Below are 60,948 nucleotides of genomic sequence, written 5' to 3' on the forward strand. Positions count from 1 at the left end.
ATCATGAACCTGAAGCAAAAATATAGTTTTTGTGATTAATCTGGATTATCAATGTTACATAGACAAGGCTGAGAGCTGGTCACAATCTATTTTTGATCCACGGTAAGACGAGTGATAAAACAGAGAAACAAACATCTGCCTTCTTTAAGAAAACAATGTGCAGATTTTGAAATTCTGAAATAACTAAATAGACTTACATAAAGATCGACTGCCCAGTGGAGGAGGCTGGATGTTGTCCGTCACAGGTAACAGCATCTATGAAGAGAGGGGTCTCACAGATTTTTCCTGGATTCTCGTTCCTGAGGTTGTCCAGGAGCTCCCAGTCCCCAGTTCCACTAGGCCTGTCCCTATTGAACCAATTGGTCCAGCATACTGTTGGAGTAGTGGGCATTGTTGTTGGGGTAGTGGTTGTTGTTGTTGGAGTAGTGGTTGTTGTTGTTGGGGTAGTGGTTGTTGTTGTTGGAGTAGTGGTTGTTGTTGTTGGGGTAGTGGTTGTTGTTGTAGTGGTTGTTGTTGTTGGGGTAGTGGTTGTTGTTGTTGGGGTAGTGGTTGTTGTTGTTGTTGGAGTAGTGGTTGTTGTTGTTGGGGTAGTGGTTGTTGTTGTTGAAGTAGTGGTTGTTGTTGTTGGGGTAGTGGTTGTTGTTGGAGTAGTGGTTGTTGTTGTTGGGGTAGTGGTTGTTGTTGTTGGAGTAGTGGTTGTTGGGGTAGTGGTTGTTGTTGTTGGAGTAGTGGTTGTTGTTGTTGGGGTAGTGGTTGTTGTTGTTGGAGTAGTGGTTGTTGTTGGGGTAGTGGTTGTTGTTGTTGGAGTAGTGGTTGTTGTTGTTGGGTTAGTGGTTGTTGTTGGAGTAGTGGTTGTTGGGGTAGTGGTTGTTGTTGTTGGAGTAGTGGTAGTGGTTGTTGGGGAAGTGGTTGTTGTTGTTGGAGTAGTGGTTGTTGTTGTTGGGGTAGTGGTTGTTGTTGTTGGAGTAGTGGTTGTTGTTGTTGGGGTAGTGGTTGTTGTTGTTGGGGTAGTGGTTGTTGTTGTTGGAGTAGTGGTTGTTGTTGTTGGGGTAGTGGTTGTTGTTGTTGGAGTAGAGGTTGTTGGGGTAGTGGTTGTTGTTGGAGTAGTGGTTGTTGTTGTTGGGGGTGCACATGGGCATCCAAAGCGCACTTGATAGTCACGACAACTGCCTCCAGTCTGGTCCTGGTTTCGACAGACAAGTCCTTTAGTTGGACTGAGGCTGAAAAAACGTAATAAAAGGGAATTAATCATTTGATTGATCATGAACCTGAAGCAAAAATATAGTTTTTGTGATTAATCTGGATTATCAATGTTACATAGACAAGGCTGAGAGCTGGTCACAATCTATTTTTGATCCACGGTAAGACGAGTGATAAAACAGAGAAACAAACATCTGCCTTCTTTAAGAAAACAATGTGCAGATTTTGAAATTCTGAAATAACTAATTAGACTTACATAAAGATCGACTGCCCAGTGGAGGAGGCTGGATGTTGTCCGTCACAGGTAACAGCATCTATGAAGAGAGGGGTCTCACAGATTTTTCCTGGATTCTCGTTCCTGAGGTTGTCCAGGAGCTCCCAGTCCCCAGTTCCACTAGGCCTGTCCCTATTGAACCAATTGGTCCAGCATACTGTTGGATTAGTGGGCATTGTTGTTGGGGTAGTGGTTGTTGTTGTTGGAGTAGTGGTTGTTGTTGTTGGGGTAGTGGTTGTTGTTGTTGGAGTAGTGGTTGTTGTTGTTGGGGTAGTGGTTGTTGTTGTTGGAGTAGTGGTTGTTGTTGTTGGAGTAGTGGTTGTTGTTGTTGGGGTAGTGGTTGTTGTTGTTGGAGTAGTGGTTGTTGTTGTTGGGGTAGTGGTTGTTGTTGTTGGAGTAGTGGTTGTTGTTGTTGGGGTAGTGGTTGTTGTTGGAGTAGTGGTTGTTGTTGTTGGGGAAGTGGTTGTTGTTGGGGTAGTGGTTGTTGTTGTTGGGGTAGTGGTTGTTGTTGTTGGAGTAGTGGTTGTTGTTGTTGGGGTAGTGGTTGTTGTTGTTGGAGTAGTGGTTGTTGTTGTTGGGGTAGTGGTTGTTGTTGTTGGAGTTGTGGTTGTTGGGGTAGTGGTTGTTGTTGTTGTGGTAGTGGTTGTTGTTGTTGGAGTAGTGGTTGTTGTTGTTGGGGTAGTGGTTGTTGTTGTTGGAGTAGTGGTTGTTGTTGTTGGGGTAGTGGTTGTTGTTGGAGTAGTGGTTGTTGTTGTTGGGGGTGCACATGGGCATCCAAAGCGCACTTGATAGTCACGACAACTGCCTCCAGTCTGGTCCTGGTTTCGACAGACAAGTCCTTTAGTTGGACTGAGGCTGAAAAAACGTAATAAAAGGGAATTAATCATTTGATTGATCATGAACCTGAAGCAAAAATATAGTTTTTGTGATTAATCTGGATTATCAATGTTACATAGACATGGCTGAGAGCTGGTCACAATCTATTTTTGATCCAAGGTAAGACGAGTGATAAAACAGAGAAACAAACATCTTCCTTCTTTGAGAAAACAATGTGCAGATTTTGAAATTCTGAAATAACTAAATAGACTTACATAAAGATCGACTGCCCAGTGGAGGAGGCTGGATGTTGTCCGTCACAGGTAACAGCATCTATGAAGAGAGGGGTCTCACAGATTTTTCCTGGATTCTCGATCCTGAGGTTGTCCAGGAGCTCCCAGTCCCCAGTTCCACTAGGCCTGTCCCTATTGAACCAATTGGTCCAGCATACTGTTGAGGTAGTGGTTGTTGTTGTTGGAGTAGTTGTTGTTGTTGGGGTAGTGGTTGTTGTTGTTGGAGTAGTGGTGGTTGTTGTTGGGGTGGTGGTAGTTGGAGTAGGGGTTGTTGTAATTGGGGAATTGGTTATTGCACATGGGCATCCAAAGCGCACTTGATAGTCACGACACCTGCCTCGATTCTGATCCTGGTTTCGACATACAAATCCTTTAGTTGGACTGAGGCTGAAAAAAAATAAGAAAAGGGAATTAATCATTCAGATTCATCCTGAACCCAAAGCAAAAATATAGTTTTTGTGATTTTTCTGGATTATCAATGTTACATAGACTTGGCTGAGAGTTGGTTACAATCTATCTTTGATCCAAGGTAAGACGAGTTATAAAACAGAGAAACAAACATCTGGCTTCTTTGAGAAAACAATGTGCCGATTTAAAATTCTGAAATAACTAAATAGACTTACATAAAGAACGACTGCCCAGTGGAGGAGGCTGGATGTTGTCCGTCACAGGTAACAGCATCTATGAAGAGAGGGTTCTCACAGATTTTTCCTGGATTCTCGTTCCTGAGGTTGTCCAGGAGCTCCCAGTCCCCAGTTCCACTAGGCCTGTCCCTATTGAACCAATTGGTCCAGCATACTGTTGAGGTAGTGGTTGTTGTTGTTGGAGTAGTTGTTGTTGTTGGGGTAGTGGTTGTTGTTGGAGTAGTGGTGGTTGTTGTTGGGGTGGTGGTAGTTGGAGTAGGGGTTGTTGTAATTGGGGAATTGGTTATTGCACATGGGCATCCAAAGCGCACTTGATAGTCACGACACCTGCCTCGATTCTGATCCTGGTTTCGACATACAAATCCTTTAGTTGGACTGAGGCTGAAAAAAAATAAGAAAAGGGAATTAATCATTCAGATTCATCCTGAACCCAAAGCAAAAATATAGTTTTTGTGATTTTTCTGGATTATCAATGTTACATAGACTTGGCTGAGAGTTGGTTACAATCTATCTTTGATCCAAGGTAAGACGAGTTATAAAACAGAGAAACAAACATCTGGCTTCTTTGAGAAAACAATGTGCAGATTTAAAATTCTGAAATAACTAAATAGACTTACATAAAGAACGACTGCCCAGTGGAGGAGGCTGGATGTTGTCCGTCATAGGTAACAGCATCTATGAAGAGAGGGGTCTCACAGATTTCACCTGGATTCTCTTTCCTGAGGTTGTCCAGGAGCTCCCAGTCCCCAGTTCCACTAGGCCTGTCCCTATTGAACCAATTGGTCCAGCATACTGTTGAGGTAGTGGTTGTTGTTGTTGGAGTAGTTGTTGTTGTTGGGGTAGTGGTTGTTGTTGGAGTAGTGGTGGTTGTTGTTGGGGTGGTGGTAGTTGGAGTAGGGGTTGTTGTAATTGGGGAATTGGTTATTGCACATGGGCATCCAAAGCGCACTTGATAGTCACGACACCTGCCTCGATTCTGATCCTGGTTTCGACATACAAATCCTTTAGTTGGACTGAGGCTGAAAAAAAATAAGAAAAGGGAATTAATCATTCAGATTCATCCTGAACCCAAAGCAAAAATATAGTTTTTGTGATTTTTCTGGATTATCAATGTTACATAGACTTGGCTGAGAGTTGGTTACAATCTATCTTTGATCCAAGGTAAGACGAGTTATAAAACAGAGAAACAAACATCTGGCTTCTTTGAGAAAACAATGTGCAGATTTAAAATTCTGAAATAACTAAATAGACTTACATAAAGAACGACTGCCCAGTGGAGGAGGCTGGATGTTGTCCGTCATAGGTAACAGCATCTATGAAGAGAGGGGTCTCACAGATTTCACCTGGATTCTCTTTCCTGAGGTTGTCCAGGAGCTCCCAGTCCCCAGTTCCACTAGGCCTGTCCCTATTGAACCAATTGGTCCAGCATACTGTTGAGGTAGTGGTTGTTGTTGTTGGAGTAGTTGTTGTTGTTGGGGTAGTGGTTGTTGTTGGAGTAGTGGTGGTTGTTGTTGGGGTGGTGGTAGTTGGAGTAGGGGTTGTTGTAATTGGGGAATTGGTTATTGCACATGGGCATCCAAAGCGCACTTGATAGTCACGACACCTGCCTCGATTCTGATCCTGGTTTCGACATACAAATCCTTTAGTTGGACTGAGGCTGAAAAAAAATAAGAAAAGGGAATTAATCATTCAGATTCATCCTGAACCCAAAGCAAAAATATAGTTTTTGTGATTTTTCTGGATTATCAATGTTACATAGACTTGGCTGAGAGTTGGTTACAATCTATCTTTGATCCAAGGTAAGACGAGTTATAAAACAGAGAAACAAACATCTGGCTTCTTTGAGAAAACAATGTGCAGATTTAAAATTCTGAAATAACTAAATAGACTTACATAAAGAACGACTGCCCAGTGGAGGAGGCTGGATGTTGTCCGTCATAGGTAACAGCATCTATGAAGAGAGGGGTCTCACAGATTTCACCTGGATTCTCTTTCCTGAGGTTGTCCAGGAGCTCCCAGTCCCCAGTTCCACTAGGCCTGTCCCTATTGAACCAATTGGTCCAGCATACTGTTGGAGTAGTGGTTGTTGGATATTTTCCATCTTTGTTGTCTTCATCTGGTTTGTCTTCTTTATCGGGTTTTGGATATTTTCCTGGTTTGTTGTCTTTATCTGGTTTGTCGTCTTTACCGGGTTTCGGATATTTTCCTGGTTTGTCGTCTTTATCTGGTTTGTCTTCTTTGCCGGGTTTTGGATATTTTCCTGGTTTGTCGTCTTTATCTGGTTTGTCTTCTTTGCCAGGTTTTGGATATTTTCCTGGTTTGTTGTCTTTATCTGGTTTGTCGTCTTTACCGGGCTTTGGATATTTTCCTGGTTTGTTGTCTTTATCTGGTTTGTCGTCTTTACCGGGTTTCGGATATTTTCCTGGTTTGTCGTCTTTTTCTGGTTTGTCTTCTTTGCCAGGTTTTGGATATTTCCCTGGTTGGTTGTCTTTATCTGATTTGTCTTCTTTGCCGGGCTTTGGATATTTTCCTGGTTTGTTGTCTTTATCTGGTTTGTCTTCTTCATCGGGTTTTGGATATTTTCCATCTTTGTTGTCTTCCTCTGATTTGTCTTCTTTGCCGGGTTTTGGATATTTACCTGGTTTGTTTTCTTTATCTGGTTTTTCTTCTTCATCGGGTTTTGGATAATTTCCATGGTTGTTGTCTTTATCTGGTTTGTCGTCTTTACCGGGTTTTGGATATTTTCCTGGTTTGTCGTCTTTATCTGGTTTGTCTTCTTCATCGGGTTTTGGATATTTTCCATCTTTGTTGTCTTCATCTGGTTTGTCTTCTTTGCCGGGTTTTGGATATTTACCTGGTTTGTTTTCTTTATCTGGTTTTTCTTCTTCATCGGGTTTTGGATAATTTCCATGGTTGTTGTCTTTATCTGGTTTGTCTTCTTTGCTGGGTTTTGGATATTTTCCTGGTTTGTCGTCTTTATCTGGTTTGTCTTCTTTGCTGGGTTTTGGATTTTTTCCTGGTTTGTCGTCTTTATCTGGTTTGTCGTCTTTACCGGGTTTTGGATATTTTCCTGGTTTGTCGTCTTTATCTGGTTTGTCTTCTTTGCCGGGTTTTGGATATTTTCCTGGTTTGTTGTCTTTATCTGGTTTGTCTTCTTCATCGGGTTTTGGATATTTTCCATCTTTGTTGTCTTTATCTGATTTGTCTTCTTTGCCGGGTTTTGGATTTTTTCCTGGTTTGTCGTCTTTATCTGGTTTGTCGTCTTTACCGGGTTTTGGATATTTTCCTGGTTTGTTGTCTTTATCTGGTTTTTCGTCTTTACCAGGTTTCGGATATTTTCCTGGTTTGTCGTCTTTATCTGGTTTGTCGTCTTTACCAGGTTTTGGATATTTCCCTGGTTGGTTGTCTTTATCTGGTTTATCCTCTTTACCGGGTTTTGGATATTTTCCTTGTTTGTTGTCTTTATCTGGTTTGTCTTCTTTTTCGGGTTTTGGATATTTTCCTGGTTTGTCGTCTTTATCTGGTTTGTCGTCTTTACCAGGTTTTGGATATTTCCCTGGTTTGTCGTCTTTATCTGGTTTGTCTTCTTTGCCGGGTTTTGGATATTTTCCTGGTTTGTTGTCTTTATCTGGTTTGTCTTCTTCATCGGGTTTTGGATATTTTCCATCTTTGTTGTCTTCATCTGATTTGTCTTCTTTGCTGGGTTTTGGATTTTTTCCTGGTTTGTCGTCTTTATCTGGTTTGTCGTCTTTACCGGGTTTTGGATTTTTTCCTGGTTTGTTGTCTTTATCTGGTTTGTCGTCTTTACCAGGTTTCGGATATTTTCCTGGTTTGTCGTCTTTATCTGGTTTGTCTTCTTTGCCAGGTTTTGGATATTTCCCTGGTTGGTTGTCTTTATCTGGTTTATCCTCTTTGCCGGGTTTTGGATATTTTTCTGGTTTGTCAACTTTATCTTGTTTGTCGTCTTTACCGGGTTTTGGATATTTTCCTGGTTTGTTGTCTTTATCTGGTTTGTCTTCTTTGCCGGGTTTTGGATATTTACCTGGTTTGTTTTCTTTATCTGGTTTTTCTTCTTCATCAGGTTTTGGATAATTTCCATGGATGTTGTCTTTATCTGGTTTGTCGTCTTTACCGGGTTTTGGATATTTTCCTGGTTTGTCGTCTTTATCTGGTTTGTCTTCTTCATCGGGTTTTGGATAATTTCCATGGTTGTTGTCTTCATCTGATTTGTCTTCTTTGCCGGGTTTTGGATTTTTTCCTGGTTTGTCGTCTTTATCTGGTTTGACGTCTTTACCGGGTTTTGGATATTTTCCTGGTTTGTTGTCTTTATCTGGTTTATCCTCTTTACCGGGTTTTGGATATTTACCTGCTTTGTTTTCTTTATCTGGTTTGTCTTCTTCATCGGGTTTTGGATAATTTCCATGGTTGTTGTCTTTATCTGGTTTGTCTTCTTTACCAGGTTTTGGATATTTTCCTGGTTTGTCGTCTTTATCTGGTTTGTCTTCTTTGCTGGGTTTTGGATTTTTTCCTGGTTTGTCGTCTCTATCTGGTTTGTCGTCTTTACCGGTTTTTGGATATTTTCCTGGTTTGTCGTCTCTACCTGGTTTGTCTTCTTTACCGGTTTTTGGATATTTTCCTGGTTTGTCGTCTCTACCTGGTTTGTCCTCTTTACCGGGTTTCGGATATTTTCCTGGTTTGTCGTCTTTATCTGGTTTGCCGTTGTTACCAGGGTGTGGATACATTCCTGGCTTGTTGTCTTCATCTGGTTTGTATTTCTTTCCGGTGTGTGGATCTTCTCCTGATTGATTGTCTTCATCTGGTCTGGCAGGAATCTGTTTGTTACCTTTGTTGCTAAGTTGCTGGTTACCACCTGGTTCCAGGTTATGCTGGTAGCTTCCTCCTGAAAACAAAAGCAAAAAATAATCGCATTTTTAGAAAACTTATCTGTGGAGATTCTCCTCCAGATTATTCTGCTTGAGTTGTCCGTCTTTTCAACTAGGCAACTTGACTTGCTTGTTTTTCCTGGAAGACCTTTCACATGTCAAACACAACTTCCTCAGTTCTGAAGAAGCAAGTCCAGTTGCCTACTTACCAATCCCGCAAATTAATTGAGAGTAAAGGACATAGCATTTTACTACCATGAACACTTAACTTACCAACAAGCACAACAGCAAGCAGAGTCATTTGTAGCTGCTGGAGAAAATGGAACAGAAGCAGAGTGAAAAGAGAATTACTATGTTATTCAACATGTTATCGTAAACACAGCAAATAATTTGTTTTGATTATTCTGAAAAAAAGAAAGAAATATTATACCAATTTCATCTTTTTGCAGATTGATCCGACCTTTCAACCTGCAGAGATGTACAAGGAAGTAACAAACGTTTACCAATATACATTTTTATCCAACAGTTTTATAGAATCAGTTTTAAATTAAGAGCATTCCTTTTCATTCACAATGATATAAATACAAAACATACAAATCACCTTTACTCATGTATCCCCAATTTGTATCTTGTGTCTGTAGGCTTTAAAATTTAAATAAATTATTATCAGAACCTCAATTTAGTCAAACTGGTATCTTCGTAGTTTTTTTTATTATTTAGAAGTTATAAATTCAAAAAATGTAATTGTCGTTTTCAACATTTATAAATATTTGTACACCCTTTATTATTGAAAGGTACATTTAAAGATATCCGGTTAGACTTTGTTTTTCTTCAACAAGACCTTGATGTTATAAATTGTGAACTAATTTAGAAAAAGACAAAGATAATTATTGTAAGTTAAGGTACCTTTTACAAAAAAAAACACAACACTCACCAGAAGTTAGACGTGCTTGACGAGGCCCTTGGTATCAAAAGAAAATATTTGATCCACTGCGACCGTCTCTGTCCCGATGATAAGTTGGTCTGAGTTTAAATACTTTATTGAGACTATGGTCTGGCTGGAGACAATAATTAAACACTTACAATGGGCTTGGTGATGCAGCACACGCCCAAATTGTAACAAGTGCTCACTAATAATTATAAATAATTATTCCAATTAATCCATCTGTTACATACTGTACAGTGAGACATTGTATTTCCAGGCCCTGTCACCAACTCCAATGGTTTTATTGTGTTTTTTCTGGCTCGGAACTTTGCTTCCACCAACCTTTTTCTCTGGTAGAAGCAGATTTCAGTGAAGACTCCACTGTGCACTACCTGCATCAAACAGCAGAGGGACACAGTCAGTCACTAGAAACAAACCCTGCAGCAATAAATACTCAATACATCACATTCAAGGACCTGATGAGGAGCACAATATATATTCTGAGTTCTAGGTATTAATATCAACGCTGTATTGTTTTTAATTGTTATTTACAGACACAGACAGACAGTATTAAATCAATGCTTTTACAACTTTGTCCCCAACTTTCATTTTATTCATCTCACCAGAAAGTGTTTTGTCATCAAATATTCACAAATCAAATCATATCACTCTGTTAATGTTGTGGAGATATTGTGATGTTGAATAAATAATAAAAATGTAAAAACCCCACCTCTGACCTCACAGGACTTATATGACAAAACATAACAAACATGACAGACGGGAGCTTTTTTTTTTGGCTTTTGGGGTTTTTCACTGAGGGAGCGGGTTCCTCAACTCAAATCCTTTCAACGCTCAAGTTCAACGTCAAACTTGACGGCCATATTTTTGAAGACGTCAGTGCAGTGTAGGCTGTGGTGCTTTGGATGAACTGTTCTTCAGACTCTAACTGTTTCCCCGACCTTCCACTCATTTTAAACTGCACTTGATGTGGAGGTTATAATTTATAAACCTGCACCTCAGAGAAATGTCGAAACCAATTTTCGACATTTAACAATACTGGAATGTAGAGACTTTTCTAGGTTTCTAAGATTTCTTCATCAGACAGTTCTATATTCAATTTGGAGAGTCAGTGGAAATGAGGTGCACACACATACCAGGTGCCTGAATGGCCCTAATTACACCTGTCCTCTGTCAGATGAAAGCTTGTAGCGCACCCGAGAACACCACACCTCAACTGATGGAACATTTGATTAAAATGTATTCAAATACAGAGTTTCTATGATTTAAATACCTGTCATAGGATATCTTAGTAATGTCCTAGGTTAGGGCCTGGCCTAGCTAATTGGCCAATCTCTACTCGTTGTTTCCCTCGCACTGAAACAACAGGATGAGACTCACCCTGGATCCACGGCCAATCAGAGCTGTCCACAAGCTTTGGCTTTGAAGACGCTGGTTGAACTCGTTCAGCCAGATTCCTGCTTCACAATCATTATGGTGAAAGGCTCTGTTTAGGGGTCCCTAAGGTTCAGGGCTCATGTGCTGCTCTACTGCTACAGCTTGTGTTATAACCTTTTACGTATATGTGTAATTACAAAGAGATGGTCACACAAATATCCTATCTGTGCAATGAGACACTGAGTTTACAAGCTACAGGCATAAATTCTGACCCTTTATTAAAGCGGTACTCCAGAAAAAGTTGTGATTTCTTTTGGCTGAAATCTGATCAATCCAGATCAATCCAGATGCATGATGTCAAACGTGAGCAAAAAAACATGGCTGACCGAGTCAAGCCTGTGTCTTAGGCAGTGATCAGTCAGCCGACATCTGTGCAGGCCGTGTGTGACTGATGTGTGACAGAGAAAGTGCACATTACACAGTGTGTGTGTACGTGTGAATGGAAAACACATAGAAAGCTCTTTCATTGGTCGTCAACACTATATACCAGACCCCCTTCAATAGTTTAATCTATTTGTCATATTTGCTATTATAATGAGATTTCAATATTACTGCTGTGTATAGATGGATTTGGATGAGTGCTTCATTACCCTGCAGCAGTGCATTGTTTTCACCCGTGTGTGTGTGTGTGTGTGGTCCAAGTTAGGGTTAGGTAAAAATTGTGTTTAGATTAAGGTTAGGTCAAGTCCACTGACCCCTGCAGCCCACCTCCACTGAGTAGTAGTAGAAGTATTGAGCTTATATGAAAACTATTATTTAATGTGATGAGTTTATAACAATGGCGCTCCCTCACATTGACTCAGTTTCCCAAAGTTCTCTGCTTTGTCCCTGATGTCCATCCATAGACTTCACACTTAACTGTATCATTGGTGCAGTTACCCAGTGACTACTGATGCAATTTATATCAATAATCAATAAGTTCAATAAGCAATGAGCAGAGACATGTTCTATGATTTATAAGAAGTTAATCTCCTTGTGTTCGTAGAACTTTCACTTCAAGACACGCAAGAAATGTATTTATTTTTTATTCACACACATACACAAGCATGAATTCGTGAAAATAAAAACACAATTGTTATCTAGCAGGTTATTTATCCTTTCAATTTGGTCTAGATAGTAAAAACAGTAGATTTGCAGCAGCTGCACGGTCTGATCATGTCTCATTTACTTTTCACGTGTATATAAAAATAGTGTCTTTGTTAACTGGTTGATGGGATGTCAGCGTTGCAACGCACAACATCACTGAAGAGGCGACAACAGATACAAACATATACAACAGGATGTCACTTAGATGCCGAGCGTAGGAAAACAGAGAAACATTTCGACTGAGAAGATGAAGTCGGAAGTAAGGAGGAAATTTGAGCTCTGTCATTTCACCAGTGTTACAGGAAAGGTGATCAATTAGCTCAAGTTGCTGCAGTGTATCGTCGACAAAGCAAGAAACTACAGAGACTAGAAGACCTGCCGACTCTCACAGCTTCAGGCGGCGCTCAGTTGGATCCGTCACTCTGAAACACAAACATGAGTCAAGTCAGTAAGTAAATGGGGCCATGGACCGTGTGTAAATTAGATTTAATTTATTGCTAATTATGTTGGTAAGTGATTTACTGGGAATTTGGGATCTGATGTCACGACAGAATTTATCACAACAGAGCGTAAGAAGATTACTTTGACTGTAAGTATTCATATAAATATGTCCTTATAATAATTATTTTGATAAAGATTCTTGGTTTAATTGGGCTTTGCCTTTAGTGATTGTGGAAATGTCTAATTGAGAATAGTCTTTATTTGTCCTGCAGTGAAATAATGTTATAAAATAGACTATTTTCTATCTTTCCTGTGTTTCTCTGACTTTCCTGTGACTGACTGGATGTCTGCTGCATTCCTACAGCCACAGAAACCCGGTTCAGTAACTTCAGAGTAACGAGTGAACTCTTCTCAGAGTAGATACTGACCTCTCCGCAGCAGCAGCCCCCACACAGAGCTCCCAGCAGGCCGTTCAGTACCTGCACGGCACACAGCACCGCCTGGATCAGACCCATGACCAGCAGCACGGAGAACAGGGACAGATGCCAGGACACCACGCCCTCCGGCTGCAAACACAGCGACCAGAGGTCTGTTTTGGACAGGTAGTCTCTGCAGAGGGAGGGGGGGAAACACACGACCTGGATAATAAGTTTATTAATGAATGAGCCCAATGTCACAGAACCAGTTAACTTAGATTCAACTTCTGACAAGTGCCTGCTTGTTGTTAGAACTGTTAGGTCTCTCCATCATTTTGTTAAGTCCCAACCTTACTTTATAAAGTATGGTGACATCTAGCATGGACTGCATGTAAAAAACATACATGCTTTTAGAATTTTGCATAGATTAACGTTGAAAGCCTCAAATATTTTCACTGAGGGATAAACCACACAATTTCTACATCAGTGGTTACACACATGATATGAAACAAACGTTGTAATGTGACTTGTGAGTCTCACCCATTGGAGAAGGGATACGCCCAATGTGTCGTGTTACTCGTGGCGTTGGCGACGGTCAAACACTTAGGTCCATGGCTGAGGGCCACGGAAGAAACGATAACTGAGTAACCGGCCCCCAGAACCCCCACAGCTGCAAACAGCATGGAGCTCAGCATCTACAGAGACAGAGGAGAGAAACAGGGTAGAACCAGTCGCTCATGTTGGGAATTAATAGGTTGAGCTCGCTTCTAACTTAAACAATGAAAACAATGAGGTTATTCTCTTGTACTGCAGAGACCAGGCTGAAGGTCGTTAACAGAGTGTGGCCTGCACAGAGCTACTGATGGTGTGTGTGTGTGTGTGTGTGTGCAGCAGTTTTATTTGTGTTTCATTCCTCACACACCTACACATTCTCTGAGTATTGATTGGGGTGTGCGTCTGCTGCAGCACAACACCCGCTTTGTGCAAAAGTCATGTGAAACTCTCATTCCAGGAGTTTCTCGTTGAAGTTATTAAGATCTCATGAAGTTCTCTGTGTACGTGTGTGTGTGTGCACATGTGTTTGTTATCCAGACCCGCAGTGAGTGAACACAAGACAAGTTGAAGTGATCAGTTTTAATTCAAGCCATTCATTAAGCTTAACATATTTACTTATTACTCAATGTCAGAAAAAATTGAGCCTGATAAACATAAGCTGATACGAACCTTTCACAGATAACAGTGACAATGCTGAAGATACTGGATAAGATATATATGTTAATGTTTAACATTAAAATAAAATAAACTAAGATCCTCTGATTCTAAAACCTCCTTTAAACCATCATTTGATTTCGGTTTGAAGTCGAATAGTGAAACATCTCCTCACCGCGAATCTCCGTCCACAGCTCTCATTGCCACAGCAACCGCAGCAGTCATTGTTCTTCAGACCCAGGAAGACCAGAGCTGGGAAGATCATCTGTAAATACACACAGACACACACACACACACACACACACACACACACACACACACACACACACACACACACACACACACACACACAAACACACACACATTAATATAACATCGATAGCGCATACTTCCCCCAAAGCTGTATACTTTATAACCATGGTGCACATACAGGTATTGAGATCAGATCTGGATAATGATCTGGATCTGCAGCAATTAGATATTAGAACTCTAAACATGCCTGATATTTTTCTCATAAAGATCTTTGCTTTATTTCTTTTGAAATTCACATAAACATTTACAATAATCAAGAAGGTCCGAAAAAAAGCCGTGATGGATTCCACTCTCGATTCTCTTGACTCACTGAAGCCTTCTACCAAGTTCAAGAAAATCTGTTTGTGTTAGTTTTTGTGTAATCCTGCTAAAAAAAAGACAACAATGAATTGATAACACAACCAATTATATTTTTCACTACAAGTTGACACGTGAAAATTAGCTGGGGGTGCAAAAGACGATTTTTTTCAATTTAGATTTAAAAAAAAAAAATTGAATCTGAAATAACGTATTAACCATGTATTTGATAAAAATGTAAAACAACTATTATGATATTCTAGAAGAAGCAAATCCTCTCGTTTAAGAGGCTGCGACAGACGCACTCACCAACACTCCGGACCCCAGAAGGCCTCCGAAGTACCAGACCTCATCTGTGATGTTGTCTCTGTCCACCGACTCCCCGCTGGGGAAGAAGAGCAGGATGTTGCACAGCACGCACACGATGGCCAGAGGAATCAGGGAGATCCCCAAACACTTGGCAAAACTGCCCGAACACATTCTGACACTGATGCTCGAGACGCCTCAGACAGAAAAACACTCCGGGGGGTTTAAAAAAGTGACGTCTGGACTCTTAAACTGAATTTAAGTGTGAAATCTGCTTGACTTTCTGGCCTGATGTATTATCTCCAATTGCAGCCTCCTGATAATTCCTTCGTTAACCTCCTTCAAGAATTCTCTGTCCTCTTCCTAGCGTTGACTCAAATAAGTTGTCTGTTTCTGGCAGTTGAGGCTTTATAGATGCCCCCTCCATCATTGTGTGTGATCTCACTGCTCACCCACACCAACACACACACACACACACACCAGACACACACACACACAACATGGTTATCGTGCACACAGATGCACTAGTGAGGAAATAGGAGTTAATGTTCTACCAGGTGTTTTGTGTACATGGAGACAGAAGAGGAAGTGACAGACATGGGTCGATACGGGCCCTCGGTGCAGATAACCACACATTTACTGAGAAGAACCTCTTCATTAGTCAGAAGAAGAAAAATCCATTGTTCAGCTTTGGGTGTTTGTAATTTAGAATTTCATTTGGTGCAGCTTGATTGAATCTCTGGGGCCTTGACGGGGGGGTGCACTCGACTGAGTCATTCTGCCTCCGTGTTTTCAAGGCTGTTTGTTTGTGGTAAATTGATTTTGTGAAACCTTGATGGAGGAGTGATGTATGGACCAAAGAGGAACTGGTTCACCTCTGGACCAGATTGCTCAAGAGCTCGTATCCAGGAATTTCTTTCAATTTTCATCAACTCTGGGCTTATTTTTATTTTTTTTTGTGTGAACAACTTGACTAAACTAGTGCAGAGATCCTAATACATTTTTAAAAAATCAGGCAAACCCTTAAACTCTATTATCTATGAAGAGGGGAAATTAGGTGTGGATCCAGTTAATGATCTGGGTTTTGTGAGTCATAACAAGGGGTTCCCTTTTTTAAATTACACTGCAGTAATAACTTATCTTTTCAACTGCAGTTGGACTTTGCAGAACGCTGGAAGGTTTATGTTGCTGATCTCAATAAATGTTGATAAGGTAATATACGACAGAGAATAAGGGACATGTGGAAACACCCGAAGATAGAAATTTAATAATAAAAGTCATAAAATGATGATTCATTGACCCATTTTGTGCTCGCACGGAGCCTCAGATCCTCAGGTGGATCCCGCTGGCTGTTCCAAAGTCGAGGTTGAAGACGAAAGGTGACTTCAGAGACAGTGACTTCTTTTAAATCACTTCATAAAACCCTTTTTTATAGACTTGCTTTCATCTTTGGTTATGTTTTTTACTGTTTTTATCGTTTTCTTTTAACCTTTTTCTTTTACCTGTTCATTTTCATATTGCTGCTGCTGTCATGTGTTCAAGTTTTCACTTGTCACAGCTCTATATTTATTCATTTAATTTGAACACTCCCTTGTTACCTCGTCACATTGCATCCTGCTGATTTAATATTTCTCTTATATTTTTTGCTTTGCTGTCGAAACACTTTGTAAACTCTGTTTTTTAAAAAGTGCAAAATATATAAAATGTATTTTCTCATCGATGTCATCGGTCTTCCTCTTCTCTGTGCTGCTGTTCCCCCTCGAGTCAAACTCAATCGATCCCAGAGTAATCGATGAGTGGTTCAGAGTCCAGCGGTGTTTTCTCCTCGTCAGTTGATTTCCGGTCGGTTCTGTCGGTGCTGGTTCGAACAACATGGACCCGGACTTGACCTTCTGCTCCCGCCGGTCCCCGGTGGTGTGTCTCCGCGGCTGTGCGGCCTCCAGTCAGCCGCTGGCCTCGGCTGCAGGCCTGGGTGAGTGGGGGGGCCATGGAGCCCGGAGGATGGAGCAGATCCAGAATAACAGATCCAGAAAAAAAGTTTCTCAGCGTTTCCAAAACACAAAATTACAGTTTGTTGCATTCGGGAGTGAACAGTGGAAACATTGTTCTCTCACCAAAACCACAAAGAAGCCACAAGTAAATTTTAGTTGAATGATAAACATATGGAACCAGTGTCACACAACCCAGGTGCACTGAATTCTAGATATTTCCCCTTAATTGAAGCTGTCTACAGTTTAAATTAAATCCGAACTTGTGAGAGTGTGAAGCTGTAAGTATCTGGATCTGAAGATGATCATAAGTTTATCAGTGAAGTAATTGTTCTAGGACCAGAAACAGTTTAAAAGTACTTGGAAGCCATACTTGAGTAAAAGTACAGATATCTTACCTGAAAGTGACTTCGGTAAAAGTAAAAGTCACCTGTCAGAAAATGACTTGAGTAAAAGTCTTAAAGTAGCTTATATTAAATGTACTTAAGTATCAAAAGTAGCTGGTGTCGAAATGCACTGAAGTATCAAAAGTAAAAGTACAAGTACCAAAATTTAAAATTCTTTTTATAGTAGGCCTATACAGACACAAAACAACCCAACATGTTTCTCCTCAAGATGTATTTCAACTGACTGAAAAATTATAACAACAATATGCATATAATGTATATCATGTATAATTTTACAAATTTGGAACCCTAGATGCTTAGGTTCAATAGTAATGGACTAGTGCATCTGAACTTCTAGAGACAACAAAGAATCACCTATAAACAAGTGCCTCTTGTGTCTGCCTAAGAACATTAATAAACCACAGTATAACCAATATATATTGTGGTTATACATATGGGTCATCCCATTTTATGACACTTCTGATTCACACCATCAAAGGTTTTTTAATGAAATTTACTTCAGATATCTTAGATTGCTCACAACCCAACCCACCTACAATGCTCTTTTATCTTGAATCTACTTGTCCGGAGTGATGTTGTAGATATGTCAAACTGGAGATCCCTGATTTTTGTGAGAAACCTATGGAATCAATATTAGACAGAACAGATTCTCATTATGGAGCTTTACTCCATTTTAAATGACTGTCCAAAAACATAAGCTCCTTGGCAGAGAGACATAATGAAAGTCCAGATTACTTTAAAACACCTCCATGGCATTACCAGGAAATAGTTGTGATGAGTTGTTCAATATTTGAGATACAATTGAATCTGAAGGGAATTCTATTTGTGCAGCTCAGTCTAAAAACTGAAATACATTTTCTGTTTGTTGAATTCTAGTTGCTGAGAAACATGTCATAAATGAAAAACAATCTGGTGAGTCTGTTGTGTGTTTGCATCCAGATGTCCTGAAGCGTGGCGGCAATGCGGCAGATGCTGCAGTTGCCATGGCAGCGGCCCTGGCGGTGACGGAGCCGTGCAGCACCGGTCCGGGTGGAGACGCCTTCTGCTTGTTCTTCAACGGAAACACTGGAGAGGTCCGAGGAATTAACGGCAGGTGGCGACTCTTCTCTCGCTGCTTTTGTTGTCGTCTTGGTTCAGAATGATTGGCTGAGCCTCTCTCTCTCTGTGTCACGCAGTGGTCGTTCGCCCCGAGCCCTGACCCTGGACTTCCTGGAAGGCCGCGGCTACACGGCAGAGGCCCCTCCTTCCCCTTTCGATGTGCTGAATGTCACAGTTCCTGGGGCCCCAGCGTGTTGGTGTGACACCGTGCAGCTCTTTGGGAGTCACAAGGTTTGTCCATGCGTAGAACTGTGTGTATGTGTGTATTATGTAGCACTCAGGTATCCAGAAGAAGCCAGTATCTGGATATCAGTATCTTTAAAACAGAAGAAATGTCTCTGGGAGCTGTGTTAAAGGAGATATGACCGAGACACATGACATTTCACAGGAGTTTCTTATGTTAACAAAACTATCAGACCAAGTTTCATCAACATGTGTGACAGTGTGGCCCAAAAGTTTGAGGATTTGACCCTGAATGACCCCAAATTATTTACTGAAGAGCTTGCAGAGAATTATTATTTTTCTTTGGTTAATCCAGGGAAGTTGTAAACCAGTTTTAGTCTCCACATGCAGTTTTTCCTCTCAAAACAATGACTCACACTTCCTGCTCTGCGAGTTTTCCTGTGAGGTCACAAGTGTGAGTTTCCTCTGCCTCTTCCCTCCAGCTGTCCCTTCAGGAGGTGCTGAGCGGAGCGGTGGAGCTCGCAGAGGTGGGGTTTCCTGTTGCCGAGGTAACAGCTCACCACTGGGCGAAATGGGTGGACACTCTGAGAGAGGATGGGAAGGAACTAGGTGCGGACCTGCTAATTGACAGTAATGCACCCAAATGTGGCCAAGTATTCAGAAACCACGCCCTGGCCAAGACGCTGAAGGTAAAGAAGCAAAACAAAATAACTTTTTGAATGTGAATTTAATTTAGACAAGCGGGAGACTGTACATCCTTCCAGAGTTTGTATTAATTCTCTAAACATGACTTAAACTTCTATATAATGATGAACCTAGAGAAATACTGGGTCAAATACCTTGACTTCACTATGATGTTGGACTGGAAAAGTAAAATAATACAAGGAAAGTGGAGAAGGTATAATGTGAATGACTACTAGTAAAAATCTGACATGGAAAAGATGATATGGGGGGGGTTTGTGTGTGTGTGTGTCTGCTTATGATTCACCATCCAAGTATACATTGTTTACTCAGTCATCAACACGCCCATGAAAATGAAGCAACACACGCACACATTCCTCAGCAATGACAATAATAAGTAATTATGCAAAAAGCGTTTAACATAATAATTAACAAACTTCCTTTGTAAAATAGTTTTTAAAGAACGGGTGGGAATGTATCAAGGGCACAGAGGGAGGGGTTTTAAATATGCTGACGACTTTCTTGACTATTTCAATTGTTTGTGGTGAAAATCACACATTCACACCCGTTTTCCTGTTCATTCAATCCCATGGAGAGGAGTGGACACAGTAGTGGACACGTCATTGGCATCATTTTGAAACTCTAGACTCTCTGGGCTTTTTTTTTACTGTGTTTAAAACATGTAGAAGGGCAGGAGGGGGCAATGAGACGGGTTGATTGATTGATGCATCAACAGGAACTCGGTGAACGGGGAAAACCGGCGTTCTACCAGGGCAGAGTGGCCCGAGCCATCGTTGATGTCATCAGCCAACATGGAGGAGTCATGACTCTGGATGATCTCAGCAGCCACGACAGTGACGTCATCACCCCGATAAGCACAGAGTACAAGGTGAGGTCAGCGATCATAGACACTTTGATCATAGACACCCTGTACTTTAATAACCTTGTCGGCGGATTGTGTGACTCCGTTGTTTGCTCAGGGCGTGTGCCTGTGGGAGCCCCCCCCCAACAGTCAGGGACTGGCTGCCCTGCTGCTGCTCAACATCCTGGAGAACTTCCCTCTCAAAGGTGACCACAGGGACACAAAGCACCACTGTGAAGTTAAAGCAATAGTTCACTAAAGTCTCCCAAAGCTGCTTTTAAAACAACCCAGAAACCTCCAGTGTAATGAGAGTCTGAGCTTTTCACCTGATTAAGTGGAGGTGATTGGAACACGTAACATTAGGAAATCCCTAAAAGTTGCTGACTACAAAACGGACTCTGTCGCTGTTTAATCTCTTTGAGAAGACTTTGTAATACCTTCCACCTTTTTACAAATATGCAATTTTTAAGCCCCAGCGACAGACAGTAGCTGGATGTATTCAGAATGTCAATATTTCTGGAGTCCAGGTTTGCTTCAATTAGCTGTTGTTGGTGTCACTAGCCAATGGCAACAAATACCTTTTCCATCCTACACTGTGAATGTTTAAATTATGTATTTAACATGGAGAAAAACAATACATTTGTGTTGAGTAACTCAAAATAAAACAGCTCTTAATTGTAAGTTAGATGGAGATCTGACCAAATTCTTTTAGATTTATTTCAGTAGATTCGGTTACTTTTATACCATCATATATTTCTCATTGTCACGTTTCATTTGATGAGACATTTGTATGTCTATCATTTGTATGATCTATATAAAACAATGTGTGTGTTTGTTTGTGTGTGTGTTTGTAGCTATGGGCCACAACAGCCCTGACTACATCCATGTTTTGGTGGAGGCCGTGCGTCTGGCACTAACAGATGCTCTGCGTTACCTGGGCGATCCAGACCATGTGACCATCCCTCTGGAAGCCTTACTGGAGAAGAGCTACAGCCATGAGCGAGCACAGCACATCCGCATGGACAGGTGTGTGTTTCTGTGTGTGTGTGTGTGTGTGTGTGTGCGTGTGTGCATGTGTGTGTGTGTGTTAGTTAGTACCAGTGTGTACCAGCCATGCCATGTTGACTTAAGATAGGACTGTATACTTTTACGACACCACAACCTTTATTTCCATCCGTTCAAGTCTCATCCCTCCTCCTGTGTCTGTGTGTGCGTATGTTTTGTTAGCTATTTCTATTCACTGGTCAGTGCTGTCGACTTTGAACCTTAGGTATTTATTAGTTGTTAAACAAACACATCATTACATAATATTATAAAAGCCTAAAACAGCCTGTAAAAACAGCCTGGTTAATTAACATGATATGTTTTGTCATAGTTTGTGTTGGAAACCTCGAATTAGCAACGATGAGTTACTCACAAAAACTAATTGTAAACTAAATACTAATCATACTCCTCCCATTCCCTCGCCCTAAAAAAAAGGGCCTCCGATAACTACAGGCCCATTTCCAAACTCCTGCTCTTTTCTAAGATTCTCGAAACAGTTGTTGCCCAAAAATTTCTTCAGATGTTAGAGACATAAAGGTTTTTATGTTACAGAGACACAGAGATTTTTAGAATAGGTAGATCGATTTATCCGCTGCCTTTGACACCATTGATCATACTTGTCACATCCTTCCCTGTTCACATTACTTATTATGTGTCTGCCTCTGCCTCTCTCTTGTGCGGTGTCCCTTACGGATCCATCCTTGGCCCGACTCTGTTCTCTACATATAAAGTAGATGACCTCTGGACCATCTGATTAACTCATTAATGTCTATTACCATTGGTATGCTGATGACACACAACTTAACTTCACTGTTAAACCTGAAAAACCCTCATTATCTGTTCCACCCTCCATGATTGTCTCGATTCTGTCACTCATTGGATGTCTCAAAGTTTCCCTCTCTCTCAAATCTCATCAGACAGACCCTGATTATTCCATTTTTTGCCATCAGAAGATCTCGGTGTTGTTTTCAATCAGCGTTTGACCTTTGAACCTCAGATCCATTCATTGCCTCTTTCAATCAAACCAACTCCAGCTGACGGAAGCTTTGAACTTTTAGTACCTAATTTGTAATGGGAGTGTTTGTCTTTGTATTTCTGCTGTTCTATTGTTATGAACTGAAGATGTAGATACTATTTTCCATAAAGGATCAATGTCTGATTCACCCTCACACTGTGACTCAAGATGAGTCTGAGACAGTTATTACCTGCACCCAATTCTCTGGTTCTGCAACACGCCCGCTTGACCTTCTATTGTTGTGCTTGATTGAAGAGATCCTGTCTCTCTTGACATGTGTCACTTCCTCCAGGCCTGACATTCAGGTGAAGTGTCACATCTTCCCCCGCAGAACAATCACTCCTCATCCGCACGTTTCACCGGATGTCGTACGTTTCCATGACTGCCGGTCAGAGCGATTACAATCGTCTTCTGCAGATGTTTGACCCGAGTGAATTCTGATTGGATCTATTCCCACTGCAGACCAAAGCCAGTTGTTAACAGGCGTTAGTTAGTTCATTGTTCAAGTGGTCGGCCTCTCAGGTCATCTGCTCAAGACCCGGTGTCCGATCCCCGTTTGAATTCACTGTAAAATCAATATAAATGTGCCTTTGACATTTATTGCTTTGAAACTTCGAAAGTTTTTCTCTTTCCGACAGAGCAGCTGAATTTGTGATTTGTTTTTTTAACTGAATATTTTGCCTTGTCATTGTTTAATTGGACTGCATGCGAGATCAAAGTGCATGGGTGTGTGCTCGACGGCACGCAGGTTTGCTTGTTTTGAAGTAAGTTTCAAAAAGTACCTTGTTATTAAAGATCATTATTATGATTATCCACTCCTTGCATGTTAACACAAACAAAGAAATATCCTCGTCTTATGTCGTCACATAAAAAAACAATTAACTGAGAGAGAGCGGTAAATTCAAATCATGGGTCCGTTCACTGCCATAACCTGGGGACTTTACAACCTGGGTTTACATGCAGCTGGTCCTAGATCAGGTTTTTATTAGCCATCGCTCTACAGTGTTTCTTTATTCGATAGCAGACAGGATCATGGACTTTATTACTGATGTTCTGTTTCTTCTGTCAGCCACAAAACGCCTTTAAAGGAAGTTTCACGCCTCATTTAAACAATTTAAAGAATTCCTTGAGGTTAATTTTCTGTTGGAGAGGAAAACAAGGCACCTTCAGTTGTGACTTATGTTCTAAAGTGCAAGCAAAGTCTTCTATAACATCCTATATAACTTATTTATATATAGCCCTATACTGTCTGTTCTGATATTTCTTGCTGTATTTGATTGGCCTCCCTTTTCTCATATATTTCATAGTGACAATATGAGCTCTGGGTTTTTCACTGTTAATCATTTGTGTCATTTCATATCTCATCATCATCTTCTCATGTCTATGCTTGTGTTTGTGTTTGTGTGTTTGATGGTGTGTGTTTGTGCGTGTCTGTGTGTGTTTTGTAGGGCCATGGAGGGATTGGAGCCGGGCCTCATGACAGGAAGTGACACAGTCTATTTCTGTGTGATGGACAGGGAGGGGAATGCCTGCTCATTCGTTAACAGCAACTATATGGGCTTTGGGACTGGGCTCATCCCAGAGGATTGTGGCTTCTCACTACAGGTGTGAAGGGTTAGCAAGGGTGTGTGTGTGTGTGTGTGTGTTTTCATATTTTATTGGACTGTTTTGCACATTATTATTACCCTCAAATAAGAGGAATGAATGGTGTGTTTGTGTTTTGTGTCTAATATGACACCATAAACCATTATATTGCTATATGGCTTTAGTTACATTGTACATTTTATTGTTATATTCTTCGTAGAGCAAAAGTAGAAGTTCCAGACTGGTTCTCAAAAAAGACATTAGAAAAATAAATAGTTTGACCAAAGGAAAAGGTTGATATATTGTTTTGATGTATGAAAAACTCTTCCGGCCTCTTTGCAGAATCGCGGCGCCGCCTTTTCTCTGCGTCGTAACCACGCCAACTGTGTCGCCGGGGGAAAGCGGCCGTACCACACCATAATGGCTGCCCTCCTCACTGCCTCTGCAACCAAATCACAAAAACCACAACTCCTGGCTGCACTCGGAGTGATGGGGGCTTTGATGCAAACACAAGGACACGTCCAGGTACAGAGAAATCTGCATTAGAGTGAGATGAAACGTCCTTTTTGTTGCTTAACACATTTGTCGGTTTGTGTTTGTTTATTTTGCTAATAAGTCAGAAAAGGAATAGTTAGCACTAGTGGTTGTAGGATTCAGCTTCTTTTCTTTGTCTAATCCAAAGTTTACATCATTACCGTGGTGTTCCTGGTTCAACCTTATGTGTTTAATGTTTTTTTGTGTTAACACCTGTGAGGGATGTTGTGTTTAGGTGTTGCTGAACATGCTGGAGTTCGGGATGGATCCACAACGAGCTCTGGACGCACCGAGAGTCTATGTAGAATATGACCAAAAAAGTAAAGACAATCCCTGCCAACACACGCACACGCACACACACGCACACACACACACACACACACACACACATACACACATTTCATTGTTTCACCTACAGCTGAACATCATGTCCTGGTTATTGATTAATGAACATGTGAGTTTAGTCAAAATACTGCAGGTTGGTTTATTTCCTCTTGTGAACTCACACTTCATTTCATTTGATTATTATACAACACACAGAACTGTACTTCCTGTATTGGTGCTCATATAAATACAACGGCCACAACATGGTAGATTTAATTAATACAAAAAATTTATGATAAATGTGTGATGGCTGTACATACATATATATGTTACATCAATTTGTGGTTAAGAAGACGAAAATAATATAAAACGTGACAGTACAAAGAAAAAAAAATATATATACATAAAGGATTTAGTGAGGTACAATTAAATTATAATATATGATCTCACATAAACATATCTCATATTAGAGCTGTATCCCATGGTTTAAGTTTGATCCATTTTTCCGTGTCTACAGCTGATGAGTGGTTGGTTCATTTGGAGGAGGGGGTCGACCAGGAAGTAGCTGAGGAGCTGAAAAGACGAGGCCAGAAAGTCAAGTGGCCAGTCACAGGTACTTCATTTTATTACATGAATAAAGCAACAGCTTCCAGTGCTTGCAACCTGGTGGAAGGATATAGGCCATGAGCCAAGAAAGAGCCAATTCAAATGGATGTGGGAAAAGAGGTGAATCCAGGAAATCCCCTTCTCTTTCTTTCATATCGACTGACAGAGCTTTTTTTTGTGACATTTTCACATATTTCCCAGGGATTTAAATGTAGTGTCTGTTGGTATGTTGCATTGGTGACAAATGTTATAACTGGAGTGATACTCAGTGGATCACATTCCTCCAGCAATGACCAACCACATTTAAATCCAGTAGATCGAGATTGGTTCTTTTTCAGCCCAGGTATCGTCCTTCCTCCAGGTTTCATGGAAATCTACTCTATAGATTGTGTGTGTGTGTGTGTTTCTGTGCGTGTGTGTGGGTGAAACCTCCTTGGTCCATGTAATTATGACATTTTCCAGAAGTTGATGAGTCACATTACCTGTTTCGTTATTATGTAACATTGGCAATCGACCCAATGAGGCCGTGATTGACACAAGGAGGACGGATATTATTTGTTTTGTGTTCCGTGACTCAAGTTGCTCTTTGGCTTTTTTGGGGAACTTTCCATCAGGTTTAAATTCATAGTAAAATCTCGGGAGCACGTCCACCGCAACTGAAGGGGATATTCGATTCTTACGTCCGGAAACGTTCAGGAGATCATAGGGAATTCAGTGCACGTCTGGAAGCAGCTGTTTGTGAAAGGAACCAAACCAGTTGTTAAATCCAGCCCTGTGGCGTGAAGAGTGGAATGTAGAGATGCTTCACTATAGTTGGCATCAAAACAGAAATGTATCGGAGTTGCAAATCATTCACCACTGTTGAATGAAAAAAGTTCCTCATTGCTCACTAATTACTACTCACTACTACTACTACTTAATGTTGTCGTTCCATTATCATGTCACGCCACCGTACGTACAGCATTGTATGACCAACATTAAATCCCAATGAGAATCCTCGAGCACGCTACATGCAAACCCAATAACTCTGCGTGACTCTCTGTGTATGTGTCTGGTTCGTCCTTTAGTCTGATCTGATTTATATATGAAACCATTGTATCAAAATGGGACCTTCCTAGTTAAATAAATGATGAATTAATAAAGATACTTCATATTACCTTTATTATTTGGAGACAGTGATTCCCAAAACAATTTGAACAAACAACTTTAAATGAATATTGAGGCATCAAGGGACCTGTTGGAATCAATTATCTTTGTTAATTCAAATCTACTTGTCTTAATTAGAAAGAAGATTTTTTCTTGCCAACAAAATATATATATTCTTTCGTTTAACGTGGGAATGTTTCATGGACACTTATAATCTGACACTAATTGTTGTTTTGATAATCCTTAACCAGGAAATCCAATAAAAGGCGTGGACAAGGAAATGTAATGACATGCATCCGAATTTGTTTTTGTGGGTTCTTGCTTACAAACAAACAAACGTACAAACCGACACATAAACAAACCAATAGTTAGTTTACTTTGTATAATAGTGACACGTGCCTTTTCTATTTATCTTCATTGAAACACACAGGCCACAGGAGGTCTCAGTTTGGGCGGGGACAGATCATCACAGTGGGGGATTGGTGGAATCCATCTGTCAATCAAGCTGAGCGTCCGACCCGGGTGCTGTGGGCGGGATCAGACCCCCGAGGTGACGGATGTGCTCAGGGATACTAGACACATGTTCTGACCTCATCCTAATCCACTACAGAATGTGATGGATGGTTCATCCATTAACTTCCATTGAAAACGGTTCTGTAGTTTTCGAGTAATCAGCCGAGAGGGAGAAAAACAGACGACATAGAAAACACACCGTCCTCAGTGCCGTTGATAATCAGACAAACTGTTCAAATCTTAGTTTTCATACTTCGTCAGTTAGATGATTGATATTATTACTAAATGTAACTTGATAATGATTCAGATTGATAAAACTGTCCTAGTGCCTCATTTCATCATGTTCTTGTTTTAGACTGAAATGGATTTGTTTCTGTTTCTTTAAAGTTTTTACTGTATTTTATAATGAAACTAAGGTTTAATCCCTTAATAACATAATGTGAATAACTGTCACGTTCCTTTGTTCTATTTTCCTACACTTCAAAATGAAGTGTATGTGTTTCTGCACTTTGCGAAGAACTGATTTTACAGTCAATATTTCAAATGATCTTTGATGCTAAATGAAATGAAAATGACTTTTTTAGAAAATAAATTGTTTATTTCCTCTCAAGCAATGCTTAGTTCTAACAATCATGGAGCTAGTACAGTATATATTTACTCCAGTACTGGACTGAAGTATACGTTTGAGGTACTTCTACTCCACTACCTTTTCAGATGTCGGTGTAAACCACATGTTGTGTTGATGTACAAAGTTCTTTGATAAGATGAAGGATGAACTGTTCCTTTATGTGTTGAGAATTTTTTTTTAAATCAACTTTCTTTTGACTGCACTATGAAAACTTCATATTTTATGTAAAGATAAACAGATAATGCTTTCATAGTTGTACTTAATGTGTATTTTGAATGAAGGACTTTTGCCTAAAGACTAGTATTTCAAGAACTTTTACTTTAATAAATGAAATCAAAAGAAGTAAAGTTATGCTTAGAGAAATATTACATATCTATAAACTGACTCAATGAAGATCTGCTTCCTCTTCTCTCAGGCTTTCTGCCGATAACTGGCTTATTTACAAGTTTTATACTTAATCAGCCAAATTAATCTTTTCACACATCCATATTTACAAAATCTCACAAAACAGAACATTAATGATAATATGCAGATTATTTCTTTATTTACAAATCCCAGTATTATCCTTTAACAGGATATGTGCATTATAATGAAATATAAGGTAAAAATACAGACTGTACAACAGAAGAAAACTATAAATTAAAATATTGTGCGCACAGAATTCCTCTCTCAGTTTAAAATCATCACAACATGTTTGTTGTCAGGTTGGTTTGTGGTGTTTGTGTACGAGCTTCACATTAGAATCACATAGACGAGATAAATAGACGTGCAGACAGAATAATTAATATTACAGCACATGCAGTGTGGATTGGCTTCTGTGGAAAACAATGGTTCAGTAGGTAAACAGCTGTTAAGCCTCTTGAATCCCCGGAGCAGGCGTCTCGGTCGTGTTTCTGTTGCAGAGCAAGTCGCTCCATGTGGACGCTGGACTTTGTGTCGGCGCTGATCTGCTTATTGCTCCTGGTACCGGACGTTTACCACAAAGAACCATATTATGCTCCATCGCCCAAAATCACAGACTCTGTTTACTTGTTACTTGTTGGTCCTTAATTAACGCAGCTCGTTAGTGGTCAGGTCAACTGCACAGTTTATCTGGATGTGCGGAATTCCAGCAGGATGAAAACTTACTTCACAACTGGGCCACAGCGACACACATGAATAGTGTGTGTGGCTTTCTGACACACTAACACATGTTTGTGTCATGCTCTGACCCATTAACCTGCAGAGCTACTGCATCAGTCTGACCTACAGACGCCGAGACGGACATCTTATCATAGCGCAAATCTTTACGGGGAATTTGGAAAATATAAGAAACATTTTGATTCTACTCCCGTTGTTCAATGAAAAGCGTATACGTGAACTTCTGTCGTTCTAAAATGTTTTCAATTCTTTTAACACCTTAAAATTGTACTGAAATAAAGTTAAAATAAATATCAAATACATGCAGAAAGTGGACACAAGCCCTCTTTTTTTTTAAATCTTTATTTCTAACCCTAACCCTAACCCGTACAGATTGATGTCAATTAGTGAGAGGTTCTCAGGTATAAGGCAAAACAAGTGTAAACAATAAACTTACATGATCTGTAAAGAAGAAAATGTGTCGCACGAGAAGATCATGAAAGGTAGTCATCAGCTAAATAAATGATCATTTAAGTCGTGTTGGGCAAAATCGAGGCTTTCAAATGTGAGGATTTGTCTCCAATTTGGGGTTCGGACTTGTTTCTTTCTCATATTTCATTGAAGATTTGATCAAATGATTAATGCACTTAATCATGCGATCTGTAAGACATCAGAAAATGCTAAAATGTACATCTTAAATTTTGTTTTGTCTAATTCATGATCAAATGCCAAGAGATTAAAGGAAGAAGCTGCAACCTGTGAAATTGTTGATTCAATATTTACCTAAATGATGAATTGTTTATCGCACGTATTTTGCTCATTAGTCACTGAATCAATCAATCCACTAATTGCTTAACCCCACAAATGACTATCTTTGGATTTTGGACAGTCAATAATAATTTTCCAGATCTCACCTCCAGCAGTGTGACTTTGTTCCGACCTTTTCTTTATATTCTACAGACTTATCACACACAATGTATGAATTTGTTCTCCATGTAGGGGAAAGGATTAGGAAGGAATGCAGCGATTAGGTATTAAACATGTAAACCCGTTGTTGTGACTCAGTAAATCTATAGAGAGCTGATTGAGGCCCTGCTGGCTCTGAGCAACACAAACACACACACACAAACACACATTCACATTCACTTGCTAGATTTCCCCCCATTTGTGACTGACCTCTGCGCAGCCATTGGTCAGCTTCCTTCCTGCGAGTGTTTCCTGGCGCACGTTGTGTCATGGCAGAACCCCGTCAGTAAGGGAAGCAGCATCTGTTCAGCCCTAACACACAGACACTCACACACATTCACCAGCAAACTCCCGTCACTGGTTTTAGTTTCCTGGCTCCACAGCTGCTCCGACCCGTCCCTCCCCTGCCTCTCTTCCTCCGCGGGTCTCCTCGGCCCACTCCACTCCTCAGCTCTCTTCCCTGCGGCTGTGTGTGCGTCTCCGGGTGAACAATGTGTTGTTCGGTGGGCTTCGCCCGGACCCTGGGTCTGGCACTGCTGCCTCTGGCCCTCTGCTGTATCCTTGCCAACCTGCTGCTGCTGTTTCCTATGGGGCAGATCACCTACATCCAGGAGGAACGCCTGGCCAGCTACATCTGGTACTTTGGTGGACTAGGAGGTGGAGGAATCCTGGTGAGTAGAAACAAGAAGATTCTGGATTCTTTCCCAGTTTAGTTCCCACGAAGACGTTCACTAGTTAGATAATCTTGTTTTGTTAGATTTATTCTATTGGCTGTTTTTTACAGGTTTATTGAGTTTATCCAAATGGACACTTTAATTGTCAGGGAAATCCAAAGCAAATGTAAGTGGCAGTGACATTTTTTAAAGACAGATGAGCTCCAGTTATTCCATTTCATCACCAGTATTTTGACCACACTTCAATTAAGATCAAAATATAATGAAAATTTTAATTAAACTAATTGGAGCCTCTGAAAGTATCACAGGATGAATTGACTTTAACTGGATAGAATTCAAAGTTACTTCCATATTTTTTAAATTTACATTGAATTGTTTAGGTTTATTTAGTAAAGTAAACAGATTAATATCTAGAATTGATATTTTTCTCTTTGAATGAGATGAAAACACTTGAGATTCAGGCTTAGGTGCTGTATTTTTGAGTTGTGCCCTTTTCTTCATCTTCAATGGGGTCGGACTGTCTCGTCACTTCCTGCAGGTGCCTCACAATAAAAGAGGGATTTGGCTCCATGAGCTGATGGAATATTCATTTTATCATGTGAACTATGGAAGAAATCATTGATATCGAACGGGAGCCACAGCAAACGGGAGCAGATCAATAAAAACGTTTGACTTTAAAACGGGAATTTAGAAATTCAAGTTAAAATCCTCAACATAATTTCTTTACATACAGAAAACTGAAATGTTTTTTTTTTTGGTAAAGTAAAGATTTGTATCCTCATGTTATTTTAATTTGTCTTGTTCTATATACAAGTATAACATCTGACCTTGATTATGACTAAAATAATCACAGATGAATGAAGAAAGGTTAAAGTAGGAGGAGGAGGATTTGAATACTCCGCCTTTTTTCCGCCTCATTAAATTATCAGTTTGGACTATTTGCTGCGTCAGAGGCGGAACTGGGTGCAGGTTTAATTGAGGTCACTGGTTTCAAGATTACTCAAGAGAAACTGTCATTAGATCACGATAAGATTTTCTTCGAAACCTGTAAATCATTCGCAGATTGTCTGACGTCGTTTGAATCTTGTTAAAGTAAAACTTCAGAAGGGTCGGTTGTGTTGAATGTTTTCCCTCCTCATTGCGTAGATTCAGATGCTGGTACACGTCGACTCTGTGGTGTCAGCGTGTCTGTACACTCTTTATTTATCTTTATTATACGGTTCATATACAACAAATGCTGCTATTTTTGACTAGATTTTCTCTTCACAGCTGTAGTTTCATTTTACTTTGCACACAACAGATGTTTTCACTCAAAGTAAAGATAGTTATTTCGTCCTCAGCACCATTCAGACTTTTGTGTTTGTGTGTCCAGAACAATGCTGTGTTGTGTGAGTTTCCAGTTAATCTGTGTGCTCCACATGCAGCTGATCTGACGGGTTTATGCTCTGAGCAGAAAGGTTCTTTCAGTTCGGTCTCAGGCGGGAACAGAGGAGGGATTGTTTTATTCTCTCCTCCAGACGAGATTAACCGAGCTGAATGATCACTCTGTGGGACACTTGTTTTTATTTCATATACGTGGTGCAAGTTAAAAGAAACACTGGTCAGAACAAGTGAGCGTGAAACTGAAATACTCAACAAATGTGTTTGACCTTTTAATATGAAGCGTTTCTCACCTGCTCGACTTTCCTGTGGAGATTTATTCACTCGACAGGTTCTTTAGAAGCCAGAGCATGAGCGTATTCATCATTATTTAAAAAACTTGATTTACCAGCAGCTTCCTTTAGAAGTATAAAATTTAATAATCTGAATTTAAGGCCTTAAAAAGTGTAAAATACACTCAAATATGAAGTCTTAAATATGTTTAGGTCTTAATTATGTCAATGAGCATAGTTTTCTATGTCTATAGTTTTGTGTTTCTTTCTCGACGATACAGATATTAGCAAAACTACAAACCAGACCAATGAGGAACTGATAAATGCTAAATATTCCTTTATATATATCATACTTTACCAGCAGAAGTGAGCTTACACAGAAATGATCTCTGGAGTCAGAGGAGTGATTATGAGAGAGAGAAACATCTGAGCATTAAAAGAGAAACCTTGATACTGATCAGACTGAAGCTGCTTCCGGCTGCTGACACCAACACTTCCCCTCCTGCAGGTGTGTTTGCTCCATGAACTGATGGAAAGTTTTTAAAATCTGACCTTTTATCAAAATAGGAATCACAGCCAATCGGAGCAGATCACAACAAAATCTGACCCTGAGCCATCTGAATAAGATAGGATCACTTTCAACGCAGGGGAATTTAGGCCAAACTAATTATGAGTACCCAGTACTTATGTCTGTTACCCAGTACTTATGCAAAAACAACTCAACTATTTTCCATACATTTTTGTGTAAGGCTGGGGCACCTAGAAAAGATCCACACATATTTGAATCAGGCGGAGAATCCAGTAAATCATTTTCAGAGATCTTCATTTTAAACAACAGGCCTGTTTAGGAGACTGTGCATTTTGATCTAAATGAAAATCCACATCTTGAATTTAAAGTTCCAGTGTGTAGGATTTGTAAGTGGAAGTGTGTTTCATCTAAAATGTACAAATTGTTGTTTTCTTTGCTCTAGAATGTTTCCTTCAATATATTTAAATACTTTATATTTAGATCAGGAGCGGTTCCTCTCTACGGACGACGCCATGTTTTCTACATTCGTCCTTTTGAGTTTTTATGACGACTGAAGCTTCCACAGGTTCCCCTTAATGTTTGTAAGGGGGGGGTGAGGGGGTGTTCAGCTGCAATATGCAACTCCATCACTAGATGTCACTAAGTTCTACATTCTGAATCTTTAAATGTGGTCTCACAAAGAGTTGTTTTATACGAAGTGCCATTCTACTTATTCTATTATTTCCAAACATGACCTCGTCTTCATTTCTGTTTGTTTCCTCCTTTTTCTAAAACAACTTCACCTCAGTTTTTCCCTCGTGACCATTTCTCCTTTCTTTGTGGAATGACAGAACGTTAAAGAGTCAAAGAGCAAACCGAACCCCTCTGAGAAAATAATCTATCTTTAGCTTCCTTCCCTCCCTCCCTCGTATCTGCCCTCTTCCTCTCTTCCTCTCTCGTTGAGCACTTCCCTCCACATTGTCAGCCCTTCCCTCCCTCCCTCCCTCCCTCCCTCCTCCCTCTCTCGCTGCCTCTGGTGACGTTTAGCGGGACATCCAGGATGTGAACATAAAGATGCTCCTGATCTTTGTGTGCTTGTCGAACCTTGGGAACTTCCCTCCCCTCTGTTAGGATGTGATCTAAAGACAGCAGCGCAGGAAAGAGGAGCGGGGGGGAAACAGACTCGGGTACAAACGGATGGAGAGTTGCCCCGTTTGTATCTCAGCTGCTGCTGTAGCACAGACTGTAACACAGCCTTTATGGAGCCATCGTCCTCATTTGTCCTTCATCATTATATTCCACAATAAATCATGTTTCATTTGCTCTTTTAATTCACCATCTCCTGACTTTATGGTTTTACGGCTCTAACTCAGTGTTTTTAGCAACACACTGTGTTGATCTGACAGCTGGTGCAGCAGGAAACAGCTCAGCAGTTATCACATGGATGTAAATTCTATTTAATGACTTTTTTTCTGGACCTGCGCCAACAACAGTTCACTTATTTCTATGGATATATTGAAACTGTTTACTGCATCATTTACTTCATGTGTTTTAGGGTTTTAAAGTGTCTTTTCATATAGTTTTTCTGTTTAAAAATTCTGCAAAGTTAAAAAATGAGTTGTCAAAAACTTAAATAAAGTCTAAAGGGAGTTCCTCTCCTTCACAGGAAACACTGATCTTGATACACTTCCTTTCAGGGAACCGGGTTGTCATGTGATCTCATAATATTCCACATTTGCAAATTACAGGCCAAGCAGCTCGTCTTTCCCCCCCGCTAACACAGAAACATAACAAACATCTCAGTTATAACCACATGAAACCTATAAGGCTGAACCAGGAACACCAATCTAAAAATTTAAGTAAAAAAATAATTAAGTCCCACTTATACGACACAGAAAATAGTAAATAATATATCACAATACCTAGTGTTTACCATTCTTCACTGATTTGTGGAAAAATAAAACAATCATATATAATCAGGATAAAAAACAGCTTAATATGCAAATCTCAAATTTATCTGAAAACTGTTGAGTTCAGACTACTGAATCAAAAAAAATTATAATAATAATAACAGTAAATCGACCCCTGATACACAGATGATGATGATGATGATGATGATGATGATGATGATGTGGATGATACAAGCCTGTGGGTCCTGGATTTCAACAGAACTGTCCCTGCACACCCCCTCTTCTCTCTCCCCCATTTCTCTCCTCTCAGCCAAACTCAAACCAAAGAGAGTTATTTTAGTTTTTCTCTCTGATGCTGCTCATTGTGGGAACCAGATCTGGATCTGACTGTGTCAAATCCCTTTTGGGTCTGTGTAAATAAAGTTGAGTTGAACTCGGGTCCTTTGAAAGGTTGTAAATCCGTCCTCGACTAACAAAAGACACAGTTCCAACCTGCTACTGATTGTTCTCTATTTTCTAACTGCTTGCATCATGTCATCCACGATGCACGAGAAGTCAAAGTATTTGTTCAGGAATTGTCGTGAAACATTCCCCTTTGTGTGTGTCTGCAGATGCTGCTTCCAGCTGTTGTCTTCATCACTCTGGGGAAATGTAGCTGCTGCTGGAATGAGAGTTTAATGGTGAGATTCTTATTAATCTAATGTGTTCTGCTCTAAATATACAGGTTATACAATTCCCCTAAGGTTTTTCTCGGTCACGGACCTTGTATGAGTATAAGGGAAGTGTGCAGTGAGACACACTATGACAAACTGCTCTATTCCTGTTTCTCAATCAAAACAATAATTTATTTATCTTCATCTCATTTAACTGTTTTTGAATAACCTGCTACTCGGGAGAAATAATCCAGTCGTCATTAAACCACACTGCGTCTTTCTGGGGGCGGAATGCTGATTCTAATCCATCTTTGATAATCCAGCTATGATAATTCAACAAGGGTCCTATTGTTGTGTAACAAATTCATCTTAAACCACACTAACAGCTGCAGTGTGTGTGTCTTTACTTTAGTTAAGTTAGTCAGTTATTATGTTTCCTACAAAAGGAAACTATGTTGTGTAGCAGAGAATCAACAGTCCAAACCACATAAAAAAACATATATGCAAATCAAACAGTGTGTGGCTGTGTGTGTCTCTCTCTGTGTGTGTGTGTGTGAGTGTGTGTGTGTGTAGCAGCTGTTGATATCTGAGAAATGAAACAGCTGCTTCTTTGTAAAAAGACGGTTGCACAAATATCCAAACGTGTGCGTGTCCTCTGTGTGTGTGTCTGTGTGTTCCCCTGAAGATGTGCGGCTCCGTGCTGGCAGCTGTCGTCGGCCTCGTTGGCTCCTCCTACTGCTTCGTCGTGTCGGGGTTCGCCCTGGTGCAGGGGCCGCAGTGCTTCACCTCCTTAGGGTGGTCCTACCCGTTCGTAGACCAGGGGGGCAGGTAGGAGCATACTGTCATAATAATTCATATTATTAACCTGTAATAAATGAACAATAACAGATGATTCAAAAGAGCAAAAGTACCTGACAAATGATTCCTGAGATTCCACCAGTGATCTCAACATCAAACAGGAAGTTGACAGAAACAAGTGGAAAATGCTTTTATCTGATGATTGAAATAACAAAGCAAGCCGAGCATTTCTGTCCGGTACATGAAAACCTATTTGTCTAATGCAGGGGTTTTCAACCGGGGGTCCGCGGCCCCCTGGTGGTCCGCGACGGCATTGCAGGGGGTCTGCGAAATTTGCTTTGATGGTTCGACACAATTCCAGATTACTCTTGAATATCATGAAAAATATATATAATAAGAAAAATATGTCTAAAATAATATAAAAGTGCTGGTGATCATGAGGTTAAACTTAAGTAGGCCTCAATTGTTTGTGTTATATTGTATGATTATCATTTGTGACATATTCTGCATTTCTTTGTCCTCTTCCCTCTTCAGTTGTAGCCCCAGTTTATGTTGATTGTTATTGATCACCGTTTCTTTAACGTTCTCTCAACATGTCGGCTACATGTCTGTACATTTAAGTCATGAACGTTTTATATATTGATGTTCATATGGTTCTGAGATTCAGTACAACTACAAACTGCATTTTCATTTTGTTTCCAATTCTTAAGCACTGAAAATCAACTGTTTATGTTGTTTTTACACAGTTTTTTCTAGATTTGTTTGAGGTTTTTAAATAAAACCAACATGGAAAACCAAATGTTGAAACTTCCTTCTATCCACATGCACACACGCACGCGCGTAGGCACGTCAGTGGGCCGCGGATTACTATCGAGTCAGAATGGTGGTCCCTGGGACAAAACCAGTTGAAAACCCCTGGTCTAATGGATTGAGCAGCAAGTCTCTTTAAAATCCAGATGTTTTATATTTTGATCGGCACAAACTTGCACACACACTCATCAAGATTAATGCATTATTCTCCGGGATGTTAAAAAAAAGTGATAAAGAAATCCCTGGATCTGGGTTCCAGCCTCACTTCTCCCTCTCCTCTCTCTCTCTCTCTCTCTCTCTCTCTCTCTCTCTCTCTCTCTCTCTCTCTCTCTCTCTCTCTCTCTCTCTCTCTCTGTGCTCCAGGTATCTGCTGCAGCCGGAGACGTGGTCGCGGTGCCTCCAGCCCATGCACATCGTGGAGTGGAACGTGGCTCTGCTGTGTATCCTGCTGGGTTTGGCGGCGCTGGAGTTCATCATCTGTCTCCTGCAGCTCGGCAGCGGCCTGGTCAACGCCGTGTGCCGGCCCTGCTGCTACAAGCAGGAGTACAGTCTGAACATGTAGACAGACACACACACACACTCTCTCTCCTGCACAGACGTACTAGTTGTGCATGTGAATATTAAAATAGCCTCATCGCCTGCAGCACCATTGTGTGTGTGTGTGTGTGTGTGTATGAGTACAACACAACACACTGTTTAGACACATTCACACATGCTTTGTCATGGACGTCTGCCAACCATGTCAGCTGTGTGGGATCATTTCCAAGTTTGCCCCGGTTAAAGTGGCAAAAGCAGTTTGCAGTCATCGCTGTTTGTGTGTGTGTGTGTTTGTTTGTAGGTGTGTGTGTGTGTGTGTGTGTGTGTGTGTGTGTGTGTGTGTGTGTGTGTGTGTGTGTGTGTGTGTGTGTGTGTGTGTGTGTGTGTGTGTGTGTGTGTGTGTGTGTGTGTGTGTGTGTGTGTGTGTGTGTGTGGGTGTGTTCTGTCCTCTCCACAGGAAAAGCAGGATGTGCTTCATTTGCTCGGGTGGTGAATGTCAATTTAAGAAGTCTGTATGCAAATTATACAAAACATTTGGAGTGTCATTGATAATTACAGTAACAACATAAATAACAATCTAATGTAGTTCACAGGACAATAGGCCGCACAGAGTTATTTGTGTAATTGTCACGCAACACAGCCTGTTGCGTGACAACTTCAGTCCTGACAAAAGAAGCTTCCATCATGAAGCGCAGTGAAGTGTCTGTTGGATTATGTGTTACACGCAAATGTGTGTGTGTGTGTGTGTGTGTGTGCGTGTGTGTGTGTGTGTGTGCATTTGTTCTCAGTTTCACAGTATTTTGTTGTAAATTGTCTCTATTTCCTTCAGATCCTAGTTAAGTGTTAACACATTTTATATATATATTTTAGTGACATATTTTTATAATGTATGTTTCTATGTGCTGCCTTGAATAATAAAAAAAAAATTGTTTCCATTTATACATCCGGTGTTTGATTACGGTGGAGAGAAAAAACATCAAGGAACGTCATCATTGTCTGACTCACGAAGGGTCGATCGCACACATTGTGTGTGTGTGTTTGCTGTGTGACCCAGTTTGTGTGTCGTAATCAGTTCCTGCAGTCGAATCTGTGTCCTGGAATTTCCCCGGTTGCCCTGTTATTGATCAGGACACAAGGTGAGTAAATACGACCTCTGACCCTGGGGGACGAACCCCAACAAGTCATGTCCCAGTCAAAGACACCGCCGCCGCCACAGTGTGTGGACGCAGTTTTTTTTTAAATCCAGGGAACAGGATAAATAAAAATGAAATACAAAACCTTAAATTATTGATAAACTAGAACGGTGCTCGAGGGCGTGCATACCTCCGCCAAGGCTAACTCCCTATCTCTCTGAAGAATTCCTGGGTTCACCTGTTAAACTTCAAACATCTATTGTTAATAGCTTCAGTAGCTTCGAAGTTGTACTGCAGCCAGATGGTAATGACACTTTAAACCTGCTTGGTGTCGGTTACTCTTCGCCGCAGTATTAAGTGTCTTTAAATTGAGCGACAGATAAGTGAAAATTAGATATTAAAACAATTAAACCCCTCGATTGGACTAACTGGTTCTATACAGGTGACATACTTGTGTCAGGCCTGAGCGTCGTCTTCAACTGGATCAAACGTGGAAAGAGTTTTGCTCCAGGACTTCACCAGACACGTCTTTTTACACAAGCACAGACAAATCCAACAATTTCCGGGCCTGGTGGTGCAGTGGTCCCGGTGGCCTCACTGCTGGAAGGTTCTGGGTTTGAAATCCCGGGGTTTTGGAGTGAGGAGGTTGCAGGTCAGGTTCACTGGAGAAACTTTAAATTGACTAACTTTGTGTTTGTGTGTTGGCCCCTGTGTTACCCCCCCGCCTCTCGGCCCATGTCCCCGGGGATTGGCTGCAGCCCCTCAGTTTTGATAACAGACTGGATGGAGTCTGCTCTTACACAAGTTCAAACTGTCGATCAAAGGTTGCATCAAACCCTACCACTGAAACCAACTGGTGTCAAAATATGGGACATTTGTGACAGTATCTCTGAAGGTCAGTGACCCCTGTTTACTTGGATCTTTCCCAGCTGAGGGAGTATAAACACCCCCACAGGTCTCCAGGTCTCTGAGACAGACCGAGCTGCTGTCAGTCGACTCTCTTCCTCTTCATCGTCTTCACACCCCGGGCAGTTTACCTTCTGGATTTGCTTATCGCTCGGTGCCAACACTTCAGTCCTCAGCATGAATGGGTTGGCGGCGTGGAGCTGGTTGCTGCTGTGCTGTGGAGCGGCAGGCGTGTCCGGCCTGTGGAGAGAATACTTCATCAGGATCGAGGAGGTGTCGTGGAACTACGCCCCGAGCGGGAGGAACAACATTCAGAACCGCAGCCTGGACGATGACGAGTAAGTAGACAATCGTTGTGGTGGATTACAGCCCTTTGATCACAAACAGAGTCAGGCCTCCAAAATACAACAGTGACAATATTAACTGTCATCAAGAGAAATCAAAGCAACGGTGTCCTCTGGAGGCGATCAGGGGGTAGAGCGAGTTAAACCTGTGGTTCGATTCCCGGCTCCATGTCTAACTCTGGCTCTTGTAGGATGTGAGAGAGAAGTTTCCGTATAAAAAGATAATTTACTAATACAGAAAAACCCTCACTGATTTTATTGGCATTTAAAGTCACACAGACAAAACTTCCCATCTCCACCTCCTATGTGTCCGTACTGGTACAGCTGCCAATTCTCTCCAATAAAAACCCTGAACTAATCCAGTGTTTTCCATTTGAACTTGCACATCTTTTAATTAAAGTTTCAGGAAGGACACCGACTGACCTGGTGGTATACGGAGCTCTTGACTGAACCCTCCTCCCCCCTCGTTCTGTTTCTGTCTGGTCTGGACACACTTTGTCAACATGTAGGACAAACAGAGACAGGGATTCATTTGTCCCTGATGTCATTGACCTTAACTTTGACCATTAACCCTGCAGAGTTTTTATTTGTTATGCTTAATGCTATTTGGTGGTTGAGTTGTTCTTCTGGATTGAAAACTCATAAAAAATGGTACATTTATTGATTTAATGTAAAACAACACATGGGACATAAACTAAAGTCTTTGCCATTAAAACTCATTTCAAATATGTTTATTTTTCAGGTGTTAATTGATTTGTGTCCTTTGTCAGATTTTAAATTTCTTTTTCAGAAGTGACACCTCTCATTTAGTTGTTCTTTTGTATAAAGTCTTCTTATTTCTAGGTTTTGGAATAATGGGCCTTTCTAATTGTGGCCTTTTTTTGACAGTGTAACAAAAGCACAGGCGTAAATAATACAAAATAGTCCTGATATTTTTAATGCTTGGTGTTCTCATTCCCAGTGACTCTTCTTATGAAGAAAAATCATAATGTGTGCTGTGAAAAAAATATATTTTGAATCTATTTCCTTATTATTTGAACTGTAATATACAGAATAATAATAAGTAAAATTCTCTCTCTCTCTCTCTCTCTCTCTCTCTCTCTCTCTCTCTCTCTCTCTCTCTCTCTCTCTCTCTCTCTCTCTCTCTCTCTCTCTCTCTCTCTCTCTCTCTCTCTCTCTCTCTCTCTGTAGGGATGCCTCTGTTTTCCTGAAGCGAGGCCCCCAACGGATCGGCCCCACCTATAAGAAGGCTGTTTATAAGCAGTACAGCGACGCCACCTTCAGGACAGAGGTGGTAAAGCCGGACTGGCTGGGCTACCTGGGCCCTCTGCTGATGGCCGAGGAGGGAGACACAGTGATAGTCCACCTGAAGAACGCCGCGTCCAGACCTTACAGCATCCACCCACATGGACTGAACTACAGCAAGGGCAACGAGGGTGAGGCCTGGACCCCCAGCACGGGCAGACGGGACTCCCTGACCCCCCACTCCCCTCTGTGTGACCCTGGTCTGTGTTTGTCTCCTCAGGAGCCCTCTACCCAGATGGCACAGGTCCACAGCTGAAGCGGGACGACTCTGTGGCTCCTGGTGCACACATGACCTACGAGTGGACCCTGTCTGAAAACCACAGCCCGACTCGTGATGACAGCAGCTGTCTGACCAGATTCTACCACTCTCATGTCAGGGCTCCGAAAGACATCAACTCAGGACTTATAGGACCACTCATTATCTGTAAAGCAGGTACTGGAACCTTTTAATCCTTCAAATACCTGGTGTTTTTACCCGAGTGCATCTGTTTGAAAGTAAGATTGCACAAAAATAACTAAACAGAAAAGTGGAAGGTGTCATGGAAAACCCATTAAACTTGATGATCAACTTGTGTGACTGATGTTTACGAGTGTGCGCAATTTGGTGCAGATCCAATTAACAATCCAGGTATGGTGAACTTAAATGTGACTGTTTGAAATATGCATTTTGAATTCAGGTTGATTAAGTAGTATTCATAGCAATTAAATGAACGATAAAAAGTGAATTAGAAAGTGCAATTTTCCCCTTTGCATTATTGTGAAGACACAAAACATAAAATGAAAATACAAGTACCTTAAATTGGTACTGCAGTATGTGCTTGGTTACTCTTCTCTAGGAACCCTGGACCTACACGGCGACATGTCGGGCGACTACCTGTACGCTCTGCTGTTCATGGTGTCGGACGAGAACTTCAGCTGGTACCTGGACGAGAACATCAGGACGTACGTCACCAATCCAGCCGCCAACCTGAAGGAGGACGAGGACTTCATAGAAAGCAACAAGATGCATGGTGAGGGGCAGCATCACATCCACACACACACACGAATACACACACACACACATACACACACACACACACACACACACAATGAAACGTAAACCCTGAGTGTGTGTTGCAGGTATAAACGGTTTACTGTACGGTAACCTGCCCGGCCTGAGCATGTGTCAAGGCAACACGATCCACTGGCATTTGTTTGCATTAGGGAACGAGGTAACTATCCCATCATAACTATTAACCAGAATATCTGGCTTCTTTTGGGGATGTAACTCTTAACTTGGGTAAAAAGCAGTTTCTGCTAAGGGGAAGAATACTATCCATACTAAAGTTTAAAAAGGAGAATAAAGAATATATAGATATGGTAAGTCAATGGTTGTTTAAATGTCCTCCCTGCTCAACAGGTGGACATACACTCAGTCCATTTCCACGGGCAGATCCTGACGACCCAGAACCACCACACAGACACCATCAGTCTGTTCCCAGGCTCCAGCTCCATGGCCCTCATGGTCGCAGATAACCCCGGGCACTGGCTGCTGACGTGCACGGTCAACGACCACCTGATGGGTGAGCTCCCACCCGAGGTCGCTCAGGAAAAGATATGTGTCCCACCACTGTGTGGAGGCTAAACCTGGTTTTGTGTTGTCGTTGTTCTTGTTGTCATGAAGCTGGAATGCAGGCGATATTTGAAATCAAGAAGTGTTTCCCCAACGTCCATAAGCCCCGGCCTCATGGTGAACTCAGACAGTTCTTCATCGCTGCTGAAGAGGAGGTCTGGGACTATGCTCCTATAACGCCTACTGAAGGGTTGGTTACTAACACACACACACATACACACACACACACACACACACACACACACACACACACATACACACACACACACACACACACACACACATACAGACACACACTGGTTTCTCTAACGTGTGTTTGTGTGTGTGTGCAGAGAAGCAGACAGTTTTGTAACCAGAGGTCCAAAACGCATTGGAAGCCGCTACAAGAAGGTTCACTACGTGGAATACACTGACAACACCTTCCTCACGAAGATGCTACGCAGCCCAGAGGAGAAACACCTTGGAATTCTGGGTAATGCAGGCTTTTGTTTAGGTGGCACGTGATGTGATTTTAGGTTGTGGGGGGGAAATAAGTCGGAGTCAGAGCTGCTCAGGAGGAAGAGAGTCAGCAGAGTGACAAATATCATGTTGGTAACACTCAGAGAGAAAAGTTCGCCTGCTGCTTTAAAAAAAGAACACGACTCAGAAAGTGAAGTTGTTAAACTCAGAATTATTTGGCAGGAAAAATGTTTTTGGATTAAAATGACATGAAAAGCTGCAAGTGCTCATAATTGAGAAGCTGTCAGTTAATTATCTGTCAATCAGCTGCTCAACTGTCAAATGTAGAATAATTGTCTAATCATCCAGGAATGAATGGAAATAAATGGTGTCCAGGAGAATCTTGTTCATTCATATTTCAAGTGTTTGACATACGTCACCAGGATCTTATTTTTATTCTGCTGTGTGGAACTTTGCTTCCTGTTTCAAAACAGCTTAATACATATTCCTGGGAGTCTTTTCATTTGCACTCCCATGTCTTAGATTTGGAGACTTCACTTCAGATGTGTCCTAAGTTTTCACTTCCTGTCTGTGTCCGTCTACGCCTGCAGGTCCGGTGCTGCGAGCTGAAGAGAGGGACACCATCAACGTGGTGTTCAAGAACAAAGCCAGCCGCCCGTACTCCATCCAGGCGCACGGGGTTCAGTACGACGTGGAGCAGGATGGGACGCTCTATTACAACGAACCTGAAGGTAAACACATGCATGTGCACACTTGGTTATCGGTGCATGAGATGTCCTGTCACTAGAGAGTTTCTTCATCTGTTTTCATGTGTCCCTCATCCCTCTTTTCCTCAGAGTCTCACACAGCCAAGAAAATACGAGAGCTGAAGAGGGAACAAAGTGGGTTCAAATCTTTAATTCTCACTATTTCCTACACAGATCCCTTTTCATTCTAACAGTTCTCCTCCTCTGGGGTTTTCAGGAGTAGTGACTCCTATGCCAGCGGCTCTGGTCAAACCAGGGACGGTGCACACCTACGAGTGGACGGTGCCGGTCGGTGCCGGTCCGGTGAGCGGAGAGGCCGACTGTCTCACGTACCTCTACTACTCTGCAGTGGACCCTATTAAAGACACCAACTCTGGGCTGGTGGGACCCCTCCTCATCTGTGGACAGGGATCACTGAAGAAAGGAGTACAGGTGAGGACAGAGTCAGAGGAAGTCAACTTCACCTCAAGTTCCTCCTTTATAAAGAAGTATGTGTTTCCTGTTGGAATTACAGCATGAGCAGAAGAACGTTTAGTCTTAGGAAAAGCTCCTTTCAGATTTTGTGCAGTTTGTACGAGTTGCTAGTTCACAGTCGGTTTGTTTCAAATTTGACATCAAGCTGGACTCTGACAACGTTTTTGTCAAACCAGCGAAACAACAACCAAGAGACTATATTTCAGCCCCTCCAATTTATCAGTGGTCTGATGAATATCCGCAAATAGTCTATGGCCGATATGAAGACCTTTATTATATAAAATAAACATTGCAGAATAGCAGACAGGTTAATAAGTCACAATGAAACCACAGTTTGACACGTTTCCTCTTCTCCTCATGTAGAAAAACTTTGATAAGGAGTTCCACCTCATGGCCACGGTGTTCGACGAGAACCTGAGCTGGTACCTGGACGAGAACATCAAGACCTTCACCACTGCTGCCAGCACTGTCAACAAGGACGATGAGAGCTTCATGGAGAGCAACAAGATGCACGGTGCGTAGGAGACACACACTGATCACATGGCAGCTTGATTATGACCTGTAAAGATCTTAAATGTATCTGTTTATTTCCGTGCTGGAGGGGAGGAATTGTCGTTCTATCGTGGCAGATTTTGAACAGATGTTTTTTTTCTGTGCTCTGCTTTTTAGCCATCAATGGGTTTGTGTACAGGAACCTCCCCGGCCTGACCATGTGCAAGGGGGACAAAGTGACGTGGCACCTGTCGGGACTCGGCTCGGAGACGGACATCAACAGCCTTCACTTCCAGGGAAACCGCTTCATCTATCGCCAGAACAGACGAGACACCATCAGCGTGTTCCCTCACATCTCGCACACGGTCACGATGGTGCCCGACAGCATGGGTACACGTCTCCCTCTGACTCCTCCCACTCAGTTAACGCCCTAGAACAACATCTTTTACACGTATTTTTATGATATCGATTCCTAGAGAAATCATCTCTCCCTTTAACCATCACGACAAGCCTGAACAAATCCTAAAAAGTAAATCCACTGCTTCATGCTCATCTTTTGACAAAGTGAAAACCAACAGAAACATCATCAAAACACAAATTGGCGACAAATTGGTCACCACAACAGCACACAACAACACAATTAAATTGTTTTAACCACTGCACCGCGCTTGATTTGTGTGACACTACGCTTAGCACCTCAGGAAAACGCAGGCATGTAATGACAAACCTGTACGTACGTGGCCGAGCAAAGACGGAACGACTTCTGATAACTGAATAACACAAATCAGTTTGACTGTGAGAGGAAAGACACTAACTTCAAGCGAAGCAAACTTCCCCTTTATCGATGTTTGGGTTTTATCATTAAGTTTTGTATGTGTCATGTGTGTTTCAGGTCAGTTTGAAGTGGTGTCTCCTACCGTGATGCATTATCAAGGCGGCATGAGAGCCAACTACACAGTAACAAAGTGCGGCTTCCTGCAGCGTCAGAGCGAGATCATGCTCCACTCCAAAACGTACTACGTGGCCGCCGTGGAAATAGACTGGGACTACGCTCCCAACCGCACCTGGGAGGAGGAGATGTTCCGAGGTCACGACAGGTGAAGACACCCCCGCCCCCCCCAAAACAGTTCTTGGCTCTGTGAGTGATTATTTGAATGACATGATTTGTGTCCCCCTGCAGTCCGGCTCCTGTCTTCCTGGACAAGCAGGGGGGATTCATCGGCTCCAGTTACAAGAAGGTGGTGTACCGCCAGTTCACCAACAGCAAATTCACCAAGCAGGTGGAGAGACCGGCCGATATGGAACACCTGGGAATCATGGGTAGGCTCTCAAGGGTGGGAATGCGAACAGAACTGTCTTGATCTGACGTAAACACAGTGTAGTTTAAGTATTTACTCACATTTTAAAGATGTTAGACTTCATCTGGCCTGATGTGGTTCCTTCTCTTCCTCTCAGGTCCGATGATTCACGCTGATGTTGGGGACAAGGTGAATGTGGTTTTCAAGAACATGGCGTCCAGACCTTATTCTATTCACGCCAGTGGAGTCAAGACAGATGTCCCCGAGGTCCACCCCACCCCACCAGGTGCAGGAAGCTGATTTCATGAAAATGCTTGTTTTCCTTTTGTAATCTAGAGGATTGCTGCTGCTGACATGTGCATATTTATGGGACTGACATGTGTAACTTATGTTTTTTTAATGGTTGTGTTTTCCCAGGTGAGACTTACACCTACAAGTGGTACGTGACAAAGAACACAGGCCCGACCCCAGAGCAGGAGGATTGTTCTGTGTCAGCATACTACTCCACTGTGGATGTTGTAAAGGTAGTTTACACACACACACACACACACACACACACACACACACACACACACACACACACACACACACACACACACACACACACGCACACACACACACACATACAGGCAATAACACAGCAACACATGTTTCTTCCCTGTTCTCAAGGATATGTACAGTGGGCTGATTGGTTCGCTGGTGATTTGTCGCCGTAGCTGGAGTAGGTGAGACTTTCTGCATTATGAAGCATTATTATATTATATGTTTACACCGGGTTGTGTTATTAAGCTTCATAATTACAGTGAAGTGCTGACGTGTTGTTTTATCAATCTGCCTCCAGGAGTCTGGGACTAAAGAAAGAAGTGGAAGAGTTCGCTCTGCTTTTCCTGATTTTTGATGAGAATGAAAGCTGGTGAGTCTAAATATGAAGAAGGAGGATGAATGGATGAGGGGAAGAGGATGAATAGATGAGTGGAAGAGGATGAATGGATGAGGGGAAGAGGGTGAATGGATGAGTTTGGGGATGAAAGAAGGAGGATGAATGGATGAGGGGAAGAGGATGAATAGATGAGGGTGGGGATGAAAGAAGGAGGATAAATGAATGGATAAGTAGAAGAGGATGAATGGATGAGGGTAGGGATGAAATAAGGAGGATAAATGGACCAGGGTAGGGATGAAATAAGGAGGATGAATGGATGAGGGTGGGGATGAAAGAAGGAGGATGAATGAATGGATGAGTGGAAGACGATGAATGGATGAGGGTAGGGATGAAATAAGGAGGATGAATGGATGAGGGGATGAGGATGATTGGATTAGGGTAGGGATGAAAGAAGGAGGATGAATGGATGAGAGGAAGAGGGTGAATGGATGAGGGGAAGAGGATGAATAGATGAGGGTAGGGATGAAATAAGGAGGATGAACGGATGAGGGGAAGAGGGTGAATGGATGAGTTTGGGGATGAAAGAAGGAGGATGAATGGATGAGGGGAAGAGGATGAATAGATGAGGGTGGGGATGAAAGAAGGAGGATAAATGAATGGATAAGTAGAAGAGGATGAATGGATGAGGGTAGGGATGAAATAAGGAGGATAAATGGACCAGGGTAGGGATGAAATAAGGAGGATGAATGGATGAGGGTGGGGATGAAAGAAGGAGGATGAATGAATGGATGAGTGGAAGACGATGAATGGATGAGGGTAGGGATGAAATAAGGAGGATGAATGGATGAGGGGATGAGGATGATTGGATTAGGGTAGGGATGAAAGAAGGAGGATGAATGGATGAGAGGAAGAGGGTGAATGGATGAGGGGAAGAGGATGAATAGATGAGGGTAGGGATGAAATAAGGAGGATGAACGGATGAGGGGAAGAGGGTGAATGGATGAGTTTGGGGATGAAAGAAGGAGGATGAATGGATGAGGGGAAGAGGATGAATAGATGAGGGTGGGGATGAAAGAAGGAGGATAAATGAATGGATAAGTAGAAGAGGATGAATGGATGAGGGTAGGGATGAAATAAGGAGGATAAATGGACCAGGGTAGGGATGAAATAAGGAGGATGAATGGATGAGGGTGGGGATGAAAGAAGGAGGATGAATGAATGGATGAGTGGAAGACGATGAATGGATGAGGGTAGGGATGAAATAAGGAGGATGAATGGATGAGGGGATGAGGATGATTGGATGAGGGTAGGGATGAAAGAAGGAGGATGAATGGATGAGAGGAAGAGGGTGAATGGATGAGGGGAAGAGGATGAATAGATGAGGGTAGGGATGAAATAAGGAGGATGAACGGATGAGGGGAAGAGGGTGAATGGATGAGGGTAGGGATGAAAGAAGGAGGATGAATGGATGAGGGGAAGAGGATGAATGGATTAGGCTAGGGATGAAAGAAGGAGGATGAATGGATGAGTTGAAGAGGATGAATGGATGAGGGTAGGGATGAAAGAAGGAGGATGAATGGATGAGGGGAAGATGATGAATAGATGAGGGGATGATTATGAATGGATGAGGGTAGGGATGAAAGAAGGAGGATGAATGGATGAGGGTAAGAAGATGAATGGATGAGGGTAGGGATGAAAGAAGGAGGATGAATAGATGAGGGGAAGAGGATGAATGGATGAGGGTAGTGATGAAAGAAGGAGGATGAATGGATGAGTTGAAGAGGATGAATGGATGAGGGTAGGGATGAAAGAAGGAGGATGAATGGATGAGGGGAAGATGATGAATAGATGAGGGGATGATTATGAATGGATGAGGGTAGGGATGAAAGAAGGAGGATGAATGGATGAGGGGAAGAGGATGAATGGATGAATGTAGGGATGAAAGAAGGAGGATGAGTGGATGAGGGGAAGAGGAGGAATGGATGAGGGCGGGGATGAAAGAAGGAGGATGAATGTGCAGTATCTGACTTCTTCCAGGAACAAACCCATCTGTTCTTGTTCTTGATGACTTTCCTCCTGCAGGTATCTGGATGAGAACATCAGGACCCAGATCAGAAGCCCTCGCCCAAATCTAAAGGACGATGAAACTTTCATTGAGAGCAACAAGATGCACGGTGAGATATAAACATACAAGTGAAATCAAACACGTTATTCTGACAGGGGAAAAAAATATACAACTTTCTGTGTGTGTGTTTTCTTGTAGCCATTAATGGCTTCATGTACGGTAACCTGAATGGTCTGACCATGGAGGTGGGGGATAAGGTGTACTGGTACCTGATAGGAATGGGCACTGAGGTGGACATACACACAGCACACTGGCACGGACACAGTGTGCAGTATAAGGTGAGGAAAAACACAGCACACGGCAACACAATCACAGTTTGCAACAACAAACACGATGACACAACCGCCTCCTCTCTGCAGCTCGGCGGAGGATCTCACAACACGGACGTGTTCGAGCTGTTTCCAGCAACATTCCAGGTAAAACCTCATCACCTGGTGACTTTCTGTTAAAACTCCTTTTGTCTTTGTTGCATTTTAACACCAACAAATGAATTTTGGGGGATCAGTGTTTGTAGGAACTAACAAATCCAACACAACGAACAGGTATGATAACACAAACTGCTGCAGAGAGCAAACCAGCAAGAAATAGACAACTGAAAATATTGTGTTTTGAAACAGATCCACTTTAACTAAGAGAACTACAGGTGGTCATTTTGTATCTTGAGCACAATCGTGTGTCTCCAAACACAAGCAGATAGAATTTCATTAAATGTTATGTTATAAGGGAAAAATTTAATTAAGCCTTTAGAGACACAGGTGAATTTTTTGTAATTTCTCTTCTGCACACAAATATTAAAACACTGTCGGGGCTTTCTGGGCTATACGATACAAACAAGTAAATATTAAGTTTAATAATAGTAAGTATTTTAAAAGAAATGTTACACAAGCTTTAAAACTTCATCTTTAGAATGAATAAAAAGGAAAATATCTGAAAAAGGTGGGACAGGATTTGGAGACAGTCTGTTGAACTATGTGTGAACCTCTGGAACCAGTGGATCAGCTTCTCTTCTCTCTCACCTGCAGACGGTGAAGATGCGTCCTCAGTTTCCTGGTACTTGGCTTTTACACTGTCACGTCACTGACCACATCAAAGGTGGCATGGAGGCCATGTACACTGTGACTGAGAAAGGTGAGGACACAGGAGGCAGATGATGAAGATGATGATGATGATGATGATGATGATGATGATGATGATGATGATGATGATGATGATGATGATGATGATGATGATGATGATGATGATGATGATGATGATGATGATGAGGATGATGTTTGTAGGTGATGACATGTTTGTTTTTCCTCAACAGCAAAGAAGAAGGGAATCTTTGGCTGAACGGTCGACGAAAATAAATCCATATTGAAAAAACCCAACATGGACCCAACAAAAAAGTTGTCCCCAGATTGTAAGATGGTAGCATTTGTACACTTTACTCTGGAGGAAATGAAGACAAGTCGTCCATCCTTCTAAAAAAGTTCTAGTTGTTGAATTTTACTACACGTGTCTTGTTCTGTGCAGACTGATGGAAAATATAAAGATAAAAACTGCCAAGGTCAACAGTATTATATGGATTTTTTATGTGTGGACAACAATGATAATCAGGCAGCAGGGGGCGCTGTAGTCTGATGGAACAATGTTTTGGCACTGCTGGTGTGTTCACAACGAGGTACAGGGTACAATTAATGTATTGCATGAGATATGGGAGAATATTAATTTATATTTACTGTAAATTCACATATAAGAATATAAATATTAGCCATAACATTTAACATTTTTGAGAAAACTAACATTTCTTATAATTAACGAACAGTCTTTTCTGAAAGACGTTTTTTGTTTTTTCACCATTATTTGGATATATAAAAATCAAATAAGACAAAATATGAAAATAGGCTATAAAATAAAATAAAAATCATTACAAATATTTTAGTTTCATGTCTCGTCCTGTACTAAAGGAGTTCATGACAACAGTTTATTTAGAGGTTGTAGTGTTGCTGTACAGACTGTGACCAGAAGGTGGCACAATAACACAGATGTGATCATATCAAACAGAGCTTCTGGTGTTTCTGTGTCAAGATTTTAGTTTTAAGGTGATTCTTTGGTTAAATGTTGCCTATGACTGAATTATTTAGTGTTTATTCAGTTCATCAAACACCAATACAAATGAATATGTCATGGGAATACTGACAAATCAGTATTTCCAAAATTATGATTTGAAAAAAGTCACAGAACTTGATCTGAAGTATCAAAGTTTTTCAAAGAATTTAAAGATATTATCTTGAAGTTTTACACACATTCACGTCATCTCCCGCAAGCTCTACCCAAGTGACATTACTTATCTTAAAGTCTGACATGAAATATCTCCGTCAGTTTTCTTCATGCAAACTTAAAGTTTTGGAATCGATTTCCTCGACATTCTCCAGATTTCATATCCTAAAATGTCTTCATAGACACAAAAGTTCTAAAGTCAGTGATCTGTCCGTCTGGATGAGCACAGTCTCAGATCAGCGGGAAGCAGCTCAGATGTTGCTGACGCGGGTCTTTCTGCAGGTACTGTTTTTTTTTTTCAAGTTTGATTCTCCAACTTCTTTCAAACACGACAGCAGGACTCTTTAAGAGCACTTTTCACTTTAGATGTCGACCAGCATGTTTTTTTATGTCATCCTGAATTTAGGAAAAAACGATCTTTGGGTTTGACCCCGCTGTGATACAGCAGAAAAGTTTCTTCCTGAGTAGAAAGTTCCTCTATTTTCCAGCTGATTTCACCGCCAATAGGTTTTCAGCAACTTGAACCTCAAAGCTTCTGACATATAGGTCGTCAAGGTGATGAAACCAGGAGCCTTTGAGTGAGTCGGTGCCCCACAGAGGGCAGGGTGATGAGAAATTGACTTCAGTCACTTGTTCCACTTATCTGAAAGTCCCCACGTGTCCGTCAACTCTCGGGATTCCTGGAAACTTGGAGAGTTCAGCAGTGCAGAGTCAGTATTGTGTAAATAATTCCATAAATAGAAGATGCAACGAGTCACTTCAAGTTTCAGATAAAAGCCTCAAATGCATCAACCACAGGCTGGTCGAGGAGCCACTTGAGTCTCATTTTGCCCTTTTTGAGTGTTCTAAGATATTCAGAAATGGAAAAGATTAACACGCACACACACACACACACACACAAACACACACACACACACACACACACTGTACCGAGATGAGATCGGTGTCTGAGGAGTCTCCTGCAGTCTCCTCCATTAGCTGGAAAGGAAATGGAATTTAAAAGATTCAGACCATGAAATGTGCCCAATGCCAGCTCCGATATAAACCTCCACTGAATCTCAATGATGTGCTAACGGCTCCTGTCACATTCAACTAGAGAAACTAGACACTCACTCTCACTCAAAACCTCGGTGGCGTTACAGAACTGCTGCACATAAATACTGTGCATCTGTGCGTATTGTGCGTTTGTGTGATGTGGGAATAATCACAACAATGTGTTGCTGATGGTAAAGATTCATGTGGGTGCAATAGTTAAAACCAGCTCTACATAGCAGCTTCTAATGTTGACTTGTTAAATGTTACTCATGTCACTTGTAAACTGAATGCGCATCTCTCACAAGCACTTTTTAAACAATACAATATGTATATCGTGATTAAGGTAAAAGATATTTATATTTCTGTCCCACCTGATAATTTTTCTTTGCTTTTCGTTGTAAGGTAAAAGGAAAAAGTGTCAGGATGTTAAAACACATAACTAAATCACATTTTCTTTACAGCGTCTATTTATTTTTGCTCCAAAACACATGAACACATGGAATTTGGAACAAAGACTTCACCTCTCAGGGAAATGGGACCTGCTGAGCAGCAGGTGAATGCTCAGTGAGTTGCTATTAAATCCTGGCTCAGTGAGCCTCTGCTGTTTAATTGATGCAGCTGGTTTTAAAACTGCAGGAACAGATTTCCCCCGCAACAAACACAAAAGTGTAAAAGCCATGTTAGTAGTTTGTGAGAGATAGAAACGTAAATAGATGAAAATTCAACAATTTTGTTATTCTATGATCACAACAGGGGTAAAAACCGTGTTCTTAGCTAATTCAAATGGTTCATTGTCTGTACAAGGGCTGACACAGCTGGTTCAGAGTGTAAATAAAGACATGACAGCTCCATGAAGGTGAAGCCAAATAAAATGGATGGCCCCCTGGTGGCTGGCTGCCACATAGCTCATAAATCCCACCTGCTTTTCTTCGCTCTGCAGTTACTTGCAGCTGGTACGGTAACTTCATTAGATTGTGTTTACAAATAGAACGTTTCCCAGAAACATCTGGATGGCCCCCTGGTGGCTGGCTGCAGAATAGGTGGAAAAAGAAAACCTCCTCCATGTTAGCAGAGGGGAAATAGAACAAACTAAATATTCTGTCTTTTATTTGAGCTTCTTATTGCACTGATGTTAGGTGGTTTTAATCAGTTGATGCCTTAAAAAGTTCAAGATGGCATCAAATTTATTCCGGATATTTTGGCTTCACCTTTGCACAGTGGGAGGAAACGGAGACGTGTCATCCATCTTTATTTATACATAACATTAAAGTGGATTAAAGAGTTTCTGAGATTTGCTGTCACAAGGTCACCTTTTGTTCAAGTTATGCTAAATATGTGCATTTCTTTAGTTAATGTAGTTATTTTAATACACTTACACTATAATCTAATCCAGTCACATTTCATGGAGGACTCTCATGGTCTTTGATATCAGGAGGCTCTCTCATGCTGCTGACACACATACAGTTTTGGCTCTGCCTGGACAGACGGCCTATCAGGACTGATCGCCTGCGACACTAGCATGTTGGAAGCAGACGGCTGGCAATGCTTACAGTCGGGTCTCTCTCACCCCCCCACCCCGGACTCACTGGGTAGATTTGACATAAGCTTAATTAATGATTTGATAACTGCAGAGGCGTTAAAAGGAGCATGGAGACCGGCATGAATTCCAAATGCGCGAGCTAAACTGGCCTCTAATAAGATGTGAAGGGATTTCTTAGCAGCAGCTTCTCCAACACGCTCTCCCTTCCTCTCTCTGCCTCTCACTGGTTCTCAGATCAGCCCAGTGTGAGCTGCACCACACGCTGCGAGCAACAAACAAGTTGCATATTTAAGAGCGAAAACAAAGCAGCTGTTTATTGAAAGCTGCGCTGCCTTTGAGCTGCGCTGTGAACCCTGAAGCTGGTCGCTCTTAAAGTCAACCATCTGTGAGATAGGCGAGTCATTTGGGATAAAAAAAACTGGGCTGACGGATCTCAGTGGTGTTTGTTCTAAACATGATGGATTGATTCCTGAACCGGGCCGCTGAGTGGACGCCCCCGGGAGGCCCCCTGAGTTTCACCTGCAAGATGTTGTTGAAGGAAAAACTAAAAAGATGCCAAATGGTCACCACACTGCTCTCCTGGTACTTACCTGTTTCGCACCACAGAAGAAGAAAAGGGAAAAGTCACACGAGTGGAACTAACAAAGACCAACACTCAATGAAACCTCTTTGGCCTAATCACCCAAATCTCTCATGTTCCCAATCTGTCTGGAGGCCGGAGATTTCAACCTGAACGTGTCCCAACACTGGCACTTTGTGTGAGAGCTGTTTGTTGTTGGGCATTAAAGCCAAATATTGTTTAATACAAATATTATATTGTGAGAGTAAATTGCATTTTTTTGACAGTAGCACTCTAATATGAGAATAAAATCTTAAATAATTAAAACTGAAGTTAGTAATATTGCAAGAATACATTTTTAATGTGATGAGAATAAAGTTCAATGTTATGAGAGTAGATTCATAATATTATGAGAGTAAAATCATAATACCATGACAGTAAAGTTAAAATATAAGAGCTCTTTAGACATTTCAATTCTTCAAAGGCCAAAAGTTAAGGGGGAGTCTAACAAAACTGTTGTTGCTGTGTACTAATGTAATCAACTGTTCTCAGGGGCCCCTCTCAGCTCGGGGCCCCAGGGACAGGTTTGCCAGCCCTGTAGCGACGCCCCTGGTGTTGTTTGCAGTTGTGTATCAGAAGAGGTGTGAAGAGCTGTGTGTGTTGCTGTGGCTGCAGGCTGCTACAGGACCCTGATGGAGGAGAAGCAGCCGAGCCTGAAGGCAAAGCTTCTGATTTACACCCCAGCCTCCACCTGCGGTCCGGAGCCTTCGGTCCTGACTGACATTTGGTGCTGAGCATTTGATAAAAGAGGCTGAAATGAGTGGGATGCACAGGGAGCTCAGATACGTGTAGGAAGCTTGGTTCAACAGCCGAGGTGATTCCAGGTACATCCAGCGAGCAGGAGACCCTCGGGTAAGACCCCGAGCATGTTGGAGGAAGTACATCTCATCTCGGGGGCTGGGGGGGATCAGGTTCCCCCTGGAGGAGCTGGAGGATGCAGCCGAGGAAAAGTCCAGACAAACTTCATGTGAACAACTCAGCAAAACTCCCTGTTCACCTGGAATAATCATGTTTTGGTTGTAGAGCAAGGTAAACGTTCTCTATGGCCTCAGTCACAAAATGTCATGTGACAGAACTTGATGACTTTGTTTCTCCAGCACTTTAGTGTTTGAAAAACGCAACATGTGGCTGAGTCCTTTCCTTGAACATTGGTAGATAGGGCGTTTTCTTCCTTTGATTTGTTTATACCCCTTTCACAGTTTCTCATGGATCTTAATCTAAAAATCTGGCATATTTACTGGACTTACATCTATAAACTTGATTTAATTTAAATGTTGGGCCTTGGTGCTTTACTGTGCGCTATTTTAATTGGTTTAAATTAATTAATTATTTGGCAAAAAGTTATTCTCTTCAGAATTTAGTTGATTGAATCTGCCTTTAAATTTAAAATTAATCAAACTAACTAGTTTTCTTAACTTTTCATTGTGCAGTTCTCTCCTGTTTCAACATTATAATGTCAACTAGAATACATGTCAGCAGATGGTGGGAGGCAGAAATGCAGGACACTCTGAAAACAGGTGGTTTTGGTTGAAGGTTAAAAAAGGAAAACTCATAATTTCTTATGCTTCATGTCAGTGTTTGACTTTTTATGTGTCTTCATGTTTTCGGGTTGTACCTCTGTCAAATTGTTGTGAATGCGATATCTTAAGAACGCCTTGAGAGACTCTCTTCAAATTGGGAACAAACATTAACTTGGACTCAAGGATGAACTGATCACACTTTGGAGGTCAAAGGTCACTGTGAACACACAAAGGAAACTTTTTGCCTTGTGAATGCGACATCTCTGGAACACCTTGATAAAGTCCTTTAGACAGAAACTGCACAGGGCTAGCTCAATAATTACCAGGGAAATAAAATCTATTTAGTTTGTGATTTCGCTGTCATGTTCAGGTGTCTGGATACTTTCCCCCACATCTCTGTTTACATGTAAGTGTATGATCCCTGCAGGGATTCACTTGGACTGCTTTGATAATTGGAAGATGATTAAGGATAAGATGAGAGAAGAATGTTAATTGCCCTTCACCAGGGGAAGTGTAAGCCCGACACTCTGGATGTTAAGCAGATCGGTTCTGACATACTGGAACCAGCATAATTAAAAGATTTAATTTCAGATAAAGACAGTGGCAGTGGTCGTTGGTGACAGATCATTGCATGAGACCACGTCGTAAAAAAGCACACGTATTGATTGAAGCAGTCGTCCTATTGGGATTTAATTTAAAAACACAGAATCAAAAGGAAGTGACTCTCTGGGGACTTTTTTTTCTTAATCCAGCCGGAATTTCAAAGCTTGTTTCTGTCTTTTGTTTGTCATGGCAGCTGGTCATTCTGTCTGAAACAAGACAGTTCGAATGAAGTTTAGTCAAGGACGTCGATGCACCCTGACGTTTCTATTCTCTGGAGTCAGCCCTCTTAGTGGAACAGGACTGAAAAAAAAAAAAAACACCTCCTGTGTGTTGCAGTGATTGAATGACCTTGGTTTGTTTTTTGTCGTCCAAGCACGAAACAATGTGCTTGTGAATCTGGAGCCTTTGATTCTCGAGACTCCAGATGTTCAGCTCACTCATCCAACAACAACAGATACAAGCCGGTTTCAGATGTGACCTCCAGAGGAGCTTTGGAGAACTTGGTCCGGACTTTCTCCCTTAAGACATAACGGTGGGTGGTGTTTAGATGGAGCAGCAGGAGGCAGGACATGACGTACAAATTCCGCTACAGAAATCACGACCAGCGTTGGTCACCTTTATTCACAATATGTCCGGAGTTCTGTGCAAGTCATTAATCATTTCTGTCCTCTGCTATAAGCCCGATCAAACTTAATAGAAACTATTTAACGTGGAGAATTTCCCTCGTTAAGTCCTGTGATTAAGGCGCTGGGTATTAAAAAGGATTGAATGAACAATGAGCCGGTGGACAGATTGTCTGAGTGGCAGCTTGACCTGTTGGTTGGAGAGACCGTCTCATAATAGCGTTCAGCCATAGATTACATGTCAACCGCCTCATTTGAAGAGGTTGAAGATGTTATATCAGCCTTAGCCAGACAGGAAATCCCTGATGCATCACAGAGCCTGATCGTGTTTCAACACAAATCACTTTGGAAATTATGGATGTTCCCCATAAAATTTTATTTAAATGGTTTTGGGTCCTGTCTACATGCAAAACTAGTTTTATCCCAAAATCTGAGCAAAATGTTGTTTCATGTCCTATCTAATAACATGAAGGAGGCCGGGTTAAAGACCGAAACTGCAGCCGGCCACAAGGGGGCGATCACTTTTAGGAGATGTCAGGTCGACCATCTTTATTTAAAATCTGTGGTTCAGGTTCACTAGAAGTGTAATTTAGCAACTTTATGCTTCCATCTTCCCCCAGAACAACTTACAAGGTGATTTAAAGGCTGCGTTGTGTTAACAGCTTGTTTCTGATCTGTTATTGTAAGTTTTAGTATTGAATAAAACCAGTAATATTCCACCTGATTGAATTATACTCACATGATGACACACCCCAGATGACACACATGAATACACACGTTTACATGTAGTTCTAATGTCCCACCCGTGTTCCATGCGTGTTGATCCGGCCGTGTATCGCTGGAGCCAAACATGGGAAACTGTCAGCGGTTTCATTGTCGATCAGCAGAATGGCCTTTCTGCTTCGCTCTCATTAACTCAGCTACGCTCCCATCTGCTGTCACTCAGCGAGCCAGAATATCAGAGGGAACTGGCACCTTTGGCCTCGACGCCGAGAGAATCCAAATGAGCTGATCAAACATTTAGAGAGCAGACACCTTTTGTACGTTGTAATGTGAAACCGGGCTTTGCTATTCAGTGCATGTCTCCACCTGGCTCCGTCCCTGAGGCCGCGGCTCTCTCCAGCAACTCAGGAGGAGCCCAGGTTCTAAATCACATCACATTTTCCAGTTAAAGTTACCAGGTGTAGAATTGTGTGCATCAAAAGATGGTCCAGGATTAAATTCTGTAAACAAATCATGCAAGATGGCAGCCTCTGAGAACCATACACCATCGCCCACTGGTGGCTGGCTGCAGTATAGGTTAAAAAAAAAACTCCTCCTCCATGTTAGCAGATTGGACATGGTCCAAATACAGACTCTGGCTCCAAATGAAATCAACAGCCCTTGGAACATTTTGGCTTCATTTTTGTTCGATGTGAGGAAGTGGAGATGCTGCGTTTTAAACTCACACCAGTCATCATGTCTGGTAATTAAACATTTTACCAAAGCTAAATTTTCCTGGTTTGAGTCTTAATTTAGAGCTGAAGAAAGAAATTTTCCTCCAACGTTGGTGTTTTCACTCAATTCGTCTTTTTCTCAGGACTTTGGTACGTACAAAGTAAAAGTCATATTTATATAGATCAATTTCTACAGTACATTACTTGGTATATACTTAATTTATGTACTTATGTAATTTACAGTCACTTGTACTTTTACTTTTTTCTTAACTTGTATTTTAGAATCATTCTTTGTTTATATATTTATTTTAAATTAAATATGTTCTACCCTAGTTTATATTGTTCTGGTCTGTAATCTCGGAGCAAGCTGGCCAAATAATTATTTTCAGAATTTATACATTTCTAATTATTAATTAATTCTTAATTAACTGAAAATGTTGCAGGTCTGGATCAAATCAGAAAGGTATGAAATTATTATTTTGGTCTTTAAAGAAAACCTATTGATCATCTGAATCAACCGGACCTCAGACTTTGCAGGAGCTTTGCTGCAGAAAGAAACTAGGTCTTAAAAAAGTTGTGAAGGGAGTTATGAGCCCGATGCTAGGTAGGACAGACATGAAAAACCTTCTTAATTATGACAAGGAAAGCGTGAAAGAGCAAACACACCTGGAACTGTCCTGCACATCTAAAGGAGCCCAGCTGACATTGGGCCTGTGATGTACGAAGTTAAGCCTCGGATGTTGTGAACTGTCTCCTCTCTGCTCGTCTTCTCGGTGTAATGAACCCTCCGGTGGACTTAACCGCATGTCAACACATTTTAGCCCATCTGGCTGCTGGCGTTCCCACCGGGTTAAGAGCAGCTTGGTGTGCCGGGGAAACGCCACGTATTGAGAATCCGTGTAGGGGGGTGTATTCTTCATGCAAAGCTGATCGCCAGAGTCAGAGGGGAGGAAGCGTTCGACTGTGGGTATAGTGTGAGTGTGTTAGGCTGCCCTGGGTTGACTACAGACCACACACACACACACACACGAACACACACATTCGAATGGCCCTGTATTATTGATGCTTCTCATATCCCTCCATCCATCATTGGTCCGGACCGTATATTATAAAGCTGTTTAATGAAACATAAATGGAAGCTGTGGAATTACAATAACATGCCTCTCTGACTTTATCTCCCACAGTGAATCCTGATGGTTTGAGGGCCGAGCCGCTGCAGCTGAACGGGCGGTAATAACTTATTACTAATATAACACAATATCTGTCAGAGATCTCCAGCAGGCTCTTTAGCCGGAGATATTAAGATGTGAATCATTCATTCTCTCCACTAATGGAGACTCCTTCAGGATCTCCGTACTTCATGTCGGGTCAGATTCCAGACAAGCTGGGATTCCAAGGATCAGTGTAATTACAGTAAGAAGAATGGCCGACAGATCACCGGACAAAAGTGATTTCCTCCCAAGGTCCCACTGTATTATTTTGCTCATTCTTCAGCCTCCCTCCCACACAAGGTGGCTCATAGATCACACAGCTACTGCATTACTCTGCTATTACACAGCCTCACCTTCAATGGGTTTCATTTTCAGAATAACAATGGACCCGTGGCCACAGGATCCAGTTTCTGATTCACCGACCGAGCAGAGGAACAGAATGATGAGCGCGTATTATCTCCAGTTTAGCTCATATTAGTCGACACTTATCAATGAGAGGCACAAAGAGCTGTGAGGTGAGGAGAGGAGCCACTCGGGATGATTCACCGACACTGAATATTTAAGAGGAGGAAGAAGAGGAGGCACGAAGACAGTCAGCGATCAAGGATGAAGGAGATGTTTATTATCTCTGAGGGGTATAATACAATATAAAATCTGTGAGACACTAGACATACACTGAGCTCAGGAGGATTCACTGCGATCGAATAGGACAGAATATATATATATACATATCCCAGGATGAAAAAGAGAAGTCGTAGAAGAGAAGAACACATCGACAAAGAGGAGAAAGTGGAACGACGACAAAATTTAGTTTTACTTTACTTGAAGAGACTTAATTGGGATGTTTTTTTCTGCCAGGGTTTGGATAGAGAGGACTGTCCTTTCCCGTCTGTGAGGATCAGACGTTTGTCCTCGTCTTATTACACACTCCATCACAATAGTAAAAATATATATCAAGATGTCAACATTTGTGTTTTTGTCTCTCCTCAAACTGATGCTCCATTTATCATAATCTGTTTCCTTCTTCACTGAGGCACAGACGGAAGAGAATATTGTCGTCGTCATCCAAAGAAACCGCTTTGAGTTTCACTGTCTTTCTGACAAATGAGCCCTTTCAACGGCTGCTTTCTGTGTCCATCGGTTTCTCTCTGGCTTCTGTCTGTCCGGGTGTTTACATGTATGTTTCTGAACAGTCCCAGAGACTCACTGTCTTTCTTCTTCTCCTTCTCGTCTGTGTCTTTATCACTTTGCTCTGTTTGTGGATCTGCTCTTCAGTGTCTCCTGGTCGTCAGAGGAAATCACTTTGACGGGCAGGTGGCTCTGAAATGCTCCTAATGATGCTCCGTCTCTTCCTCCTTTTTACCCACCTCTCACAGCCACAGTCTCAGCACTTATTGTGTCTCAACAGCATTATTTTTCCCCACACAGCCTCTTTGGTCTTGAGTCAGAAGAATTGAAAGAGACAACCGAAACACAGTCGTGTGAGAAAAGTGCTGTTTCGCTGTTTCTGTCCCTTTTCGAGATTCAA

The 60,948-nt window shown here is 41.6% G+C and overlaps 4 protein-coding genes across 4 annotated transcripts; 3 read left to right on the forward strand and 1 right to left on the reverse strand.

Moving 5' to 3' along the window:
• Window positions 1-11,499: 11,499 nt before the first annotated feature.
• tm4sf4 (transmembrane 4 L six family member 4) lies at window positions 11,500-14,925 on the reverse strand. Its single transcript, XM_061077840.1, has 5 exons — window positions 14,561-14,925; window positions 13,818-13,907; window positions 12,974-13,128; window positions 12,446-12,626; window positions 11,500-11,998 (listed from the first exon to the last, which is right to left on the reverse strand). Exons 1-5 carry the CDS (start codon window positions 14,729-14,731, stop codon window positions 11,981-11,983), a joined length of 615 nt encoding a protein of 204 aa, XP_060933823.1. The 5' UTR covers window positions 14,732-14,925; the 3' UTR covers window positions 11,500-11,980.
• A 1,437-nt stretch (window positions 14,926-16,362) lies between these two features.
• Window positions 16,363-27,323, forward strand: LOC133010780 (glutathione hydrolase-like YwrD proenzyme). The gene is made up of 12 exons (XM_061078414.1): window positions 16,363-16,529; window positions 17,892-18,045; window positions 18,128-18,281; window positions 18,716-18,922; window positions 19,651-19,803; window positions 19,895-19,982; window positions 20,631-20,802; window positions 23,284-23,440; window positions 23,762-23,944; window positions 24,189-24,273; window positions 24,795-24,890; window positions 26,460-27,323. Exons 1-12 carry the CDS (start codon window positions 16,430-16,432, stop codon window positions 26,603-26,605), a joined length of 1,695 nt encoding a protein of 564 aa, XP_060934397.1. The 5' UTR covers window positions 16,363-16,429; the 3' UTR covers window positions 26,606-27,323.
• Window positions 27,324-27,694: 371 nt separating this feature from the next.
• On the forward strand, window positions 27,695-37,115 carry tm4sf18 (transmembrane 4 L six family member 18). Its single transcript, XM_061078415.1, has 4 exons — window positions 27,695-29,926; window positions 34,611-34,679; window positions 35,338-35,480; window positions 36,624-37,115. The coding sequence occupies exons 1-4, from the start codon at window positions 29,747-29,749 to the stop codon at window positions 36,820-36,822; spliced, it is 591 nt and encodes a 196-aa protein (XP_060934398.1). The 5' UTR covers window positions 27,695-29,746; the 3' UTR covers window positions 36,823-37,115.
• Window positions 37,116-38,896: 1,781 nt separating this feature from the next.
• cp (ceruloplasmin) lies at window positions 38,897-50,125 on the forward strand. The gene is made up of 24 exons (XM_061077485.1): window positions 38,897-39,174; window positions 40,372-40,616; window positions 40,706-40,918; window positions 41,322-41,495; window positions 41,605-41,696; window positions 41,885-42,047; window positions 42,149-42,287; window positions 42,430-42,569; window positions 43,147-43,287; window positions 43,393-43,437; window positions 43,520-43,734; window positions 44,140-44,290; window positions 44,446-44,658; window positions 45,161-45,365; window positions 45,449-45,588; window positions 45,724-45,852; window positions 45,984-46,090; window positions 46,236-46,291; window positions 46,408-46,479; window positions 48,529-48,620; window positions 48,710-48,849; window positions 48,931-48,987; window positions 49,594-49,699; window positions 49,878-50,125. Exons 1-24 carry the CDS (start codon window positions 39,014-39,016, stop codon window positions 49,901-49,903), a joined length of 3,222 nt encoding a protein of 1,073 aa, XP_060933468.1. The 5' UTR covers window positions 38,897-39,013; the 3' UTR covers window positions 49,904-50,125.
• The last annotated feature ends 10,823 nt before the right edge of the window (window positions 50,126-60,948 follow it).

Source organism: Limanda limanda, chromosome 9, assembly GCF_963576545.1.
Source record: "Limanda limanda chromosome 9, fLimLim1.1, whole genome shotgun sequence".
In the NCBI taxonomy this organism is placed as follows: domain Eukaryota; kingdom Metazoa; phylum Chordata; class Actinopteri; order Pleuronectiformes; family Pleuronectidae; genus Limanda; species Limanda limanda.

Bases quoted from the DNA above. Each gene is read 5' to 3' on its own strand.
- cp (XM_061077485.1), top strand. From the start codon at position 39,014: ATGAATGGGTTGGCGGCGTGGAGCTGGTTGCTGCTGTGCTGTGGAGCG. The intron at 39,175-40,371 runs GTAAGTAGACAA...CTCTCTCTGTAG, and splicing joins CGCAGCCTGGACGATGACGA to GGATGCCTCTGTTTTCCTGA. The intron at 41,697-41,884 runs GTAACTATCCCA...CCTGCTCAACAG, and splicing joins TGTTTGCATTAGGGAACGAG to GTGGACATACACTCAGTCCA.
- tm4sf18 (XM_061078415.1), top strand. From the start codon at position 29,747: ATGTGTTGTTCGGTGGGCTTCGCCCGGACCCTGGGTCTGGCACTGCTG. The intron at 29,927-34,610 runs GTGAGTAGAAAC...GTGTGTCTGCAG, and splicing joins TAGGAGGTGGAGGAATCCTG to ATGCTGCTTCCAGCTGTTGT. The intron at 35,481-36,623 runs GTAGGAGCATAC...TCTGTGCTCCAG, and splicing joins TTCGTAGACCAGGGGGGCAG to GTATCTGCTGCAGCCGGAGA.
- tm4sf4 (XM_061077840.1), bottom strand. From the start codon at position 14,731: ATGTGTTCGGGCAGTTTTGCCAAGTGTTTGGGGATCTCCCTGATTCCT. The intron at 13,129-13,817 runs GTGAGGAGATGT...CTGTCTCTGTAG, and splicing joins GCTGTGGACGGAGATTCGCG to ATGCTGAGCTCCATGCTGTT. The intron at 12,627-12,973 runs GTGAGACTCACA...CTCCCTCTGCAG, and splicing joins GCGTATCCCTTCTCCAATGG to AGACTACCTGTCCAAAACAG.
- LOC133010780 (XM_061078414.1), top strand. From the start codon at position 16,430: ATGGACCCGGACTTGACCTTCTGCTCCCGCCGGTCCCCGGTGGTGTGT. The intron at 23,441-23,761 runs GTGTGAAGGGTT...GCCTCTTTGCAG, and splicing joins ATTGTGGCTTCTCACTACAG to AATCGCGGCGCCGCCTTTTC. The intron at 24,891-26,459 runs GTACTTCATTTT...TGAAACACACAG, and splicing joins AGTCAAGTGGCCAGTCACAG to GCCACAGGAGGTCTCAGTTT.